A 72,089-nucleotide genomic window follows, 5' to 3' on the forward strand; every position below is an offset into this window, starting at 1 on the left:
TTGCATCCTAACCTAGGGGTGAGGTGCATGTCTGCATTGGTCTCTAAATTCCAACATGACACGCTATTAAAAGAAGTCATTTCAAAGTCACAGGCACTCATGCTGGGCAATAAACTGATAGGATTTACAAGGTCCAGGCTGGCATTGACCAAGCACGCAATTAAATCCCAGAACTGTTTCCATGAACTGTTCAGCCGTCATTACAAAATTAGGAGAACTCTACACTCAAACCACTGTATGGCTTTTTAGGAACAATATTTATATTCTGTGAATGATTCTCCCTCATATTACCTTTCTGAAGGAACTGAAGATATTTATAAAGCAGAGGGGAGTCTGCCGGAACTGATCTTGCTCGGGTGGCCAATGTGTCCATTACCAGTAAGACACACATGCGTGTTAGGCACCTTCTGGGATTTGAGGAAGACATTATGTCACTTGTATAGCATTCATGCATACCCTGAATCCAATCATAAGGGAACATCCAACAGATCCGGAGCTGTGGGCAATTATTTAAAATGGTGCTCCCCTAGCCTCACTCATTGCTGGTGTCATGAAACTTGTTCCCAGTGAGGGCACTACAGAGACAAGATAATTAAAGGCAGATGTGATCCAGCATTAGATCCTGGGTCAGAAAGAGAAAAAAATCATGCAAAATATGTTATGGAAATGGTGAAACTTGAATTTGGATGTCGAATACATAACAATATTGTATCTGTTTATTTCCTGAATTCAGTAAATTGAATTGGGTTTTTTATAATATCTTTATTCAAGAGATATATAGTGATGTATTTAGAGTTAGTGAGGAAATTGTTCAATAAAATAGTGTATTTATCACATGCATGCTATATATTCATGTGCATACAGAGAATACAGATGTAATTAAATTGATCTAGGTGAGCAGTAGACCGGACTGCTTTTGGTATGTGGGGTACTATTTTTGTAATTATTTCATAGCCTTGGAGTTTTTCCCAAATGAAACATCATAGACGGTGTGAGGGTGGGGTAGAGAGGAGGAAGGGATGGACAGAGGACCAACTTGGATGTTGCTGCCTCCCTGAGCTGTCCACAGATACTGCATCCATCTGGTCAATGGGTCACATATCCTGGACTGTCCTTGCTTTCCAGAGCAGTGGTCTCTGCTCCTGTCTGTACATCTGCCTTTCAGATAAAATAAATAAATCTTTTAAAAAGGTATTAACATTTTGATTTTAAGACTCATTTTTAAAAATCATGATTTAAAAGATAAAATGGAAGCTGGCATTATAGTATAGTAGCCACTAGCTGCGGAGGGGGCCTCCCAGAGGGGCACCAGTTTGAATTCTGACTGCTTCATTCCTGTTCAGAGCAGTGGATAGTCCAAGTGCGTGTGCCTGTCATCCATGTGGGAGATCCTGATGAAGCTATTGGCTCCTGACATTGGCTTGGCTCAGTACTGCGAAGTGAATCAGCACATGGAAAAACACTCTTCCTCTCCACCACTCACTCTATCTGTAATTTGAACTTTCAAAAGAATCTTTTTGAATACTATGTAAGATGAGATGAACATGGGTATAGTGAATACTTTTGTATCGTTTATAAAATGAGAAATCATTGTTATAATTAGGGCTGGAAACAGAACTCACCCAGCAATTGCAGTGACCAGCATGTACATAAGCTGATTGGGGCGATGGACGGTGCTGGACCCTGCACTGGCAAGCACATGCCAGAATCAGGTCTGGGATCACCTTAGATGAAGTTTCTTTGGAGATCCCTCCAACCGAACTGCTGATCTCAGAACCCCAACCATGAAGAGACTATGTCAGCTAGTGGATTCTGAATAGATTTCATCATGATTGGAACAGTGAGATTGGCAGCAATTCAGGACTGTTGAACTATCAAAACTGCTTAAGCAGGACCCTCGGAGCATGCCCCACATCGGGGACCTGGGGTGGGTGGGAGGCTGGGTGGGAGGCTGGGTGGGGCTTCTCCCTTTGTTTCCCCCCTGACAGGGGGAAAAATGATGATATTAGTGTGGAAACAGTGGTCTTATCCACTTTCCTATAGCCCTTGACCTTTTGTACCCTAATCAACTATGTAAGATTATTTAAACAATTACTTAATTAGAGCATTTATTAATTGAGGTGAGTTGATAGATTGTACAATCTGATTTTTAAATCCTGTTCCTTAGAAATCACTTATTGAATGCTTTGGATGGTCAAATATTGGGAGAATGAATAAATAATTTTTAAATTGTTTCATTTAAAAGAGCTACAATGAGAAGACACTGAGTATTTTCATCTGCTGGTTCATTTCTCATCTGACCCCCATAGGGTTGGGACAGGCAGTGCCAGGCTGAAGCCAGGAGCCAGAAACTTCATCCAGCTCTCCCATTAGACAGTGGGAGTCCAAGCATGTGGGCTGTCCACTGCTGCTTGCCCTGGCCATTAGTAGGAAGCTGGATTAGAAGCAGGAACCTGGAGCTTGAGCTGGCACATATATGGGATGTTGGCACCAGAGGTAATGGCTTAACCCACTATGCTGTGACACTGGACCTGCAAAAATTTATTGGAACATATTTTTCTCTGGGATGTCTCTGGTAATCTGTTTGAGCTGCTGAAGATAAAACTGACTCTGACAAAGCTAGATGGGAGAGGAGTAAAATGATAACACATCAAATAAAGTATCTTTGTATTTATAAGATAACAGGGAGTACCATTTAATCTCCTATGCATGCTCATGGATGGACCAGAGTGCTTATAAATGAAATGCCATAAATAACAAGATGACAGTTTTATAAAGTTAAGCCCAAATCACATTCATTCTGTCTCTTGTGGACATACATTGGATATTTTGCAACCAAATTACTGTTTCAGTCCCACTTCAGGGGTGATGATTAGCATATTTATTGAGTAATGATGAGCTATCAAATTATCAAGCACTGGTCAGAAGCATGTTGCTTGCGGGGTCCGTGGTGAATAGCCTACAGCCAAACAGATGGCTCCTGGCTCTGTAACGCCAAAGGCTCATTGGAAGGCTCTCACTTCCCCCCGACCCAGAGCAGCTGGAGATGGGAATTTAGGCAGGCAAAACAACCTTAGAATGGAAAAAATCAATTTGCATAAGCAAAATGGACTTCTTGTTTGGAAGGATTGAGGGGAAAAAGCATCACTAGAAATGCAGCAGCAGCCCATCTGACACAGACGCTTCCGTGATTGCAAGGGCAGAACTGTTCCCGTTATCGGCCTGGCAATCTATAGCAAGAAAATGTATACAATCAGAAGTCTGATCATTTGGGGTTCTAGTGCTATAACAGGGAATGTTTATGGATGCTTGCAATCCTGCAGGTGGTCTTTGTGCTTGCCTTGGCGTCAATGGGGCTTGTCAAGCACTCAGCCAATCCCTGTTGGGATCTTCTGTGCTTCTGCCATCAGTAAGTGGACCAGCTACTGTTGGCTCACCTGGGTGTCTCTTGCTACCTGATCTCTCCTTCTGCAGTAGATGGCTGTGACCCACTCCAACGGCAACCTCAAGGGTCTGAGAAAAACAGCAGGAGCATGAAAGACCTTTTGAGGCTGGACCTGGGCACTGCCACTTTCTTGTGTGTTCAGTGGGCCAAGGACCACTACCAGGTCAACAAGATGCAAGAAACAAAGAAATAGATCCAGTATCTGACCAAAGTATGTGAATTCTTGCACTGCAAAGGGCATGGCTTTTGGGAGAATTGTGGTGGTACAGGCAACTAAGCAACCCTACATTTTTTTCATAGGACTTGGAATAACTAATCTTTAGATTCTTTGCATGTAATGTATAGGTAATAATTACATCATTTTGAAAGTGTTCTTATGGTGGTTGATTTAATGATGTTAAATAAGGCACTTAGATCATTGGACAGTCAATGGACCCAGAGTAATGGTTCCTACCAACAGCCTATATGATGACCACTGTTACCACCGTATCAGACTACTTAGTGAAGCTAGGTTGTTACTCTGCTCCAGCTACTCTTTGTGCTATATTGTTGAAGCAACACAGCCAGCTAATTTAGCTTCAAAGGCATCAAAAATTGTTTGAAATCTGTCTTTTTCCTGCTCACCCTGTTTCTGCTGTGATTAATTCTCACCATCTCTCAGAATAGTGCTGACACACAGTTGATGTTCAGTAAGTAAGGGATGGATGGATGAATGACTGTTCTTGCTAAAAGGAACATGGTTGTTTGATTGGGCCTGGCCTTTGGTTTCTATTCTGTTGTGTCTGTGGCTTGTGTATCTCTCAGCTACAAAGTTAGAGCACATCGTAGTTGCTCTGTTGGAATTTGGCGAGTTAACTCTTTCTCACTGGAGTGACTCGTGATGCCATTTTTCTCTCACCAGGACTGATGTCCAGCCTCACATCTAGCTTCCTCACCGAGAACATGTCCAGTTCTCCTAGAACTTTGATATTTGACCTGGATGTACCTTCCAGGCACGTTTAGGACCATTCTCTCCCTCTCTTCTGCTGCTGTACATGTATGCACGTGTATTCTTCTCGTGTTTCCACACACCAACTCTGTTATATGCATATATTGTTGTCTACCTTACAACATCTTGACTGGATTCATCTAGATCGCTTTCTTTCAATACCAAATTTTGCTTTCAAGAAAGTTTATTCAGTCTCACCCCACTTTGAGTAATAATTTTTTATTTTGAGGACTCCTCCATAAGAAAAGTAATGTTAAGCAACTAAAAAGAAAAACCAGGAATGAAACAAAGAAAAATGAATTTGCCCTTATAGTTTGAAACCATGTGGAGACAGGCAGTCAGCCAGTGGTTAAGTGGCCCACATTGTGGCACAATGTTCAATTCCTACCTCTGGCTTTCTGTTAATGCAGACTGAGAGAGGCAGCACTGGGTCAGAGATTCTGTTCCCTGTCACCCAGGTGAGAGGCCTGGATTGATTCTCAGCTCATGACTTCGGCCCAGCCTCATTTTGGCTATTGGGGCCATTTAGAGAATGAATCAGTGATGCAATTTCTTTCTGTCTCTCAAATGAATGAACTTAGAATCTCTAAAAATCCCAACCCCTGTGAATTTCAAAGGAAGAGAAAAAACTGCATGGTGAAGGAACTTGGAAATGTTCGATCTGGCTTAGTAGCCTGGTTGCAAATGCAACAGCCCAGTTCTCCCATCTGAGGTTTGGCCCTGTAGGGGGTGGGTATTACTGTCTCATGGGGCCACTGTGTCAAAAGTGCAGGAAGAACTGTTTGACCATGAGCTGAGGAAGCTCCTCAGTCTTCTTTCTCTAATTCTTGGGGTTATTTGAAATGCAGTCCGATTACTTCAGAAAGACAAGGAAAGGTGTGTGGATAGAGGCATGTTAGCAAAGGCAGGGGGTGGGTGAACAACGCGTGGTTCTGGATAGAGCACACAGTTTCTGAAGTTGAGCACCTGAAATCCTCTTGTCATTGCAAAATTGTAGCTGATAAATCTTGGCTATTTTCCCAGCTTCGTATTTCAAATCCATGGTAATATTCAAATCATTCACAATTTCCCAACAATGCTTTATAATTCATGGAAATTATTAGAATTAAAAGCTATGTTGCTTACTTTGCACATACTCAAAACATTTCCAACAAGTTTTTCAGTTATCATGTGGTCCAGACTGTTAACTCCCAGTGCCAGACAAGAACAACACTTACGTCTTGTTAATCTGCTATGTATTTATTGCTCAACTTGTTTTCTGTCCAAATAGACCTAAAGAATTTTCTGCATGTTTGATAATTTGCAAAGAAGCAAGTTTGTTCAAAGTCTTCACAGAATTGACTCAGAAAGGAAAATTTTGGATAAAATTAACTAGATAATAAGACAATATGCCAAAGGAATGCTTAGGTATCTAATGCCATTTGATGACATAAGAACAGGACACAGTTCTAAGTACACCCAAATCAGTGTGAACAAAATTATATTTTAATGCAGAGGTGTTACCTGTCTACATCTCCAATTTTAGCAATTGCAGTATGTATGTGCTTACTCGCGAACTCAATGTCCAGGAGTCTCAAGCCTTTTTTGGCCCTTCAATTGTATTTGAGGAAAAGTATTCTTCTCACTTGGCCGCTGGTTATAACTTTCAAGCTGAAAGCAGATCACCCTGTAATTTAAAAAAGAAAAACAAGAAATATAATTTAATACCGTGCTGGAGGAAAATGGTCTCTAGTTGCCATACATTGATGGGAGTGGTACCCGAGGGCTGAGCGAGGCATGCTGGAATGATCTCAGAACACTCAAGTAGTGTGAAGTGAAGATCAGGAAGATGAATTGGGCAGAGGGCAGGGGCGGTGGCAAGAGCAGGTAGGTTCTGGGATTTGAAGTTCTGGTACATTTTTTCTCTTAATTAGAAGACATTAAAACATCATTATGCTTAGTGAAATAAGCCAGATTCTAAAAGACAAATATAGGTTTGCTCTGATTGTTTGCAGTCAATATATAGTATCAATTACAACACAAACAAAAAACCCCCCAAAACCTTAGAATACATTAAGCTAAGCCGTTATCTTGTAAGTTGTTGTTTCTAACCCTGGTCTTCACTCCAATGGAGCAGTGGTCCGATAGAGCTCTTTGTTTACAAGAGCAGTGAGTCAGTAATTGTACAGTAAATTGAAAATGTTAATGCAAAAATTTAAAAGCAGGGAAGTGGGAAGAACGTATCATTGTGTGGAATTGCATCTATAAAATTCATAAAAATCTCATCTCAATGTGTTACTACATAGAACATGTAATAAAAAACAGACATGATCATTGCATTCTAACAATCCCAAGAGAGGAAAGAAATTAAAAAATCATATTTTCAACCTACAGTATTTTCTTTTTTTAAAGATTTACTTGTTTACTTGAAAGGCATAAGTACAGAGAAAAAGTGAGAGACAGAATGGTCAGAGCTGAACCAATCTGAAGCCAGGAGCTTTGCTGGGTGTGCCACATGAGTGACAGGGGTTCAAGAGCTTGAGTCATCCTCCACTGGCTTGCGTGGTTACATTAACAGGGAGCTGGGAAGTGGGGCAACCAGGTCTTGAACCTGGCCCATGTGGGATGCCAGCGTCACAGAGGCATCTTCACCTGACATTGATCTACTTATAATTCAGGGACTGGTCATGGTGACCAGGCATGGCATTTCTTGCTCTGTCATGGGAACTAATTAAAGTTTAAACGTGTGATTTCCAGGACATCAAAATGTGTAGTGAGAGAATCTCTTTTCTGCTGGGCGTGGTCCTAGGAGCCCATGCATTCAGGTCTGTAAATATCTAGCTACTACCGGATGGAGCTTACAATAGAAGACCATGCGGAGAACAGACATGACAAGATTTATTCCCTTGGATCTGGCCACAGAGTGAGGCACTTTAAATTGCCTGAGTAAAGAAACTAATTTTTTACTTACGCGAATGTGAGATGTATTTTTGTTACCCTGAAAGAGCATGAGCGCAGTGAGGGATTTTTGACACTGATCGTGATGTGGGAACGGCAGAGTGTATCGTCATCCACATGGTATGATTTAGTGAAGTGATATACACAACATCTTTATGCCTTTTCTGTATATTATCTTCCACTAGTGAGGGAAAATATGTGGCATTTGTTTCTCTAGGTTTGGCTTTTTTCCCTTAACATAATGATTTCCAATTGTATCAATTTGCAATGAAGTTGAATATTCCATTTTTTTGTGGCGAAGAAATATTCCATTGTGCACATATATACACCACATTGTCTTTATTCAGTTGTCACTTGGTGGACATCTAAACTGATTTCACACTTTTGCTATTGTGAATTGAGCTCCTGAATGTGGGGGTGCAGGGATCTCTGTCATAAGATGATTTCATTGCCTATGGAAGTTTCTTTCCATAGTGGTTGTATCAGTTTCTACATGGGTATGTAAAAAATACATTGGCCATGAACGTGGAAAATCTTAAATTGTAAGTAAGAGCTTGGACAGATTGGCTACCTCTAGTTGAGAAATAAAGAAAAGTAATACCCTAAATTTATTCTCTGCAACCTACAGAAGCTACAGCTATTTGGAATTAGTCTAGTGGAATCTATACTATGAATCATAAATGGTACAGCGTTAGAAATTAGCATGGACATTCCGTCAGAGCATAAGTGTTACCATAGTTTGAACACTGACCAGCTGGGGAGTTCAGATGAGAGGTCAACCATGATGATTGTCTTTCTATAGAGCTCATCCTCATGTGGTGGTCAGACAGTTCTTCTGTTGAGCTAGGCGTGTAAGTTGTGAAGGACAGATGCTGAGTAGGCCTGAACACCTGCCTCTGCTATATAAGGGGCGTGAGAATTTGGGGAAGGAGGAAGAGGAGATGGAGGGAGTATCCCTGTATCTACAAAACCAAGTCATGAGAAACAATGAAAAAAAACTAAGCATGTGATAAATGAGTCTTATCAGTGGGACTCATGGAGATGGAATGGTTTAGAAATGTAAGCTATTTACAGAGATATACTGTTAGTAGAATGAAGTTTGAAAAACATTAAACACTGGATCATTTTCTTTACAAAAACATCCCGTCTCCATCTCTGTCTGCTTGCAACATTAAACCCTAACGAGTCCAAATGAAATATTAAGTCTTCCAGTGATTTATGGCTAATACTAAATTCATGCGAACGCACACCAAGTGGAGGCATTATTGTTATTAAGGGGCAGTCAGTGCCTTTGTTTTTTGCGATGAGCATGTTAACTCACATCCCCTCTTTTGCATATTCATAGTCATGGTCATTTTAGAAGCAATACACATAACTGGAATTTTCTTTTATTTCTTCACCGTAGTGTCTTATGGTTGGAAAGATTCCATAATTAAATATTTTCCCCAGCAGTCAAGTTTCAAGACTTTTTTTTCTTGCTTAGAGAGAAAAGATAGGAAATGATGTTTATGCAAATGAGAAATAAGTTCCTGATGCTGTGTTATCGAAGTCTGGCCCCCAGTGAAGTTTTCTTTTGCAATTTTCCCCTGTGGCATTTAACACACACATTTGTATTTTGCAGCTATTCTGTTGTGAACTCCTTTGTTCATTACTTCTCTCAGCAGACTGAAAATTGTTTCTTATCTTTTCTCATCCTGTTTGAACAAAAATGGACTGTTTGTACCAAGTGAACAAAACCTTATTTATACGCTGAGGAAAATATCTAAATACACATGGAAAATACCTGAAACTGAAACGATAGTGGATAGTATTCTTTGGCAAATGGAACCATTTGAGGAAGACAGAAAGCTTATCGGATACATAAGCTAAAATCATCTTGCATTCAAACTTCCACTGTGCTTTGGGTCATGACTAAGAGCAGCTATCCCAAATGCTTTTTTTTTCTTTTCATATTTCTAAACATACAAAGAAAAGTAATAAGGTTAAAGGCTACTGGACAGACATTCCCAAGACAGCCACCATAACTAGCAGAGTATAAGGAACCCTGATCCACAGGTGCTGTGATGTGCTTGCTAAAGGTTGACCCACTGATTCAAACCTTTTTAATCCTGTGAGCTTATTAGAGCAGTAAAGCTGTTGATGCAATATAAATAAACCTCAAGTTCTAGAATCCTTTGAAGAACAATTATATGGACTTTCAATGCTCAAATATAAATAGGATAAATTGAAAGGGGCTAGAAATTGCTTTCTGCTTAAAGGAGTTCTTCCCAGTTTGTCCCCAAAAGAATTTCCTATTCCACATTTTCATATCACAATCTAGCTTTCATTAACACACTTTCAAGTTTGGCATTTTGAATGCATTTATGTAAAGTCTCAAGGGCAGTGACTGCATAATGAGTGGCTTACTGTGGAATTCCAGACCTAAAGCTGTACTTGACACATAATAGGTACTTAAGCATTTGTGAATGAATCAAGTTTGTAAAAGAATGACCACTGAATGTAGTTTATTGTGACTCCTGGGAGGAATATCTAAGTGTTTAACAGTAGTGGAATAAAAAAATACATTTTGGTAATATGATGATAACATGGCGTGAAAGTTCCCGAATTAACTTTCAAGAACTCTTAAAAGCACTGGGAAAGTGCAGGTGGCGGTCAGAAAATCAAGTCAAATGCTTGAACAACTTCGAATAATCATCCTAAGAAATTTGAGCAATTCATTTTCTTTTTCATCGCTCCAACTGAGTGATTTAGAACAACGTTGCCACTATCTACACACATGGGAAGTTAATTTGATGAATTTTCAAGCAAGTTAAGGCTTAAAAACTGAAATCTTCATTATTGAATTTGGGTGTGACTATTGAAGCTCAAATATAAATATATAATGACATACACAAATAAAAATAAATATCACGTATAATAAAAATAAAAAATGTCACATATATATAAAAATAAACAGATAGGTAAGTATGTAACCCTAGTATTCTTCCAGGCATTTAACTTCCGTGCACTCCATCTTAGAATTCCACCTTGGTAACAATGGGTTCTATTATGTGGGAAGAAAACAGAATAAACCATCACATAACTTAATGATGGACAAATTCAACACCCCAATATACCATAGGGAAACAACATAGGGATAATTTTCAGATTTATTCAGTAGGCTGAGGTTTCTCAAACCTATGTTTTAGAAATCTGGTCGAACAAGGAGACATGATTTTGGGTCCAAGGACTAGAACACCAATCCTTTGGAATACAGAAACCTGGAGAGGTAGAAAGTTGCTTTCCTGCCTCAGCAGTGACCTGTTTATGCTCTCGCACCTGCAGCTCGTTTGTTCATTACAAAGTGTGTCAAATGTGGAAAGTGATTTGTGTCGTCTTGTCCACACTCATTTAGCTGGAGAATTTTGTTCTCTAAATCTTTCCTCCTCAGCCTTCTGGTTCTCTCTTCATTAACCCTCTTCTTCTGTGGTCTTCCAAGTTAACAATAGACTGTTATCTGTCACTTCTCCAATACTGGATTTTGTGACTTTCTGAGCAGAAGAGCCTATCTATAGCAAGTGTTGGCAAACTTTTTTGTTTCTAATTTGTGCAGTATCTCTTGCAAACTGCCCAACTCTGTTATTGAGGAGTGGAAACAGCAATAGATGCTATGCAAATACTTGAGCATGATCAGGTCCCAATACGTTTTTCTTTCCTAATGAGTGATAAATTAAATTTAGTTTTCTGACGCTTGTTCTGCAGCATCTTTTTTTTTTACCTGTAAAGCTGAGTAGAATAAAAAATATGAAATCTTAGTGACTTCCTTGCATGTTTGTAAGACTACAATTGCTTATAAAACTATTACAGCTTGTTTCTGTCCTTAAAATGGAGTCGAGGGCAGACAGTTGGCCTATTGGGTAAAATACTGGTTAGGACGCCTATGGGCTTGACTTGCAACTCTGGCTCCTGAGGCTTCCTGTTAATGCATGCCCCGGAAGGCAGAAATGATGGCTCAGATAACTAGGTTTCTGCCACTCAACTAAATCTCTCATCCTTGTTGTCATATGATGAATACATTTTGATCATGTGAGTGAATCATATAAGCAAATCATGTGTGAATGAAGCTGAAATTATTGGCTCAGCAGTGTGGTTTTCTAGCTTACGTGCCATGGACGATCTCTGATTCTCTGGTCTGGATTTGTTTGTTCATTGTCGTGGTTTTTCACAAAGCTCTTACTCAGGGAGGCACATTTTTATTTATATAAACAAATGTAGTATGTATGGTATACAGTATGTTCTAAAATATGAATACGTTGGAGAGTGATTAAATCTGTCTCATAATACAGTTTTAGGAGCACAGTGATGTTCCTATTCTGTCTTCCCTCTTGCCTGTGTTCCTCATTCCCTTGGTATTTACACAATGTTTTCTTTAACCTGTTAAATCATAGATGGACATTGCTTTAATTCTTTCTTAAAAAAGACTTGAGAGATCTATTGTTGGTTTACTCCCCAAATGACCACAATCAGAAGCTGTGTAAGGCTGAAGGCAGGAGCCTGGAACTTCATCTGGGTCTACCCACTTGGTGCAGGAACTCAAGCATTTGCCCCATCTCTCAAGGTTTTCCCAGAATATTAGCAGGAAGCTGGATTAGAAGAAGAGCAGCTAGGATTGGAACCAGTTCCCGTGTGGATGGTTTCACCCATTTCACGACAGTACAAACCCTCTTTCTATAAATCTTAGACAGTATCACTCATCTTGACAAGTTGGGAAATCCTAGTTACTGAGACATTCATGGGCATATGGAACAATTCTGGAGGGGATGCAGACGGCACGAGCAGACTGTGCTTCTCCTCTAGACTCGGTTCTAGCATTTCCTTATCCACCACATAACCTCCTCCCCCTGCTCTGCTGGGCCCCTTCTGTGCAGAGCTGTCATTAAAAAACCCTAGAGTTGCAAGGCTGCCTTGTCCCAGAGGGATCATGTTGTCGGCTTTCTGAATTTACACACTGAAATGTCCACCCTTTCTGTTTTGGGAGAATATGTAGGGCTGAATACACAAATACATCACACACACATACACACAGACCTTTCACAATCACACGGTTCATGTATTTGAATTAAAAAATCTATTTCTCAGATAAGCATAAAGCAAGAAGTAATTTAACCATTACACAAATATCTTAAGTACAAACAAGTAACATTCAGGGAACAAAAATTCAGTAGACAGTACACCATTTTGGAGTCCAACTTTGGTTTGAATCTTAAGTTTACCACATAGCATCTTGGAAAGATATACAAGCCCACTGAAACTCAGGTCTTAAATACGTGAAATGGGTTAATGAATCCTACAGCATAGGCTTCCAGTTTATGGAGCCTTGATTTAAACACAGCAGAGAACAGAGTTTGAGGTGCGCAGCACTCATCACCGTTAGCCTGGCTCTGATGCTCCTGGCTCTCCTCATGCATTTCCATGATCCTCTTTGGGCAAATCTGTTTGCTCCTTAAAAATTAATCATTTAATTTATTAATGTGAGGCAGCACAAACACAGAGCTCTAATATATTCCTTCTATCAGTTTACTCTCCAGGTGATGATAACAGTGGGGTTTCTGCTAGGCAGTCGCCAAAGCTAGAAACTCTAGCCAGCTCCTCCACATGGAGGGCAGGGACCCACGTTCTTGGGTTGTTTGTAGGAAGCTTGATTGGAGGCTGAGCAGCTGGGACTGGGACCAGCACTCCTGTGTGGAGTGTAGGTGTCCAAGCAAGGGCTCAGCTCACTCCACTGCCACGTGCTCTGGAGAGGGTATCTACCATTGGGTGCTTTGATTTCACGTAGGAATTTTTTAAAATCCAGATTTCTAGCTCTTCTCTGTTTTCAAATTTATCAAGTACAAGATAGACGTTTGGCACAACAGTTACCAAGTTGGCTGGGGGCACCTGCACCCCATATCAGAATGCTGAGCTTCAATTCCTGACTCCACTTGCTAGTCCAACTTCCTGCTCAGCAGCTCTGGGAGGCAGCATGATTGATGACTCAAGTACTTAGGTCCCTGCCACCTAGGTGGGTGACCTGAAATAAATTCCATACTCCTTGCTTTAGGCTGTCCCTCCTTCAGCTGTGGCAGGCATTTGGGGGATTCAGTCAGCAGATAGTCTCTGAATGTCACCGGGTTTTGAACAAAGGAAACTAGATGAAAATGTAATAAAACCATTAGCAAGGCAAATGACTGGATCTTTGAGAAGTGTCTCCGATGTGAGGTCAGATTCCAGCCCAGGGCCCAACATCCCTCGTTTCTGCGTTGTAGTTGCTGCTTACTGTTTTGCTGTTATGACTTCTTAATTGTGGACTTGGTGCAAAAATACGGTGTCCTAGCTAGTCCTGTTGGTAGTGGAGTGTGAATTAAGTTTCAAATGCCATTCAAGTTATGAGATTTTATGTAATAACAAAAACACAGTTTATCACCAATAAACCCGTTTTAACAAAATTTGAAACCTTAGGCTTTATTTGAATTTCATTGTTTTCTGTTAAGGTCCCCTCTGTCCCAGAGACAGGAACTTAGTGCATTTAACTTTTGTTATACTCCCTGTCCTTTCTCAGGTTTGTCTTTAATGATAAGGAGAGTCTTGACTTCATATCCTGTTGAATGCTCTCCTTCTATTGTGGCTGTGGTGCAAGTTTTGTTCCAGTTCAACTGAGGCTTGAGATTTTCATGAAGAACATTTCAAGTGAAGTGGCTTTCCTGTCAAACTGCCCAGTGACCTGTTGTAGCCATGTGACATCATTAACAATGTCCTTTCCCTGATAAAAACTCTTGTTTAGTTGGTGTCTACACTGCACGTTCCTATGTTTACCCTATTACCTACTTTGCTTGCTTGATTTAGTGAAAGCAGGTCACTAAGCATGCCCTACTCCTGAGCAGGGAGGGATGGGATTCAGTCTCTAATTCCTAGAGATGGAAGCATTGGTAGATATGAAAAAAAATTATTGTATAGGGATTATCAGTGTCCAGGAAGAGGTTTTTTTTCTTGATAAATCAACTTCTACTCAAAATAATAAAATACACACCTCAAGTATTCTTGATACTCCCTATGCTCTGTGGGATTGCAAATATTTGTACAACAAAGTGTTGTTGAAAAGGACTGTTTCAAATGCCAGTCTTCCTGTTTTCTTTTGGGGAAAAAGGAGAAACCACTTTCCTGAAATGTTGGAAGACATACAATTCCACAGGGGTCTTGCAGAAAGAACAAAAGAAGGATTGCTGGCAGTGTAGCCGGTGTTGCTGCCAACATTCGTGGAGCATTTTCACACTGCAGATTTCACTTCTCTGAAGTGGAGCAATTTTTTCACCTCAGCCTACAGGTGAATCATAGCCGGGGGCACCCCTACTGACCACGTCCCTGTGGATGGTCAGTCTCCACAGTCTTTAGCACTCTGTTTTTCTAATGGGTTTACGTTGTTGGGAGAACATTGAGCAACCAGAAACAAACGCCCCCCAAAGCTTGCTGAACCTGTGCAGAGAGGCATGCCTCGGGACCATTGAGAAATGTGTCTACTGCCATGAACAGATAGCAAAAGTTTGTTGTTCCAAAAATATTTCTATAGAGAGAGCAGGCTGGAAAGATGCACGGTTTTTCAATGCTGGCACCGGCTTCGCCTGCTTTGATGAGGGAAGTTGCAGGGGTGGTGAGTTGAACTTGGTACTTGCTTTGAATAAGCCCCAGGACTAGAAGTGGTTCTGGGAGCTTTCCTGGGAACTGCAGCCTGAAGACACTGAGCTCACACTGGCTAATGGTGGAGAATCATGCATGCCTGTGGCCTCAGAGTCTGAGAAGTCCTTGGTACATGGGAGAACACAAGTCAATTCAGAACATCAGGTTTCATATTAAAAATGCATTTCAGTAATTCTAAAAGTGTGGAAAGGCATATGAAAACAAAAAAATAAAACTTATAGAACACAAAGGTTACAAACATTTTCTAAATTGGCAAGTTGTATTTCACAAACATTTTTAAAACTTTGAAAAGCCATCATAAAGAAAATCTAAGCCAAGCTTTGGGTTAGGAGATGATGTTTTCAAGTTGTATATCGAACAAATGACTTATACTTGGATTATATAACAAAAAATACAGCAAAGAATAGAACAAATAATGAAAAAATTAGAAGTATGACATTTTTAGGAGCATAGCATAGTAGCTAAGCCACTGTTGAGATGTCTGCATCTCTTGTTGACTCTGGGTTTGAGACCCAGCTCCACTGCCATGCTGGCTTCATGACAAGGCAGAGCCTGGGAGGTACCAGGCGATGGCTAAAAGGAATTAGGTTTCTGACACCCTTGTGGGGAACTCAGGTTGAGTTCTGACACAGCAAACTAGCAAATGGGAGATTCGTCAGCTTATCTGCCTTTCAAATAAATGAATGAATCAAATTTTAAAACTTGGGGCAAAATGTTTGAATAGAAACTTCACTACACATGAGGACAGTCACAGAATCACAAGCTTATTCCACATCGTCATCAGGAAATGGTTGTGAAGCCATGTGAGCAGCCAGCACAGATGTGCCAGAGTGGAAAGGATTCAACATGAATGGGCTACACTAAATGCTGGAGACAATGTGAATAAAACAGGAAGTCTTGTACACAGCAATGGCGAGTGAAGTGAAGCCTTCACTTAAACTTCCAAACTATTTTTGCAAAATGTACTGCAAACCCAGCAATCCCATCCCATAGTATTTATCTATGGGAAAAAAAAATCCATGTTATGTCAAAACTGGAAACAAGCCATGGTGTCTGGAAATAGGTCGTTGAAGAAGCTTACATCCAAATGGTGTATACTGCTCAGCAATGGAAAGCCATGTCATTTAGATGCATGTGCAACATGATAGAACCACAGAGTAACTGCTGAACAGATGGAACTTACTCAAAGGAACGTTCTATGATCCAAATTAGTGAGATATATGATCTACAGAGCTAAAATTCAGGCCAATACTTTATGGAGTTGAAGTGGAGGGAGTAGGAATTCTTAATATGCATGAAACTGTTTGTGATGTTGATCATATGGCTCTAAGGATGAACATGTAAGCCCAAACTGATAAATTTCATACTTAAATGCAGTTCTTTTGCCCCAGTTGTACCTAAAATTATCAAATACTAAAATGGCTTAATGTGTTCTTCAAGTGATCACGTTCTTTGTACTATGATTCAGCAAAAATTATTGAACTATTAGTTTTTCCTAAAGGAGAGAAATGAGCCGCTATGAAAAATTAGAGATCCATAGTGAGAAAGGTGTAGATAACCAATAATTTCAGAAGAATAACTGTCTCACAAAGCAATCTACATGATTACATAATTTGTCAGATCCAGTGCTCCTTGGCGTGCTCAGTTTTGTCATTCACAAATTCAACAGCTCCTGAACACTCACCAGGGTCTCGCTGGGCAGGTGTTGGTACTTTGTAAAGACAGAAACTTTAACAGCACAGCCTGTAGGCCAAGTATGCAAAGCAGGTCCCACGTTTCAGGAGTGGCGTCCACCACCAGCCCACATATACTTCTCAGCAGGGTTTTACTTGTTAATCCTGACTGTGTATGCAATGAAATCACCATGTGAGTGGGGTGAGAAGGGGAAAGTGTGTGTCAAAACCTGTAACCATGAAGAGAAGGGGAAAAGATAGTTGCCTTGTGATTATAGATTACATGTCTGAATATACATGTCGCTTTTCATTATGCTTTGTACAGGATACAGCTTCCCTACATTAAGCAGGTATTGAAACCCCAATCTTACGCTAACAGTTATTGGATAGATGTTGATGAATGATGGGTTATGTAGGGAGAGACTTGATGTAATTATGCTATCTGGAGGAGGTCACTGGGTCATTGGGAGCTTGCCCTGGGAAATAGTTCAGGCAGGTGTGTTTCTAGTCTCGTCCCTCCTCCTTACTTGGTTATCCCTGTCATCTTTTAGATCTACTAGATATGTGAACCAGAGGGGATAACTGATCTTGAATTGCAAATCTCCAAACCTGTACGATAAAATAAGCTTTCTTCCTTCTTTAGAGCTTCTTTCCTGGTAATTTAATTACAGTAATGTAAGATTGACTAATACACATTCAGTGATTGAGGAAACAGTCACTGGGTTTTGATGAGGCATTTGGTCCTGAGGACACTGGAGGTCTTTTCCTGCCTGGCTTAGCATCCACCAGAGGAGATAAGACACTGATGAGAATCAACTGGGACAGAGATCAGAAACAGTATCTGTGCTAAGGGTGGAGAGGGTGTCTGGTTGAAGGATCATCCAGTGAGAGGAGGGAGTGGAACAGCCTGAAGAAAGGTGCAGGTACAGGAAGGTGGCAGTGTGAGCTTTGGGCAGAGGGCACAGTGTGTGTTCAACTAACCGTGTTTTGAAAAGAGGACTAATGAAGACCGTCATTTCTATATATGGCAACTGATGGGTATTCAAGGCCTGTCTCCCCTAAGCTTACCACCTGCTGTGGTACATGAAGGCACAAGTGGTTCTTTGCATCTCCAGGGTCCCAAGTTTCTGTTATCTTTTAATTCCTAAGGATCAGTTTGTTTTGAGATTTAGCGTTTTGAGCATTTCACTGTAGGGGCATACATAATTAGAAACACTCTTGATACACACAATTGGTCTTGATTTTTCATTGTGACTGACTTTATAAGGTAACTTTATTAGATGGATTTGGGTTCCTGAAGGGAAAGTCGAATCATTTTTTACAAAGAAAATAAATACTTTGACCACTCACTAATTTGAACATCATGTACGAGTGTAGCAGATGTAAAAATGATCCAACTCGGTTGGTAAAGGGCATCATCGTTGGGAAAAGCCTTTTGTAAACTTAACTCTCAGAGCCTCATTTTTGAATACTGAACTTTCTTAATTCTAATGAGACTTTAATCGCAAAATGCACCTTGAACTGAGAGAAGTGTTTGTTTCACAGAGGGAAAGAAAACTACATTACTGCATTAAATATAACAAGTGGATTTTCACATGTAATTCAATTTTGGAAATGTTGTAAAACATAACTGTTGAAGAAAAACATTTAAAAAAATAAAATAGCTAACCCAGGAGTAAAACCATCTGAAGGGATTAGCTTGCGCTGACTGCTTTCCTCGACTCTCTGATTTCAGCTGCAGGAAAACCCTGGGTGGCTAAATAATTGCATTTCTCTCCTTACTGTACACATATGACAGATGAAGGCTGGTGGTTATGAGCAGCTGAGTCAAGGCTAGATAAGCTCACATAAGTTAAATTTCTTTTAGCTGATCACACAGGGAGTTAGCAGCAAGAAAGTATAGTGTGGATTCCCCTGTCTCATTGCAGAATTTCACAACACAGCAAGCAGCATCCCTAAAATCTGAACCTGAAAATAAAGAGGACCCCGTGAGCTAACCAGTCTCAGTCTCCCAGACAGAAGACCCCGTGAGCTAGCCAGCCCCCGTCTCCAGACAGAAGACTGTGAGCTAACCAGTCCCAGTCTCCCAGACAGAAGCGCCCATTGTTCTGCTTTTGGCCTTCCTGATCCGGAAAGCCAGCACCCACACAACTTCTGTATGAGTTAGTAAGGACTTTCTGATAGGGATTCAATGAAGATGGTTGATTTCTGCAATTTCAAAACACTGGCAGCTTACTCTGTTTAGGTGGAGGGGAAAGATAAAACTATTTTTGGGACAAAATGATGATTGTCTTCTGTCTACACACGGAGAAAGAGTGAAAACTACGATGAAACATGTTCGCTTGTTTTAGTTTTAAATACAGCCTCCAGTAGAAGTAGTCTTGGACTAAGAATGGAAAACGGCTTTAATGTTCATTTAGAATATGCAAAGGATAAAATTAAAATACTGATTACATTTAAACACATTCAGATCATACAAAACGGGCAGGATCAGTCTGCTTTGCCTATGGCGAAGTTCAAATGAAACATGGCAGAAAAAGTCATTTTTAAAAACTGTAATAGAACCATCTAGAAGTAAGGGTTATTATCACAACAGTTATGAATATCTACTTGGCTGTCACAATGAGGCCAGCGTGCATTTTAATGCAGTGCTATTAGTCATGCCTGTACATACTCCCGCAGCACAGAAAACAGCCAGTGGAGTGACTGTTGTTCTTGGTCATTCAGTTCTTGTCTCATGTCTCTACACTTGTGAGGAATGTTCTCCCCCCCTAAATACTCCCTTCCAGATCTCTCTTCCTGATTTCTAGTTGTCGGAAAAGAAACTAATGAGCACAGAAATTGTTAGAAAATATTTTTTGGGTGTTTTGTGTTGCTTTGTCCTTTTTAATGTACAAGGTCAGCATAGGAGATGTGCAAGTAACATTCCAGTGCCGTGTGGCTGATTCCCATTAAGCCTTGATGAGAATCAGCTTTGCATACCTACTTAGCGTGGAATAGGGAGACATTCAGTAAATATAGGTGCAATGAATTGGCAAAGATATCCAGAGAAGCTAGCATAATTCCATGTACTCCAAATATTTAAAAGCTTTTAACTGGCCATATTATCCAGTTGGTAGCACATTATTGTGATGGATGCTTACAAAGCTTTTTAGTTCACGTGTACCATTTGTCATTCTGCAGCCTTCCCCATATTTCCTTTCTACTCCATCCATAGACAGCCATTCAGTTGTGCCCAACTTCAATCTATTTCTGTCTTCTTCCAAAACTGGTGCTGTTGAACATGCATACATTTCTACTTCATGCAATTTGTGATGTGTGTACATATAGTCATAATTTAGGTGGATAAATGTTTCTTACTTCTTTGCTCTCTCAGCACTAGGGCTTTAAGCCCCACCTTGGCTTTCTGTTAACACGTTGCCTTTCAACCCTCCCGGTGATGGTACACAGGCAATTCTTTTGATCTTCTGCAGAGAGAATTATCAAGACTACCCTCTGGATTTGTGTGAGAATCTCTTTGGAGGAAAAAATCATTGGTATGGGTGCATATGCTTTGGTTTTAAAAAATAAAAGTGTAGGTAGATTATGTTTCAGAATTTAACCATTTTTCACCTGCCAAAATGGAATACTGTCATCTGCTGTAATTAATGTGTCCCCCAGAACTTGTACCTGGAAACTCAGTTTCTAATGCAATAGTGTAGGGAGGCAGAGAGGAATGAGAGCCATTCAGGTTGTAGGGCCCTGCTTTGGGTAGCAGATTTGTGCCCCTATGCAAAGGGCTTGCTCTAGTTATTGGGACCGTTTGTATCCTGGCCTCCTTGTCCTTGGCCATGTGATGATGCAACAGGCAGGTTCTCACCGGAAGTCAGAGCCTTGATTTTGGACTTCTTGGCTCCAGTACTGTGACTTTAGGTTTCTGTTTATTCTAAATAACCCAATCTTGAGTGTCCCGTGATCAGAGCACAAATGAACTAAAGCAGCACCTGTCACACACATTGCTGATGTGGTTTTAGGGAACAGTCCGCCTGTGAACCAGTCATAAACAACATGTTGTATCAGGACTGCTAAGAACACCAAATCCCAGAGAAGTCTTCGAGCCCTTTATACACTTCAGTGTTTCCTTATACTCTATTCCTGCTCTTCTAAATTCTTCAGTCTATCTCTAGGTCACTTAAACGACATGTATACCTGTTTACACATTATTTAGGTAATGACAGGGAAAACGATTTGTACATAGTCAGTTTAGGTAAAACCGATGTAGACTTGGCTACAGAATGGAGAAGGTACGAAATGAACTGAGTTAGCCAAGGAGTCCTGGAAACAGTCTCTGTAGGCAGGAGGTTACACTGACCTAATGAAACTCCTTTGTTGTGTGGGATTAGTATTCCAGTTGGTATATGAAAAATTCAAGTTTTGTGAAATGTGATGCTGGTTGGTTAGATATGCAGAAGCAGAAGCAGTGGGCACAGAGAGCTGACTATGTTAGGAAGGCATTCAGCTACACCAGAAACCACAAAAAAAAATCACATGCTTAAAGCAGGTGGCAGCTTACGTCCCAAGAGCTTGAAGTGCAAAGGGGAAGCCCTCTTCTAATACAACCGATGTTCTGGTGCAGTATCAGAACATGGGGAGCTCACAAGATTCCAGCACCAGTAGGGTGCTGGAATAAACACAAACATCCAGAATGCTGGATAAACGTGTCCTCAAACAACACACCCATGGGTTCTACACAGTGCTTCCTTCTATGTCTCCCCTCTGTGGCCTAGATATTTGGTCATGGGTGAGTTGAATGCTGGTGTTGCAGTCTCCGTTCTAGGAAGACTAGACCCCAAAACTGAACTGCAGCTTCTATAGAAGATAGGAAAAAGGATCTGGGAAGGCATAGAAACTCCTGCCAGATCCCTTGTCTCTGCTAAGCTGCACATACAACAAGCCAAGCCTACAGTAATTGGTCTTCATTTACATCAGTTCTGGTTGCTGCAGTAACAAATTGGCATACACATGTTGCATAAAAATCCATTAACTAGTAAAGCCCAGAATCTGAGCTGTTGTCAGTGGAACATCTAAATACACCTTGATAATACACTAGATTTTTTTCTTTGATTATACCTACAATTTCATAATGTGCTTGGGCAGCAGAATGTTCAGCTCCTGTTACTAAAGGACTATACTGCTGTGATAATATGAGGGAAAATGAGGAGGGAAGGAGAGGAGGGCAAGCAGTCGAATCCCTGTGTCGACAAAACTGTGTCATGGAAGTTAATAACAATAACAAGACTGTTATTCCATGCTTTGTCTCTGTTTCATTAACTAAAAGATCTTGCTGTATCCTCTCAGCCTCATTAAACTTAAATTCTTGTTGTGAGAGAGAGCTTTTTTTTGATCAAGTGCAAGAACCTTAGCTGGAGGACCCCTTGGATGTTCTTTGTTTATCAAACTTCCCCCCAGATCCTCGCACTGTGGACCAGCTGTCTCGTGCAGACCATCTCTTCCTTCCATTGGTTCCTTCCCGCCCCAAATCGTGTGATGGAGTGGATGGCTTTGCTTTAACCAGCATCATTGCTTGGCTTTGAAACATATCAACTGAATGCTCAGAGTTGTCCATGTATATGGGGCACATCTATTGAATGTCATTTCTGATGATTTATTTTAATAACGGTTTGCAATATGGTCTATGTTCAGTGAAGTTATATAGCAACATGTCCCACTTGATTCAGTGTCTTCGTTATTATTTATCATTCAGCTACTTAAAAACCAGATATTTTTTCTTTAGAATTGTCCAGCTGTGTCCCAATGACCCACTGCTGGTTTTCCCTTTTTGCTTCACACATTTGAGTTCACTTTCAGCAAGAGGAAGCTGTCTTGTCTTCACCTTCCGTGTTCCTCGTGGCACCCTGCATTAACGCGGTGACTCCTTGTGGATGTTCAGTTCTCTTCTGTCTCATCACACTGTCTGGCACGCGAGGACTCAGGATGATTGTTGAATGAATGCGTGACTACATGAATACAATGATGAGTCGCTCTGGCACAGCTGACAACTTTTCAAATTAAATCGTTCCTCTTTTGTTTATAATCTGTTAATTGAAATGAACACTTATTGCCTATCTGGGGACTGGTAGGCACAGTACAGACAAATTAGGTGCCTGAAAGTTCTTTCTACTTAGACGTCTAAATAAAATCAAGGGATTACTGCTTGAACTGAAGCCCAGCTCTAATGAATTCCCAATTAAATAGCTGGAACCTCTTTGGAAAGTATGTGGCATATGAACAAGTCCATATAAAAAGAATTCCAATATGGACAATGGTTAAAAAGTATTTAAGTTTTCTCTTTATTATAATCTTACTCTTTAGTTTTCTCATTAGTAGTTATATATTCCATAATAGTGTTTTCCATTTGATAATTTTTATATTCGGCTCTGAATATAAAAAGCAATCAGCCTATTGTAGCAAATGTTAAAAAAAAAAAAAGAAACAAGAACAATACTTGTATACAAGAAAAACTATATCATCCAGTGTTGCTATTAACTTTTTGGTAAAATTTTCATAAATATGTAAGTAAATTATATATTCTGCTATCATATAATATTTTTTGTGAATACATTGCAGTCTCTTTTTGTTTATATAATTTTAGTTATGACACCCAATTTTCTTCGTGAACACTTTTTTCCTGTGACCGTGTAACATGTCCTGTGCATCCACCCACATCGTTTACATGATCTGGTTGTTGGCGTTCACGCGGAGCATCTTGGTGTGTGTACATGCTTCTCTTTTCCTCTCTGTTTACAAAGCTTCGATGCTGACCTGAGGATGACATGGTTAAAGGGTGCCGCTGTCTCACAGCATCTGACCCACACCTGCACATGTCAGAAAGGGCTACCAATTTTAACCAGTCCATCCACTGTAAGAAAGTCCTCAGGGCATTACATTATTGCTATGGCTAAATGTTATTAGACTATTAGGAAGATGACTAATTTGATGGATTCGTATTAGAAGCTTCTGTTCCTTTAAATAGACTTCCCTTTAATGTTCAGTTTTCAGAAGCCTGGAAGGCATTGTTGAGAGAAGTTAGGGCAATCCAACAGAAGCAGTTACTTCTGGAAGAATATAAAATTTGAATGTTTGGGGGTTGATAACTCTTCGCTCTGTTCTTAAATCCTCAGAAAGCATGGAACCAAACATTTTCTACTGATTTGTTCTTCCCACAACCTATTCTTCCTGTGTAGTGTATAAATAAAGATCCATGCCTCTTACAGCGTGGAAACCAGGATACCTGACTAGTGAATCTAGTGCAAATTGAGCAGCAATGTTATTTTTTTTCTTATGCATAAAAAAGTAATGGAATTATGTTCTAAATGTGGGTGTGTGCGCGTGCAACTCCTTCGGGTCAAGGGTCCAGAGTGGCTTTGTTAGCCCTGATACATATGCTTAAGAAGACACGGAAAACAATGTGCAGTCTTTGGTTGTTGGTGAGAGGATCCCCCAAGAGTTTTAGGTTAATAAGTTCATTCTGTGCATTTAGGAGCCATGGGCTAAGTAGATGCACTTTTCCCCGCTCTGCACTGCACCTAACAGAACTTAATAGAGTGTTACTAACTGCCAGACAGATTCCTGGGTGACCTTGACTGACTGGGGTCTTCAATTTTGAATTCTACTGATTGATTCCAAAACTGTTTGCATCTCCATTTTGCCACCCCCGTGTCCTGCCTCCTCCATCAGCATCAGCAACACCATGATGATACCTCTGGTGGTCCTCCATGGGTGCCTCATGGTCACCTGAAGTCCATGGCTCATGTTGGAGTTCACTCCCATAGGCACCACTGAAATATACTTGACAAATAAAGCTTGCATCTATGTCTTTTAAGTTGTCCTTACAAATTATAGCGTGTTGTCTCCATTGCCTGACATGGATAGTTTTCCACACAATAAAGAAGGGAAAGCAAGTCCTGGAGTCAGCTGCTACTAAGAAACAGACTCATAAATAATCAAATGAGCTCGCATACTGGGGATGGTTTGTACACAGATCATAAGTCAGTCATTGAGCTTAAAAGACTTGCTGTACTTAAACCTAGATTTACAGAGCTATAAATTTGCCCTTCCAAGATAAATACTCATTTTAAATAGGACATCTTCACAGATTTTGTTGGTTGCAGAGTTCATTCTAGAAATAAAAACATGTGAGCAGACCTTCTCATTGTTTTCAGGAAAGTGGAACAGATGCTGTAGTGAGTAATTTTTAATACGAGCAACAGCATAATTAGTAGGAGCCCCAGTTGATAAAATATCTGTTGAAGTAACTGGTATACTATTTTTTAAAAATCAGAACAATGTTAAGTACAGTATTTTGAATTATTTTTATGTGCAAGTTAGTGTTCTATATAATACAATTATGTACTAACACATTTGCTATAGAATTCTGGGGAGATTTCTTGAGTCCACTAGCTCTATAAGGTACTGTCACTCTCACTCCTGACAATTTTTACCTCTGCTTTTATCCACTTGAACCTTGAAAACATAAAACAGACCATGGCATAGTCCAGGAGAGTAGCATGATTTATATACATTGACGTGACAATTTGGTCAATATTTTTGGTAGTAGTCAATTGTTAGAGGTAGGATTAAACTAGGTGTCTTTACCAAGTTTAACCATGTTAAGATGAACATAATGTCATTCTGAGTTATGGACACACACACAGTTCGACTAGTCTTTTTATAATCTCAACCAAGTCTCAATTCATTCTCTTACATCAGGGTTTCTCATTTTTGGCATTCCTACATAGAATGCGTAGTTTTTTTGTTTTGTTTTGAAGCTGTTCCAGTTTGTTGAGAATGCTTGATATTTTCCCTGGCCTCTAAACTTCAGAAGTCCACCCTACCTATACCGAGATGTTGTGATAATAAAATACTTCTCTGGATATTGCCAAATGTCACCTGTTAGAAAAAAATGTCCTAATGCCTAGTGGAGAGCTGCTGTAGTTGAAGTTCCTGGTCATTCCTTTACCATTTAAAACAACTGTTCTGCAGGATTTAAGACTCACTCCAGCAACTATTGGACCACAAGCATACTTCTCTTCCACCAGCTTTTACCCACACATGTCTTGATGGCCTAGGGTAGAGATGGCATGGAGAACTAGCTGATAATGTCTGGTATTCTTTCTATGCTTGCTTCTGTCTTGTCTTTCCAGGCATGATCCTTATTTTATCTGTAAACATTTTGCTGTCCATCCCATACCACAAGCTTTGTAGGATCGTGGCAGAGTCAGCCCGGATCAGGGCTAAATTCCCAGTGTCAGTTCCTAATGTGCTAGCAAGGATAGTGAGAGATAGTAATAGTTACCAATGTCAGTTATTTGCAGGACGTGACTTTAAGAGCTTCCTGTATGCTCTCATTGAATCCTCGTAGTGCTCCATGAATTAATCAGATCCATTTTATAGAAATGCAAACAGAGGTACACAAGTGGTAAGGGACTTGGCCATGACCACAAGGTAGTGATCAAGGGCAGACTCTATAGTTTGAAGAGCCCTTAACGTCTAAGTGGTATTGTAGTGGTAGATAAGTAAATATCTGTAGAAGGAATGAGTCAAGGTGATGGCATGGCTGGAGATGAAATGGAGGCTGTTTGATCATCAACAGCTCTGCTCCAGGGAAAACCAATGCTGTGAAACAGATGGTGCTGAGCAGAAATGAGAGCATTTACTGCTAGGTTAAACAAGGGACACCCAGCGGCTGTTGGAGTTGGGCAGGTGCCATTTCTGAGCCCTGACATTAGGATCCAGGGCCACAGCTAAACTCACCCAAAGGCTGTTGATTTACCAGATTTCCTATCTTGGCCATTTTATCCTTGTTAAATTACAACTTGCAAAAGGGTCCACGTTCTAATCTCACTACCTAAGGGAAATGCTGCCTAATTAATGATCCTGTCTAGAGTTTTTGAGTATCTTTAGAATTTTCCTATGTGTGTGAATCTGTGCAGTATCTATAACACCTGCAGACAAATAAAATCGGGGGGATTCTGAGAACACAAAGGACCACTTGGTCTTTAGCTCTGTTCTTGGAAGAATATTCACTAAGGGACGTGCAATTGGCTCAGTATTGACAGTGGATCAAATATGCTACTGGCCAATCATTAGCAAGCAATCACCCTACTCAACAGATAGGACAATGGTACATTCACTTTATTTCTGTTAGGGTTAGGGTATTTATATTACATAAAGATCTGCCTGTCTCTCTAACTGCATACATACAATACCTATCCAAAATGCAGACAGAGAGAAGGACCGAGGGCTTTTCCAACAATATTTGTACCATGATATTTCTCAAACTTCTCTGCTGAACTCACATGAATCTGTGGAGAAGAAAGTTGGTCCCAGAGAAGACAATTGTAGATGGAAAGAAATAACTTCTGGGGGAATGACTGAAACAATTGGAACCCTCTTCTCTGTCCGCCGTAGCCTACAGAGCTCTTGTCATTCTAGTACTACATTGTGGACTTGTAACAGCTGCGATGTGGTAACTGTTCCCCCATCACCCCCAACAGAAGTATATAATTGTTCACAGAATATTTCACACATTGATGGCAATTTTCAAAGTTCCATCTCCAGAATTCACCTTTGCTACACAATTTCAGCTTCACAATGCTGGCCACAGAGGCATGAGTTGAGAACAACATGAGGACTGTGAGAAGCTAGCTCCTTTAACAGTATTGAAATTGGTACTGACATAATGCTGAATGAATGCTTGGTGTTGAGACCAAGCATCTTAATCTTATTTAACACTGTGATAGCACATACTGCTATGATCACAACTATTTCTTAGATGAGGTGCTTCAAGCTTGTGAAGCTCATGAGCCAGAAGGTGCTGCAACTAGTATTTGAACCCAGCAATTCTGGTTGTAGAGATGAGCTTTACCCACGAGGCTCATCATCCCCCAAATGCAATAAAAATGGAATTCATTTAGATGAGGGCAAAACACCACAAAAAAGCATGTCACTTTCTAAATCTCCTTTTAAATATCAAATAGAGAGTAATGTACTTACTGTGAGTGCACACATTCAGGCATATTGTCTGAGCTTCGGCAGAGGGACACACCTAGGCCATTTATTCTGCCCCAAGATAGAAGCCTTGGTGGTTGCTCCAGAATGTTCCCTCTGCTGACTGAGTTCATTCCAGGCAATGCTGCTCGCCCAGTGAGGCCACTCCTGTTCTCATTTCTGTCACCATAGACGCATTTCACCTGCTCAAAGTCTTCCTCTAAATAGATCTGTACAGCATGTGCTCTGTTGTCTCTGGTCCCTTTCACAAGGCGTAATGTTTCTGGAAATTTTCAGTGAGATTTTGTGTGTCAGTAGTTCACTCCTCTTCGTTGCTGGATCCCTTCTTCTCTCCTGTTGCTTCACAGATAGAGAAGAGCTTTTTTCTGCCCAGGGGGTTTACAAGGACTCGCCAGAAAGGACCCTGTAAGTATTCAGGTATCTTTGAGGGGTCTGACCAGGCCTCACCTTGCACATTGTTGATCTCTGTGAACCTCGCCGTTAGGCTGCAGCCACTCATTAGGTGGAAGAGGAATGCACCATCTAAAGTTTGGTGATGATTTGTGTACAAACGAAGCTAATCACTTCCGAGGTTCCTTGACAATGAACTCTATTAAATAAGCAAGCTCTGTATTTTAACTTCAACACGTGAACCTGTTAAATCTTCATGTTTGGAAAATGCATGTTTCAGGTAAATGAATCAAAAAGGCAAAGTACCTGGGATTGTGCTAAGGTCTAGTAATGCTTGATGATCTCTCTGATTGGCCAGAACTCGGAAGGACTGTGCGTGGATGATCTGTCTGATTGGCCGGATTGACTGTGTCCACCCTCCTGGGCCTGCCATTATTTGCTGAGACAAGACAGGATCGCTGGGGACCGGATTCCAGGTCAATGCAGAAGGCACCTGCGTGAGAGGGGAAGGTTTGCACATTGTTAGAGATGGGCCTTAAGCTGATGTTCCTGTGGTGGAGGAGTGGGTAGGGCTGCTGGGCAAAGTTCATTTAAGTTAAGAGAATTTCTGAAAGCCACAGCGAGGAGTTTATGTTTAATTTCAGAGGCACTGGGGAGCCATCTTGAGCCCAGAACTGTGAACTAAACAGCCCTCGAGGACAAATCACTTGGCAGAAAATGCTATTGCATAAAGGGAAGGAAGCAAGTACAGCTGTTAAAACCTGGGCCACGGCGGGGCACGCAGATCTGAGAAGGTGCCATCTCATTTGTTGTTGGAAGAATGCTTTTGATTCCTTTTCCTGTTGGTGTGGATGTGTATCTGTGCAACTGTGTGTGTAAGAAACTTAAAACAAGCTGCTTTGCAGGTTTTAAGCATAATTAACCTCTCTGTGTTCAGCCCTTTTTATTCTAGACCTTAAACCGAGGCACCAGTAAACTCAATTAAGCTAGTAATAGCTTTAGATTAAATTCTATTAACTATTAAAAGAACATAATTTATACATAGTCAGCGTGTTTAATTCTTGTTGTAGGGAAAGCCCTGAGATGCTAACCTGATATTAAAAACCTGAGAGAAAACAAATCTGCATAATATAATCAAATCACTTTCGCTTTGAGCCTGGACAGGTTGCAGGTAGTGGAATTACAAAAACAAACTGCCAAAGTCATTTCCAATCAACAAATGATAATCAGAGGGGGAAAAAAAAGCAGTTGCTCACTTCAGAGGCAACTTGTGTATTTAGTATTCAACTGTAATGGAAATGAGAATCCAGCTCATTTTTGTCCCAAAGGATACAACGTGAGAGAAACACTGGATCTTCCTGTTTGGGACAGTCCTGAATGAGACTTAGGGCCTCTAGGAAGACGCGTTTCTGCCTTTGGTGTTGCAGAAAGGCAATGGGCAGTGACCAAGCCTGCGTGGAAGGCTGATTTGGGCCTGAGTTCTAGTCACTTGATCACTTGATCCTTGCCCAGGAAGTTGCATCTCAGTATTGGTTTCTCAGCGCTGGTGAACTGGGAAGGATCGTGGCACCGTGTGGGTCCAACTTCAGAGACTCTTAACATACCAAGGAAATAGAGGAGAATAGCAGGATGGGTAGTACATAGGAAACACCCAACAAATACTGATTATTTCCATCTTCAGAAGATGTTTTTAGGTGTTAAGCTTCATTTGATGTTCAAAAAATTAGATTTTATCTATATAAAGTGATACCGATATTGGCACAATATTTTGAATCTCTGGGCTACTGTTTTAGAAGTGTGTAATTTTTCAGAGGATGAAGTAAGTAGGAAGTAACTCTAAGAATTTATACTCTTTCAGAGTGTGCACAAACATGATTTACTCCTTTGTAAGGACAAATACAAGTGCCAGGAGAAATCATTCGAACTGTACGTATGTTGAGTTTACTTACCTGCAGGATTAGGTTAGCACTGGTTTCTTGCTCTGTAAGTTTGAGTTAATACATGGTTTAGACAGGATCTAGCAGAGAGCTCAATAGAAGGATGCATAAGCATTCTCCATAGTTGGTTTGAACGTTTCTTCCACATGTGAAAGCTAATGAGAATTTGAATAGTGATTATACAAAAGACTGCATATTCTGTTAAAAATCTGGTAAGAATTAAAGGACTAAATACTTCACATTTGGCCATTTATCTAGATCATTTTTAATACCTATGAAACTTGTATGCACATGCAGAGGGAATCTATAGGTTGTATTCTTCAGTCACCTATTTATCATGCTGTGCTCACTGTTCTCTTAATTGAACATACATAAAGATATGCTATTATATGGCTCAGCTTCCTGTTAGCAGCTGTGTATATTGTTGCAGAATAGACACACTGTTTTAATGTTGGAATTTCAAGCAAATCACTCATCCAAAAGGAGCAAGTAAACAAGCGTGAGAAGCTCTGTGTAACCAGGTGTGTCGCTGCCAAGCTGAGTCTAAGATGAAGATTCGTGACACTTTGTTTTCATCTGTAATCTGCCCCATGTTAATCAGTACCCATGTTCATCAGCGTATACCCCCTCACAAACGCACTCTTGATAGTTTAGCCCGTGCTTTCACAAAGTTCTGTTTTTATAATTTCTCTTTGTCTGAAGTTAATGAAAGGCACAGTTTTAATTGCACATTTGCTGAGCTTTGGTGAGTGCACTATTTTAGTAGGTTCAGTAATGGCTTGGGTTGGTAGTTGGTCCAAATCCCTGCAGACACAGGGGTACACAGTCTAGATTCCACAGAGCCTAGCCTGGACTATTTAGATGGGCTAAATGCTGTGGGGTCTGGGGACAAGATGGAGAGTAACAAAATGGAGAGCCTTGTGCTAAGGTGAATTCCCATAAAAATTGGACTATAACCCACAATTGTTACACAGTGTCACTCAAATCTAGTGGAGTCAGTCTTTTTGAGTCCTTCTAGCGGCGTGTACTGGAAGCTCATAACTTGATTTGCATTTGCATGATAATTAGTAACGTTGTGCAATTTTAACCTGCATATTGGGCTTCCATGTAACTTCAGTTGTAAGATAAATATTTGTGTGTTTTTTTCCCCATTAAAAAGAATCTTGGATTTCAACACTGAGTCACGGACACTCTGTTTTGGATGTGGGTTGGATGCAGATCCTTGGTTAGCTGTGTTTTTGCCACTGATTCCGCTAGGCTGTGGTCTGCACCGTCATTACTGATGGTGTTTTGTGGTGAGCCACTCACTTCACGTAGAATAGGGCACATGTTTAGATTGTATGGCTCTTGCTTTCTGTAGCCTAAACCTTGCCTGCCTCCAGTCACGGATCCTTTAATGTCTCTAGTTCACCTTTGATGTGGAGGGCTGTGGTTGCTTCCCGGGATTGTGTGCGCGTGCAGGTAAACAGTGAGAAGTTGAAGGGCATGTATTTCCAGTAGAAATACCCAGTTATTCCACAGTCCCTCAGTGAAAAGGCTTTCCTTTTATCAGATGATTCTGGCATGTATGTAAAATAATCAAATGTGTGGATTGCCAATATCACAAGGTCCTACCTATTTTAACCGTCTAGTAGATCTCGTTATCAGAGCATGTAAACGTCCTAGTTTTCTTCATTTTGGAAATCTGTCTGAATAGTATTTATCCTTTTCACTTACCATACACCTAGAATTGATTAGAAATTAGAGATTTTTCAGAGTAAGAAAAAAAGCTTTTCAGGATCTTTATCAGAATTGGATTAAATCTCTGGAAGAATGTAAAGGAAATTGACACTTTGAGTGTTTTAACCATGGCACGATTACATGCCTTTATTTAGATCATCTCTAATTCCCCCCACAACCCTTTGCAGTGCGAAGGTCTCATCTGTCTTTGTGTTTTTGTGTCGTGAGCTGTCCGGACTGAGGTGCTTTTGTAGAACCTCAGCTAAGCTAGACTTCAGCCGTGCTTTTGTAGGTGCTGTCATTGGATTAATGATGTTTTATTCAATTCCTGCTTTGCTGAGAGTATTTAACCCTGAAAGGTTGCTGGATTTTCAGATACTTTTCCCACAACTGCAGGTTTTCTGCCCCACAGTTTTTCTAAGCCCCACGCAGGGCCATTCTTGACCTAATCTCTGGTTAAATACTGTAAAAATGATTAAACCTGTGTGATTCCAAGTTCTGACTTAGAGCCTGCTGGCTTTTGTTTCTTGTCGAATGTTTTCAGATCTCTCTTCCTTCCTCCTGCCTCTTTTTTTTTTCTCCTCCTAAGGAAAAATGAGATCAGTAGGTACTTTGTCCATTATGTTAGGAGCTTGTATAAAACTCATTCACAGGAATTTAGGGAGGATCCAGTTTATGATACATGAACGGCTGCTCAATATCATTAGCCATCAGGAAAATACAAACCAGATCACAGGATCATCCCATTCTCGTTGGAATGACTGTTACAAAGACGACAGCGAGTATCTAATGAGGGTGAGGATGCAGAGAGAACTCTCCTTATAAGGTTGATGAGTATGTAAATTAGTACAGGCACTATGGAAAATAGCATGGAAATTTGTTTTAAACTAAAAACTGGCATTTGATCCAGCCGTCCCATAATTATATCCGCATCTAAAAGATAAGGATTTATTTTATCAAATAGGACCTGCCCCACAGCAGCACTGTTCACAACAGAGACCCAAGGTGTGTGTCGCCAAGTGGGTAGATTGGACAAGTGGCACAGTGGAGCATTCCTCCACTGTAAGGATGGAATTCTGTCCATACAGAAAAATGGATAGGACACAATGTTAGGTGAAATAAGCAGGTCACAGGTAGGGGAATAGCACATTTTTTCCTTCCTGTGTAGAAGGTAAGAAAATTCAGTCCAAATACGGAATGTTCTTTACCGGAGGCTGGGGATGGGGGCAGTTTAGATATTGGGGACTGAGTAAGAATTAGGTTGAAAGAATCTAAGTTCCTCATGTTTCACAGGGCGGTAGGGACACTACTGTTCATGCTGTATATGTGTCACATGAAGCAATGAGAGAAGGAAGCCCTAAGTCTCCAGCCGTAAAGTCAAAGAGGAGCAAATGCACACATCATACAACGTACCAGAATATAAAGCTGCGAGTGAAAAATACGCATAATGACTAATTAAAATTAAAATGTAGGTATTGAAAAATTGGGGGCCAAACATTTATTGACATTATATTAGGGCACTTCAAACGTTGATGAGAAAATGGCGTTAAAAAGATCAGTTTACTTAGGTGCAAAATTCTTTTAGAAATCTATGCAAAGTTTTTTCAAAACATATCTTCCATGAACTTTGTGAAGTACCCTTGTTATAAATGTTTTACTGTATTTTTGCTGTGAATGACACTGTAATGAATTTAACAGGAGTTAGTTTTCCAAACTCATGCATTTAAGCTCCCAAATTTTAAGTTAATGGCTATTAGGTTAACGTTGGTAGTTAATGGATAAAGGGTGGGGTTTCATCTAATTACAGTGTCTGGGAAAAGGTCTGTCATTCTTCAGGGGCTTGCCATGGAAGATAGTTCTCTCCAGAAGGCAGTATTGGTTTAGTTAAGTCAACTTTGGCTTAGCTTCCGTCTCTGCTTTCTGGCTGCCTATGAGATCCTCGCAGTACACACACGCTCCCCTTAACAGGCCTGACTGAGAGAGGGGCCCCTCTAATCTTGGACTGTGAACCTGCTGGCTGTAAGCTGATAAAACCTCCTTCCTTCATAAGGGGCCCTGAGACATTGAACTTGGGCTCATAAAAGCTGACTAGTACACTCTCCTAGAATTAGCTTACGTTGTTTGTTTATATTTACCCCTCATATTTATCATGCTGTTAAAATATTGCAGCTTTTCCAATAAAATGTATGTTGATTCTGGTAAGTCTTTGTTGTATCTCTCACAGTTATTCTTCCAGATGAAGTTAAAAATGAACATCAAGCTTTAAAACAACAACAACAACAACAAAACTGCCATGGGAATTTTCTAGAGATTCTGTTGAATTTATGTTAGAATTTATAATTATGGAAGAAGGCATAGATTTGCAATGTGTAAGGTGTTTCTCATTTTAAGCTTCCTCAAGTGAAATTTTAGTCTTTTAGTTGTGGATGTTATAAAATGAAGTTTGCTTTTAGGTAGTTTGTTGTTATTAGGGAAATAGACTTTTCTCCTTAATTTGTACGTAGAAAAACTACTGGCTTTTACTACTTCTTAACCTTTAAGTCAAACAATATAAAGCAAGAATAAAATAACACAATAGGATGAAATTAGACAGCGTCTAGGTATATTATAGGCAATATGTCATTTAGTGATAAAATTAGAATGAAATATTTATCTCTATTTCGGTATTTTACTATTAGAGTGAAGTTAGATGGCCATGTGCACACATTCAGAGTATACGGTTTGTTTATTGAACTACTCTACAATTTGTTTTTACTTGAAATTTCCTTTTATTTAGACCACAAAGATCATTTCCCCCATCCAAGTACTAACCAGGTTCAAACTTGCTTAGCATCCGAGATCAGACGAGATCGGGCGCGTTCAGGGTGGTATGTAGACAAAGATAATTTCTAAAACTATTTTTGTATGCAATTGTCTTTTTATGACAAGACAGCGGTTAATACAGTCAGTCTCATCAACTATGTAGGGTGTCATGTATTTCACCATTGGGAGATTCTATATTACCATTGTCTCTGGGAACAGGCAGTAGCCAATATCCTCCTGTCACTGTGATCTACTGACCACAGGGTAAGTGGGGACCATTTTGAAATTCCTTTAGTTACAAATATCTCTTCTCCTAAACCCATAATCCCTGCAGGAAGTGTTAGTTTTATTCAAAGTAAAGAATGTTTCTGGGCAGTAATGCATCAACAACTTGTTGAAGTTTGTGGAGGAGAAAATGTTAAGCCAGTGCTGTGTGGGTAGCAGTGTGTAGAATTTTAAAGGAAGCGAGGCAGAATGCCTGGCGAAAGCTCCATCTGCAGAGAAATGTGCTTCTAAGGTGTCTGATCCCAAAGATTACATTTCATAAATAGTGCCTGGACCAGTTTGAACTGCCTGCTATTTTCTTGAGTTCAGTGGAGGATTCGAAAGTTCTTGCTCCTGCAGAACGTTTCCACTGTGTGGACTGGTGACCACCTCAGTTGTAGCCTTCCCGGTAACAACGGAAGACCCCTGAGACCCAACCAGGCCCGGCCCTAGGAAGCACTTCCCATCTTACTGTTAGGTCATCCTAGTCCAGAAAACATTGATCTCATGATGCTTATTTTAATTGTTTACGCGCGCGCGCACACACACACACCTCTTTCGTGTCCTTAGTTAAAAGGCAGACAGAAACAAACTTTCTGTTCACTGGCTCACTCCCTCACCCTAACTGAAAAGGTCACAGTGGCTGGGTCAGGCTGAAGCTCAAGCCTTGGCCTCCTTCTGGGTCTCGCACCTGGGTGGCAGATAGACTTGAACCATCATCTCACAGGGAAGCAGATGCAAAGCAGAATGGTGAGACCTCAAGCCGTGTCTGATGCAGGGCACAGACATCACCAGCAGCCAGTTGACCAGTTGTGCTTCCATGCCTGCCCCTCTGCCCCTCTGCAGAAGGCTTAGTGAATCAAACCTTTTTTTTTGCGTCTCGTGAAAAATCTCTGTTTTCAGTCAAGCTTGTAAAAATGTATTGTGCGGGGAATAAGACTTAAGATTCCAGAACTAGTCATTTCTACTGCTACAGAAACGCACAGCTTTAACCCACCTTACAGCAGTAGTGAAAGGCTCCGTCTTCCTTTTGTGATTTCAAGGCAAATAAGCGCTCTGACAGTAGAAGATGCTGCAAAATGAATCACTGTCTGGGTCTCTGGGGATTGCCTAAAGCGGGAGGATTTTGTTTGGAGATGCATAACCACTGATAAGGAATCCCTTTTGTGGAGTTCCTGAAAGACCTGCTCATCTGGGAGGAAAGAGTTTGATAATTAGCTGAGTACTACCTCAAGGTGGGACGATGGATCTTGGCGAATGCCCGCTGTAAACTTCAGCCATGCTCAGTTGTTTGGGTCTTGGATTTGCTCTAATTTAGCTCTTTAACAATATGAGGTTAAATCTCCCAATTGTTACTCCTCTGTTAACTTCTGCTTATATCCATGACACCACCCTGTCTCTCACCTAACTAGCTTGACACTAACTGCCCACCTGTCTCTTTAACTTCCTCTGCTTCTGGCCCCTCTGGAGCTTGGAAGACCTTTGCCAAGGGCAGCTCTTGAAAACGCCTGCCTCCTCGGCGCTCCCAGGACTATGCCCACATCCTGAATCTGGTCTGTAATCCGTTCCCCCTTGGTCTGGCAGCTTGACTCCCGGTTCTCCTCCCAGCTTCATTTTCCGTGGAGTTAGTCCCCACCCCATCACAGTCCCTTCTTTCACTGCCCCCTGTTAACCTGGCTAACATCCTTGAGACTGACCCTCAAGTGGATGTTTAAGGAAGTCAGACTTTGTTTACTGTGCTATCCAAGCCAGAGTGTCCCTGTTCAATGCCTTCCACCAACTTGCTTGTAGATATTTATCTTGTGATAATTTTGGATAGCTGTGTTTTGAGTTAACCTGTAGATCATCATCATTAAAAAAATATTGTATCCTGGAGCCAAGTCAGCTAGAGGAATAAATGAATCTTATCCCCAGAAAAATTTTAACTTTGCTCCCCCCCCAAAAAAAATTATAATGCCATTTTATTCTCAACGTATCAGATATTCTTAATTTCCACCATGTAAAATATTCTATTATATCTTCTTGTATGATAAAACTGCACTTGGATAATTTCACCTCTGAAGTGCTGACCTCATCATTTGCTTCCTATCCTTTGTGATGACAAAAGGAGTCCTATTTCTAATTTCTAGGGTCTGGTACCTACCCTTTGTGATCTAAAAATTCAGCAAACTTAATTGGCTCCTAACATTTTTATGCTCACACTCATTTTTTTCTCTTCTAAGTGAAAGCACTTCCAAGCCTGTTACTTAGCAGAAGCACTCATTGCAAGCTGGTATTGAGTAAATATTTGACAGAGCCACTTGCAATCACTGGCACGTTTCCGGTGTGCGTTGAGGTTCCATGTGTGGCGGGAATACAGATCCAGAGAAGGTTCCCTGCAAGGCAGATCTGTGCCGGCAGCGACAACCCAAGCGTTTATTTCATCCTCTGCCTGCCTCTGGACCCACAGACCGCAAGGGCAAAGAAAAGCTGTTGTATGGCCCGTGGCATATCTGTTAGTGAAGGCCTCAAACAGCCTGGCCTGGGGGATTCCTGCAGAATAAAGCACACTTGAAAACCAACAGCAGCCTTTGCAGGCAGCTAGTTCTGCTCAGAGCCTGTCTGCAAAGCACAGGGCTGGACTCGGGGCCTGGTGCCAAGCACAGGTCTCCTGCAAGCCCAAGACGAGGAGGCAGATCCCCAATTTTGCAAGTTAATTGAATTCATTGAAATGTATTATTTTCATCTGTCCAGAATGAAATCTGGATATTGCTGATGAGGGTTTTTTTTTTTTCTTTTCTTCTGATGTCCTTCATCCTTCTGTCAAAGGAAAATTGCACTGAATGGAATTAGTCAGGCAAGGAATACCTTATTGGAAAATATTTCAGTAGAAATCCAAATTATGGTTACGGGAAAGAGACTGAGCTCCACTGAAACAAAAGGCAGGAGAGTTAACGAGAAGGAAGCAGGTGGTGGTCAGGATATTGGCATCCACTCCTTGGCATTTTTATAATGCTCAAGGGCTTCTGTTCTCTAAGAAGAGGGTAGCCGGCAGGTGCCTCACTTTTCTTGATACTTCCTGTTCCAAGGGGTGGGCTCCAGGTCTTTGAGAAAGCTTTCCTTGCAAGAGGATGAGTATTTGCGTTTCAGAGAGAAGAGAAGGAATTTACAGTTGCAACTTTGATTCCAAAGTAAATGCTGTGAAGAAGTGGAAGCTTGGGCGTTTAAAGCCTGAAGAAAGGGCTGAAATGTTAGTCAAGTGTCAGGGAATATTAAAAGTGCCCCTTGGCTTTCCTCCTTCCCACTCTCCCTCTTCATTCCTGTTCTTGCCAATCATATCGTGTTTGCCAGATAGAACTATATCTTATTAAATGATTTTAAATATGTAAAATAATTTCAATGTAAACATAAAAACGTTTAAATGTTTATTGGACACATTAAATAAAACAGCCTAGCAGATACTATAGCTGATTGAAAGGAAAGTAAAAAAAAGATATCTATTGGTCGAAGGGAGGAGGGTAGATACTGGAATGAAGATGCAGATGGAGGGAGTACCCTTCGCCTCCCCTTGGGGAAGGGAGGGCCACTAGGCCTCCACTGTGCAGGACTGGCATGTCTGCATGACAAGGCTGTCTCGCATGGCTGTTAGTTATCTCCAAAGTACAGAGTCCAGACCCATGGATGCAGTCAGGGTGGGAGAGTCCAGGCTGGTTTGCTCTAGGCAAGCCTCTGTAGCACTAGATTGTCTCAGTGCCTTCTCAAGCATCATTCACACTCCAGCACTGAGTACCTACATCACAGTCAGGCTTGGTGCACACTCACAGAAGACAGATGTTGGGTCCCTGGGATGCTTAGCCTAGTTCAGATAGGCTCATGATTAACTCGGCTCCAGAAAAGATTGAAGTGCCATTCTCGCTTGAGTGATTTTTTTTTCATTTTAATTTTATTTTTAACATTAGTCACAGAGTTGAGGGATGTTCATTATGTGGGCTTGTGATTAGGGTGGGGTTTTCAGGGATGAAAGAAAGTGTAAGGGACGCATGTTTCAGCTTTCTGTTTGCTTTCCTGTTCCTGCAGAGGATGAGGGGGAGGGGACCACTTCTTGTTGAGAGACCACATCAGCACCTGGGGATGAGGGTCAGTCATTTGATGACACGTAGGAACCCAATGTGGGAAGAGTGTTCTGAGCGTGTTATTACTTGACTGGTTTTGATAGTTTCGAGAAATTATTGGTTTCGTGGTCCCAGGGTTGAGGAACTCTTTCCAAGGCCTATTGGTTGACAATGTCCTACTTAGTGCATTTATAGTCCCATGAACGATGCAAAGGTTAGCCAGGAAAGCTGTCCAGCCTGTTCTGCTTTTCATCCTCAGATGAGGCAGTTGATGTCCCCCTCTGGCCTAGATGAGCTGGCCATCATGTCTCCCATGTGCATCTGGCCATGCTGTTCACTGCACAGGCACCAGCAACTAAAGAGGCTCAGACCCAATACATGCACTCAAAGATCAGACTATATATCCTGTCGTTTTTCACTGTTGCCAGGGTCTGAGTCCAGTGGTCTAGTTGGGGAGTCCCCCAAGAGATCACACCTGTGGTTCTTTTTCTTTTTTAAGGGTTACTTTTGTTGGGTAAAAGACAGAACAGAAGAAATGGGAAGCAAATTCACAATAAATAGGTTGAAGCTGTGTCCTTGCTCCTTCAATTTTACTTCTTTCAAAGGTGAAGTTAGAGAGCTCTTCCGTCTGTTGGTTCACTCCCTAAATGTCTGCAATGGCCTGTCAGAAGCCAGAAGCTAGGAGCTTCTTCCAGGTGCCCCACATATTTGGGCCATCTTCTGCTGCTCTCGCAGGCACATTAGAGCTGGGTTGAAGGTGGAGCAGCGTGGACTTGAACCAGTGCCCATTTGGGATCTTGGAACTGAAGGTGGTGTTCTTTACCTGGTAGTGCCCAGCCCCTGAAGTGATTTCTTACAATTGGGGTTAACCAGGAAGGCTTCCCCAAGGATGTAGCAGCTTGTTGACATATAACTAAGTAGGACCTGTTGATAAGACAGAATTATTTGTTGCCTAGCCTGGTAATAAGGAAGAGAAGCATCTCCAAAAGAAGAAGTGAAGGTCCCAATTCTTTGAGAACTGGAAATTTAAGAAAGATTTTCTAAATGATTTTTTCAGAGGTGGAGAGAAGTTCGCTAGCATTGGGTAAGGGCCACCAGGATTAGTGGGAACATCTTGGTGAACCCCTGGGTTAAGTCCATTGAAGATTTCGTAGATTTTCAGGTGGTTCCTGTGATGGACAGTCAAGTCATTTGCCTGGAAAGGAAACAAGTTTCCAGTTATTGCTGCCCAGACAGAGTGTAAGCATCAACCTTGATGGGGCCTTGAAGCACCGGGGGCTACAGGAAGCTCATATCCTGCAGAGTGTCATCTTTGGGAGGTGGGAAGGAGTCCTTCGCTGGTGCCTGGTGAATTCCAGTGTCAGCTGTGTGGTCTGGACACAGGGTCAATTTGTTGAATGGCTCTTGAAGGTTCTTTCTAGGCCAGGGCTGCCAGATAATATTACATGGGACATACTTAAAAAATAAAATTTTCATGAAATTCAAGCTGAGTTTAGCATTCCATGTTTGTATATGCTACATCTTGAAGCCCTACTGTCTGGAATGAATTATTCTGCACCAAAAGTCTCCTGTCACTTGCCTTGCTGACCTATTAGCAGGGTGTTGTGTCTTGCACACACAGAGTCCAAGATCACAGGTCGAAGTTCCACCTCTTGTCCTCAGCGTTTTTTCTCCTGCACATCCATTTCTCTGCATTTCCGACCCAACCCCCTGCCACTCTGCCCCTTGTTCCTCTCACATACCCACCTATTACCATTTTTTAATACTTATTTGAGAGATGGAGAGGATACTCCTCTTGTTAGTTCACTTCTCAAACACCTACAACACTGGAGCTAGGCAAGGGTAAAGCCAGGAGACAGGAACCCAATCCCAGCCTCCCTTGGGAGTGTGAGGACACATCTACTGGAACCTCACATGTTGCTTCCCAGGCGTGGACTGCGCCATGTCTGGGTCGAGTGGCTCAGCCCTTCATGGGTGTTCTGACTGGAAAACTGTGATTGATAGAACAGAGCCAGCCACCCGCATGTCCAAGTTGGAATCGTAGAACCTTCGAATGCTACCATAAATAACAGAGGAACTATGAAGATGCAATGAACTGGAGCCGCTTGAGGTGGGGAGGTTTTCCTGGGTTATCGAGGAGGGTCCTCAGAAGCAGGAGGCAGTGGCTGGAGTCAGAAGACTGGAATCTCGTGCTTTGCAGATGGTGGGGGAGGCCCCGGGTGGAGGGATTCTGTGAGCTTCCAGTTGCTAGGAAGGATGGAGAGATGGAGTTTCCCCTGGCTTCCGGGGCAGGAGGGACAGCCCTAGCAACACTTGGCCTCAGCCCTGTGCTTCTGTCCACCAGGGAAGTCGGAGCATAAGTGAGTGTAGTTTCAATTTGCTAGGGGCATGATGGTTGATACCTTAACAAGAAGAATCATACAGATGAGTCTAGAGCAAGAAATACTGGCTTTACGTGAAGGACACACACATGGGATGCCGGGGTGTCTGACTGACATTTGAACAAGCTGTTAGGATGGACTCTGATCAAACTTCAAGGTGGGTGTTGACCTGTGTGTCCCCAAAGGAGCTACGCTCTGGCCTGTTGGGCTCAGTGTTCTGGTCAGATGTCTTGAAAACCTTAATAAGTTGAATTGAAGACCTCACGTCATTCAAATATAATAGCCGGTCCTAACCATGTTGAGGTGCTGCAGTCCTCATACTGTTGCTGATGTAAGCTCACAGCTGAGTGATCCATCAGTGTTTTCTAAGAAGGAATGAGAGAGATGGGCAAGTGAATCCACATGCAGACTTGCAGAGTGAACAGAAGTTCACCAGGCAGATGAAGGCATCGCATGGTAGAGGGCGGGGCATGTAAAGAACAGAGCAGTACAAGTCACCTGTCAGGTGGAGGAATGACCAGTCCTTTACCTACCTTCAGTGCGCTGCAAGGAGTCCTGTGTGACAGGGTGGAAAGAGCTGGAAGGCAAAGGCCTCTGCCTTACTCAGGTGTGTGGTTTAGAACCTACTCCTCAGGCAGTGGGGAACTGTGGATGTCTTTGAGAAGCTCGCAGACCACCTCAGGCTTACATTTTAGGCAGCCACATGAACTTGGGATTTTGATGGGTAATATTTTAGCTCAGTCATGGCAGATGAATGCATATGCAAATTTTATTCAATCTTCATTTTTGTGCAAAATGAACACAAATGGTCCTTATCATTACTGTCTGGGGGAAATGCTAATGCAGACCACCAAAGAGAGGAACCAGTAGATTTATGAAAATACATATTCAGAGTTCAAAGTATGAGAATTAGCCTCAAGGACCAGAAAGAAAAATTCAAAAACATAGAATTCAAATCTCAAGTTCAATCAATGTCCTGCAGATATCACAGTTACCCTTAAATTGTATGTGTGACTGGGAGGAGAAGGGAAGTGCAGGTGTGACAAGATACTTTATTGAGCGATTAGCTTGTGTCACTCCTCCCTTTATTTTCTCCCCTCTGTTGATTTGTTTCAAGCAGGTAACCAGGTGTTAACGGATAACTTTCAAAAAAGGATAAAATCACGACTTCTATACAGATAAAAAACGAACACCTGCCAAAGATTTTACTTAGCTCATTAATGAGCAAACTGCCAGGACTTTAAAAGTGGCTCAAAGGAGAATTCCGATGAGAAACTTTGATAAATTAGGGATACTGAAGGAAAACCTGCAATGAGGTACAACCTGAGTTTTTCTACAGAAGAAAATGAGTTTTTGGGTTTTTTTTTTTTTTTTTTGCTCTGGGAAGATGTTGCTTAAGTATGGGCAGGAAATGATTGCATTAAGATCAGTTTTCTGGTCATCGATTTTTGTCTCTGCATAATAATGACAGGCCAAGGGACGCAGTCTGTGGGATAAAAGGACCCCTGCAGAGACCCCATGTCTCGTAGACACCGTGCTCACCCCTTTTCTGTTTTTAGACTTCAGCTTTCACCTGCAGTGGCTCCGCTTTGCCTCTTTGGAGGAAGCTGTTTCACAGGCTCAAAGCCAACAGCCACCATGTCGTAGTCTTACTTTTTCCTCTGGATTAAAATAAATAAGTAAAATCAATGCCCAGGATAGGTTGTACTGAACTCCAGAATAGACAGGAACTCTAGCAGGAGTTAGAAAAAGAGGGGTCCCTTACCATCTAGTGAAAGAATCCCATGCAGGCTTTAAGGTGTTGGTGCACAGAACATAACTTTCCCAAAATATATGCCGCTTGGAACTTCAAAGGAAGAGCTCCTGGCAAACGCAGAGAGAGGAAGTTATCTGCTTAAACACCAGATCTGCCAAAGAGGAGCACAATTGCCTCTAGTCTTCCGGCTGACATTTCTTTAGCCGTGGAAAATGAAACTCTTATCATAGAGGAAGAGACTGAATATCAAACACCCACAAAGAGAGGCCTGCGGAACTTTGGAGGCATTCCCTTCCTCAAGTTCACCACCCCTCTAACCTCATCTGCGACTCTTACTCTCTTCTTCCCTCTGAATAGGGTATCTGGGCCTCAACAATCTGATCCCTTCTTGGGTTTCACGTTTTGTGTATTTCCCGGGCATAAATGTGACTGCCTTTTCGCCTCTTCGTCTGCCTATGGCCTGTTGATTTCAGCAGGCCCTATTCTGTTTGCAGAGGCTATTTGGAACTCCCCTGCCTAAGGCCTCGAATTGGATGTCCTTCCTAAGGAATGACACAGGGAAAGCCAATCCGCTGTTCCTTGGCGGCTCAGGCTGACGGAGAAGGGGGCACTGCGGGTATGGGCAGTTGGGGAAGTGGGCGGCACACAGTCACTGGTGTGGCCTGATGATAGGGACGCTTGTGTGAGGTGTCAACCAGGCCTGGATGCATTTAAAAGAGGTCGGAAGACTTGTGCCTGAATAAGCTGGAGTCCCCCAACAAGCTGTTCTCTCTACCAGCCTCTCTACCCAGGGGAACTTAGAAATCCAGGACTGTTTACAGCGAATCATGCATGAGTGGAAATATATCACCAGCTATTGCACATTTCTGTACTTCACTTCCGTTATATTATGGGAACCCCTAAGACAGAAGGAATAGAAAATCCCTCTGCACACTTGGACTGTTGTAGAACCTACCGTTTGATTTAAAGAAAACAACAAAATGTGGTGACTCCTGTCTTCCTGCATTGAATGTTGAGAATTGTGCCCAATACTGAGTGAAGGTACAGTGGCATGTCCCCACGGACGGGAGTGTAGTGCCAGACTCTTGCTAATTTATGTTCCCTACTGAACTCATCTGACTCAATGGAAATCATTTCAGGATAAAGGTTTCTAGGTTATAGCATACACCCAGTGAAGCAAAAGTCAACATTAAAACATCCTAAATATGAAATAACAAAACCAGGCCTACTGGGTGGCCTTACAAATGCGTGTTGGGTCCTAAAGCTGGCTCAAGCATTGTCTAATACTGTCTGTCTAATACTGACAGAATTCTATCACCTGTGATTCTTAGTGGTGGAGACTCTAGGGGTGGATTCTAAGACATGGCACTTAGGACGAAAATATTGAAAACTCAGAACTGATCCTAATGGTCAGCTGGATTTGGGACCCACCTGTATAGTGTAGCCATCTTTGTAATGCTTGAATGCCTCACCATTCCTAGTGCTACGTGGACTCTTAGTAGGCCAGCATTCCACAGTGAGGCCACGTTTGTTCCCTTCAGAGCAGCCTCTCCATGTGGGAATAACTTGGCTGGCTGTATCAGGTTGTCATCCACATCCTGTACAATTTACTGGGATCTTCATCCAATAACATTTCATATCAATGATATATATATATATATACATATATGAAGATATGTAAATATATAGTCTTGAATTTATAGGACAATGATAAAGTGATTGTCATGATCTTTGTAGCGCACAGAAAAAAAATACAAAGTCATTCATACTTTCCACACACTTACCCTCTGGCTCTTGCCCATGAGCTAGGAGGAAAAACAAACCAGCTGGGATTCTCAGCGTAGTGGCTATGGCATTAGGCAGACTGTCTCTGATATGTGAATTTCTAAGAAAATACTGGTAGTGTTGGAATCTGAGTGTGGAATTCTTAGGAACAGTGCTCTGGCTTCCTCTAATCAGGAAGGACAGAAGCTGACGTTCAGGGAGAATTGTGTGCCATATTTTTCTAAACTTTAAAAGCTTTAATATCTTTTACTGAAAAAAAAAAAGCATGGCCTTGGATGGAATTCTCTGTTGGAGGAATTCTTGCTGATGTACTCAGAAAGACCCGAGAAGGGACTTACTAGGGCAATTGGCAAGGATATTGCATCTCTTTCCACTTAATATAATTAAATCTGATTATATATAATGACTCCTTTCTACAGGTATATTTCCTTTAGAGGTTAAAAAATTTGACTGCTGAGTGGCAGTTTCAAGCATTTCGCTCTTTCACCATGGTTTGAAATAGTTTTCTGAACCATCTTTATCCATGTTTGTTTGTTTGTTTTTTACGCAAATATACATTTCTATCCTCTAAATTATTTAGCTTCTGACTAAAAGACTATAAACTTATATTAACCCAAATATCAGAACCACATTTCTTACTGAAAAATTCACATTCTCTCTATATAATTACATTATGTTAAGAAAGAAATAATTATTTTATTTGAAAGGCAGAGTTATAGAAGCAACAAGGGGGTGATAGAGGAGAATATATCTTTCATCCACTGCTTCACCCCACAGATGTCTGCAGCCACCACAGCTGGGCCAGTCTGAAGCTGGAGCCAGGAACCAGGAGCTTCTTTCAGGTCTCCCACATGGATGCAGGAGTCCACACACTTGGTCCGTCTTCTGAAGCTTTTCCAGGCACATTAGCAGGGAGCTGGAAGCACCCTGTGGGGCTGCAGACATGACAGGTGGTGGCTTTACTGCCACACTCTAACAGCAGCCTCACTCCATGTTCTTCACAGCAAGATTCACATGAGTGTAAGAAAGACATAAAAGGAAGCGATTAAACTTGGTGAAAAACTTCGGCTTTGAGTTTTTATTCAGGCAAGTAAGCAAAAGGAGGAAAAGGGCAAAGCAAAACAGTCCTGCTGTTGGCCCCATTCTGGGCTGCCATTTCTGCCTTGATTGCGTCTCCCTGAGAGACTTCACCTTTCTGACTGTGATTCAGGTGGGACTTTCTGTGAACTCTTCATCTGTTGGTTTCTAGCTCAGAGGACATGATGCTTACCCTGGGATCAGCTACGTGGTCATTCCCTGGTGTGGCTTCTCTCCTCCTTACCTCTGCCGGTCGACTTCCCATTATTTCATTCAGCTCCATCCACACTGACCATCTTACTCTGTCACATGTCAGTCAGGTCTCTTTCATAAAGCCACTGCTTCATTCTTTCTGGAACACTCTATCAACAGGCTTACTCTCTCTTTGTTTACTAATTTACTAATTACTCTCTCTCTCTGTTTAACTATTTGTCTACATGCACCTCATGTTTTGTCTTACTCCAAGACAAAAAGTGCGTTGGCCACAGCTTAGCTCTGCCCTCAACTGTTCTGAAAATCCAAGTACATGGAAATTACTTGTATTTGTGATGACCACTTCCTGTTGATGTTGCTACAGAATTACTTAATTTCACAATAATCCAGAGAACATTCGAATAATTGAAGACCATCTTTATTCCAAAGTAGAAGATTTGCAGGTCGAGCTGTCAATGGGAATTCTGGGATAATGGGGTTGGAGGTAATGTTCATGATACTTTCCACTTGCAAAGAACGCCTGCTACTTGATGCTTTCTAAAACAGAAGTGCTCATTTATCAGAGATGAACGTCTAAGTAAAGAGTAGCATAAATCAAGGTGTCCCCTTCCTACATATGCACAGGAATGCTTAACTGAGTTCCACACGAGCATAGTCAATTGTTTTATCTCCTCCTTCCAGGTTGGTGGAGACCATCACTTTTTACTTGATTAACCAAGAATTATTGAGTACCTACTGAGGTTTTTGGTTGGTCTTATGTGCCAGCTACTCCAACAGAAATGGAAACTTAGCAAGGGATTCCATCTATAAAGCTTGATTACTGGGAGAGCTTTAATTTAGTCTAAACCAAATACCAGCCGGGCACTGCCAGATTCTGGCTCTGTATCATAGTGAAACAAGTAGTTGAAATCTTTAAGTATAGTTGGATATGGGCAACTTCCTATAATACAAACAACTACAGCAGTTTTAATATTTATTACAAGCCTTGTGGTTGTCTAAAGTGCAGTCTGTCTTTGAACTTGTTCACTAATAGGGAACAAGACTGGGGTGGGGGTAAACCTGTGGGTGCTCAGCAGGCATCTTTAAGTCTGATCTTGGACTTCCATGCAAATGTTTCTGCCAATCCAGATGGCAAATGCAACAAAAAATCAGGTAAGCACTAGGAGCACAGGGGGTTTAAGAGTTGAGGGCCTTCTGATGAGAAATTAAAGAGATACAGCTAATTCATAGTATGTCCCTTAGCTACTCTACCACAAGAGGCCACACAGTCCACTGGCTGCATTGTAGACCCAGTCTAAGAGGGGCAGCCTACCCACCTCCCCATCCCTGTCTCTGCGCCATTCAAAGCCGCCTTAGCTCATGTCAGATGGCCTAGTAGTTATCTTCTAATAGACAGTCTGTGGAGACAGCTATTGAATGAAGAAACTGTTTCTTTACCCAAATGGGTGTCTTCTCAACTCTCTACTCAGTGCCTTTTTTTGCATCTCTTAGAAATGTACAATTATCTTTCATCTATGTGGGTAGGTTTTTTTTTTTTTAGGCTTATTTATTGGAAAGGCAGATTTTTACAGAGAGAAGGAGAGTCAGAAAGCTCTTCCACCAGCTGGTTCACTCTCCAAGTGGCCGCAACAACTGGAACTGAGCTGATCCTAAGCCAAGAACTTTGAGTCTCCCACATGGGTACAGGGCCCCAATGGTTTAGACCATCCTGTACTGCTTTCCTGGGCCATAAACAGGGAGCTGGATGGGAAGCAGAGCAGCCGGGACATGAACTGGTGCCCACATGAGATCTCAGCATGTGCTAGGCGAGGACTCTAGCCACTGGGCTACTGCCCTGGGTAGTTCTTTGTATGTGAAAGCAGTTTCCTGCTCATAACTCAGAGCTATTGTCCTCATTCTTCATTTCCTAGGCTACCTCTCTTTAGGGCTCAATTTTCTGCCCCTGAGAAGGACATGGTGCGTGAGTATTGAGGTCATTTCCAGGTCTAACATTTTATTGTCTTAGGTCTGACAGTCTGGAGCATGCTGGCCGGTGTAATTTTCTGAAAGAATGTTATTTCTGTTAGAACCAGCTTTTTGGGATTCGTAGCACATTTTAAAAAATTTACTTGTAATTTGAAGCACAGAAAGTGTGTGTGTGCATGTGTGTACATATGTGTTCGTTTTATCTACTGGCTCAGTTCCCAAATGCTCACAACAGCCAGGGTTGGGCTCGGACAAAGCCCAGAGCCAGGAACTCCATCCGGGCTTCTTGAGCCTACCAGATGTGCATTTACAGGAAGCTGGAGGTTGAGTAGGTAAGCAGACCTCTGGATTCTGATAAAGAATCCAAGTGTCCCTGCCTTGCCACAACCCAGGCCACGGCAGACAACAAACAGCTGAGATGTCAGCGTGAGTCTAACGGAGCAGCTCCAGTGCTGCGTGGGATGCCCACTCCCCGTCTGGGAGTGACTGGTTCAAGTCCTGATTTGCTTGTCAGGGGCTGATGATGGTTTCAGTGCTTGGGATGGATGTACACTGAGGTGTGCACACAGCAACCAGGCCACCTGTGCTCTCTCTAATGCCCACCTGGACTTCACAAGGGTAATTTTACTGCATGGAATTCACTGGGAAAAAATCAAAGGAGAAAAGGCAAAAATAAGCTTCTTTGGCTACAAATGTCTTAGTCCTGTTATAGTTAGCTGTGTGAAAGTACTAAATTTACAGAAAGGTGTCAGTAATATAGCAAACAAGGTGAGGGAATTGGCTTCTAACTGGCAGGGTATTATCTCGCATAAAACAACCTTAAAGGACACTTACTCCGCTGTGTATTTCGGTGGCTTTGCTGTTCAGGGAAAGGAAGATTAGAGGGCAAATGTTAACCTGAAATACATGCACAACTGCATGCAAATATCCAGGGCGCAGTCCTGCTTCAGCTAAATGGAAGCCGTTAATCCTTCCTCCACAGTCGGGGCTCCCAGTAATACACACATCTCCTTCTTAATGATAGAATTCTCCTTCCTCGGTCTTTTTGTATTTTAATTGTTTTTTTTTTTTTAAAGAAAACATCCTTGGCTACTGAATCCTCCTTTCTCAGACAGGCACATTAATGAGTATCTGTGACCTCTCACTGGGCCAGGTTGTGAACGGGGTGGGGGAGGTTGAAGTCATTGCTCTAATGGGCCTTCCAGTTCAAGACTCTAGGCTTCTGGAACTTTGATTGTAGCCTAACGATCCTGCATTTAATGATATTCTCCTACTAAATGAACAGTGATTAAGCAACTGTCCAGGAGGGAACTAGGAGGACCTGGACACTCTGCAGATTCTCCTGCGGTGCCTTGTGTGTTTGATTTGGAGTCTGACCTGCACAGCACACGGTTGGGGCCAGATCCTCACGTACGCTTCTCATTAGCTGTACGACTTGCAACCTGGCACTGGTTTAACATCTTGATTCTTTGGTTCCTTAGGTGTAAAATGGAGCTAATACAATCTTTGATTTCGTAGTTATTGTGAGTGGTAAATAATCCTGCACCTTATGAGCTTAGCATGGCCCTCAGCACGTGGCAGGGCTCAGCATTTTTAAATTTAATATTTGAACCTTTCAGTCTGAGCACATGGTGGGAATTTTTATCAGCGACTATTGAATTGAATTGGGTTATTCCCTTCCTGGACATTTCCCCAGATTTACTTGTTCCCATGGCCAAGGGCCGATGTGGACGGTTTTATACTCAGCATTCCAGAGATTTGGGTTGGTAATGAATTTCTGAAATCACATTGAAGTGGGAGCGCACGGCCCTGCAACGATACTGTGGGGTTTTCTCAGCTCTGATTTGTGCTGCCACAGCAGCTCTATAAACCCATTGCACGAGCTACCTCGTGTGACAGTTTTACAGCACGGTCATTTCACCTTGTCCATAATCTTGAGAGGTGCAGCCGGGGTTCCTGCTCGAAATGTAACAAATGAAGCCTCTAGTCTTCCTGTTTGCATTAAGAATTTGGATTGTTAACCCTGGGAGAATTTCACTTTCTCAACATAATATAAGCACATTACCTATTGAGAGCTGAAGTTTTCCCTAAACTGATAAAGTCCCGCTTCCTCCGCTGAACGCCAAGGGCAACTCTCTCTCCTTATAACCACACACGTTGTCTTGCCAGTGGGAGCCTCACACAACAGCAGGGCCAAGAGGGGCACAGAGAGGCACACAATTTAAGATTCCAAAGAACTTAGACATTCATATAATTGATATTTTATTGTAATTTTAAAAGATTTATTAGTTTTTATTGGAAAGGTAGATTTACAGAGAGGAGGAGAGACAGGAAGAAAAAATTTCCATTCACTGGTTCACTCACCAAGTGGCCAAAATAACCAAAGCTGAGCCAATCTGAAGCCAGGAGCCAGGAACTTCCTCCAGGTCTCCCTTGTGAGTACGGGATCCCAAGGTTTGGGGTTGTCCTCAAACTGCTTTCCCTGGCCACAAGCAGGGAGCTGGATGGGAAGTGGAGCAGCCAGGAAGGGAACTGGTGCCCAAATGGGATTCCAGCGTGCAAGGTGAGAACTTTAGCCCCTGGGCTTCCATACCAGGTCCTATTGTAATGTTTCTAAATAGCAAAATTGGTATCCAAAGTTCCATGCTGAACAAGACTGGAAGGCATTAGTCAAGAAAGCAGCAGTGCCATACTTCGTTAACTCAGAGTCAGCCAAAAGGGACACCTATAATGATTTTGTCCCATTAATCATCGTATTATTCTGTTCAACATGAATGTGTTGGTATTAAGTTTGGTTTTAACATTCTGGGTTGTAGCACTGTTGGTCTGGATCGCAGAGTGCTGTGAACTCGCCTTACCTACTGTCGAGCTTTGTGCTCGGATGGGTAAGCATTTGATGTGCCGTTAAGATGCTGCTTGGGATACCCACGTTCTGTATTGGAGTACCTGGAGTCGAGTCCCAGCTCTGGTTGCTATTCAGTTTCTTGTTGTTATAAAACCTGGGAGGCAACAGGTGAAGGCTCAGGTTGTTGGACCTCTGCCTCCCATGTGGGAGTCTTGGATTTAGTTCTGGATTCCTGGCGACAAGCTGACCCAGCCTGGATGTGATGAACACTTGAAGCATAAATCTGCAGATGGAAGATATCTGTTTGTCTGCTGTTTTTCAAAACAAACCCCTCAAAAATGAACTTCATGCCTGAGGTCAGTGCCTCCTTCCTCCCCTGCTGGGCCTGTCCTGAGAGAGGGTGACAAGTGTTCCAGATAGCTGGGACACCCTGAACCCTGGGGTGCTGGGAGCAGGTGAGGGCACTCAGCATCTTTGGTCTACATTGATCTGAGAGCCTTCCGGGCAGCTCTGCAATTCTTTTGTGTCTCAGATTTAGCTGGCGTTGAGGTCAGGGAAGCCAGGGCTGTGCAAGCACAATGGAAATCTCTTTTTGGGAGCCTAAAGGGAAGATGACAACCAGACAGACACACAAAAATGAGGAATCTGCTGATAGAATATTTGGTTGGGAAATATAATTAAGAATTTTAGGATTCCATATGTGTTCAAAAGTCAACAGATTCTTTAGCCAGAGGTTGGCAAAGTTTTTCAATGAAGGGCAGACCATAAATATTTTAGGTCTGAGAACAGTGCAGTTTCTGACATAGCAACTTGGCTCTGCTTTTGCCGTGGAAAGACAGGTACAGTAGGTGAATGGAAGAGGATCATTTGAACAGAGCCTTCTGTAGAGAGCTGGTGCGCTAGTGCCTCAGCTGGATCCATGGCTCAGGCTCCTGGCTCTGGCTTCCCATCAATGCGGACCCTGAGAAGCAGCGATGTTGGCTTAAGTGATGGGGTTCCTGCCACCTGCACCGGAGACCTGGGTTGTGTTCCTGGTTCCAGCCTCAGACATTGCAGACACTGGCGGAATACAGCAGCAGATGAGGCCTCTCACTTTCTCTCTGCCTCTCACATTAAGTTCACAAAAAGATTTGAACTGTACTTAGCTTGTGGACCATATGAAAGTGGAGGCAGCAGGATTTGACCTGCGGCTCATTGGAGCTTCCCCTTCCAGGGCAAAGTGGAAATGCCCTTTTCCTGAGGGAGAGCTGCATGGAGTTCCTGGCTTTGGATCAGCTCAACTTTGGCCCTTACAACCATTTGGGGAGTTAACCAGCCAAGGGAAGACCACTCTTTCTTTCCCTCTGTAACTTTGCCTTTCAAATAAAAAATATGTAAATCTTAAAAGAAAAAGAATCATTTAGAAAATAATTAAAAGATAAAATTTTCAAGGATAATAGCATGTCTTTTACCTGCCTTTCTCAGAGGAGGAGCGCCAATGATTTAAATCACTAAATGATCAAGTTGTATCTTGGTATCCCAAATAAGTACCTTGCAGTTCTCTGTATTGACTATTTTTTTTAATTGACAGATTCTAGAGAGAGAAGGAGAGAAATAGGAATAGAGGGAGAGAGGAAGTCTTCCATCTGTTTGTTCACTTCCTAAATGGCTGCAGCGGTACTAGACAGACTGAAACCAGGAGCCAAGAACTTCATCCAGGTCTCTGGCAGAGTGGTGGGGAGCAAGCGCTTGGGGCCACCCCCACTCTTTGCTAGACACATTAACTGGGAGCTGTGCTGGAAGCAGAGCATTTGAATGACCTGTAGTGAGGTGCTGCTAGCCCTGTGCTGGCAGAGGCTCTGTTCTGTGCTCAGCTCTGAAGTCAGGCTTGACTCCAAGTAGGACCTCAGTGCTGGATGACTGAGAAAGCACCTGTCTCTAACCCATCAAACATGGGAGAGGGTTTCGTTCTGATTCACCAGCAGACACACACGTTTGCAAACACAAGCATACTTGGGCAGAAGTTTGTAAAGACGGGAATCCTCTGGGACAAATGCTGGATGCTGTTCTCAGTGACGCTCTCTGCTATCTGTGGATAGTAACATCAGGTGTGAACACTTTATTACTAACAAGCTAGTACACAAGAAAAAAAACCAAGTAGACTTAAATGCTTATATCTTAGTTTTCCATGAACAGTTTTTTTAAAAAACCTGTTTCCTTAGTTCAAAATAAACCAGGAATCCCCAAATCCCTGTATCACTCTGATGGGCTGGTTTTTGATAGGAATCAGCCACTCTGCAAAGATAAAACAAATGTCCTGGGTTCCGTAATTCAATTTTAAGATCAATGCTGTTCAATTATTTAGTAATAAATCCTCTTAGAACAGCATTACACAAGCACTGTGCCATTTTTTAGTAGGAGTTGGGGGGAGATGAGAAGGCAATTTATTGATCAGCTGAGACTAAGGGAACTAATAAATTTCTGGAAATACCATACTATGTCAAACAACACTGAATGCTGTTTAGAAACTGTTCTACTATTTTATCTATACATTAAGAATTACATTGCAAAGCACAGGCACCCTTTCAGTGTGAAAGCCATCCCTGTGATCTTCAGTTCTGTGGGGGTACAGTTCTAAGGTCAGTAAATAAGGAAAAAAGCACCTTTGGGGAGCACATCTTTGGAAATCTCTCAGGGGGCCAACATGTGTTGGAAGCTGATATGGCGTAAATGAATGATTTCAGTTGCTGCTCTTCCTCTGGAATGGGAGGAGATATCTCTAGGTGAGCATCCAATGAAATAGCTGGTGTGTGTTTTCAGACAATGCCATTTTAAAAAGTGCTGTGTCTGCGAGTCCCGTAGTTACGCTACCGGAGGCTTTTGAGAAGGGGTGGATGCTGCTCATGCAGTGCTTGCTTTGGTACGATCTGCTCAATGGCTGGAAGAAATCGCTGGTTTGAGGTTGGGTGGGAATTGAGGCATTGTTGAGTACAGCTTGTTGATTCGGTTCCACTGGAACAGGTGGCTAGGCAAGTGGACTCTCCTCTGCCCCTTGTCGAACATGGTGACTTCTAGCTGCATGCTGAATACCTGTGACTGGTCAGCTGCTCTCCAATTCTGCACACTTGCATTAAGCTCTTGGCTCTCCAAGTGTTTGGTTGTGTTTAAATATGTTAACGGTTATTTTCCTTGGTATTACAATTATTTGAATTAATATTATGTAAACACAATGCTACACTGAGCTTGGGATTCTTCTAAGTGCTACTGTAGAAGCTCTATCTCAAAACCAAACAAAAAAATAAAGCAAATTACTACCTTCATTCAAAAAATTCCCCAAAAGAATGTTCTCTTATAGTAAAGAAACAGGAAGAAAGGGTGGGAGAGCGAGACTGAGTGATTGAGTATATAATGTGAAAATATTATCTTTTTGAAAATTAAATCTACTCCTTCAATGGAAAAATGACCAAGTCAGTTAGCTAAAAAGATGCCATCAAGTGACCTTGAGACAAAAATATTAAGATACTGAAAATACTGTAAGAACCTAGAGTGGTTGCCTTCTTGGAACTGTATCTCTGGAATGCATGGAATTTGCTGTCTTCACATTAGTAAAACATTTTAAATATTTATTTTTTTTATTGGAAAGTCACATTTACAGAGAGAAGAGACAGAAAGATCTTCCATCTGCTGGTTCACTCTCCAAGCGGCCGCAACAGCCAGAGCTGAGCTGATCCAAAGCCTTTCTTCAGATCAGGAGCCAGGATCTTCATCTGGATCTCCCATCCAGATGCAGGGTTCCAAGGCTTCAGGCCATCCTCAGCTGCTTTCCCAGGCCACAAGCAGGGAGCTGGATGGGATGTCAGCTGGGACACAAACTGGTGCCCCTATGGCTGAGGACTTTAGCCACTAGGCTACCACGCCAAGCCCAGTAACACATTTTAAACAGAAGATTGTGCAGTTCTGGTGGGACTTCCATAGATCTGAGACGAAGTAAAGCAATGAGTTATTTTTTGTGTAAGAAAGACAATGTGGATTGGCGATCAACAAACCACACAATAAAAGGTGGAACTTGTCAAGGTACACTGAGTTACCTGGGGCAGAGACTGGTAGTTGTATATTGGCATTCATTTTCCGTTTTTTTTTTTTTTCCTTTAGTAATAGAAACCTTGAGTTTTAGCTGGGCAAGACCATCTAAACTCCAGTTCTGCGTTATTGCACCTTGAGATTATCTTTTACTTCTTTATTTTAAAAATAAGAAACTAGCAAGAAATAAGAAAGGCTTTCATAAAGCTGAGATGCATGAAGACCAAGGAGAAGAGGCACCCTGGCCTCTTGCTCCCAGGCCTGCAAGTCTTGGTCAACCGTTCCAGAAAGCGGTTTCACTGTTTGGGCCTAGCAATGTCACGTGCAGACATTTGACTCATGCTGGAGTGCTGGTTTCAGGCTTACGAACAATCGTTTTTAAAAAATTGATCTCCCAAAACATGGAAAGTGCAACATAAATCATGGCAATTCTGTATGATGAAAAATTGCACAACTGGTAGAAATCTCATTTTCAAAGCTTGTGATTTACAAATACTCAGTTGACACTCTCTTGAAAGTTAGTCAAGTAAGCAAAAAACAAAAACTACCCTGATAATGCTCCAGCATTGTAATAAATCATGACTGTATGTATCCAGTATCATCTAGTGAAAACTTCAAGAACAACAAATTTTAAAATGGGGCTAGTGTGTAATTACCCTTGCTTTAAAAACAATCATTGTAAGATGCTCAGGTGTTATGCAATACAGAGGAATTACTTTCATGAACACACCCACGTGCAAAGCAATTACAGTTATGTTAGGACAAATAGCAAGCAGAAAGGTACGCTTGTTTGACAAGCACTACTGTCATTTCTTTTTGGGCATGCCAACCCAAGTGGCTGTGATTCCAAGACTCCATTGTGTATTGTGTTCAGTAGTATTGTGTTCTGTGAAATTTTTCATGATTTCTTACCAAGGACCCCCTATTTTCATTTGCAGAAGGTTTCTACAAATTCTGCGGCTGGTCCTGGATGGGACTGTTTTTGAAGCCAATGGCTGGCAATTTTGATCATGCATATAAAAATGGTATTTTTGGAAACCTTAAGGGAACAGTCAAATAAAATTGCCCTCATTTTCTAAGCTGTAAACCCAGGCACCGCCAACCTGTGTGTCAGTAGGGACATTGCAGGGATGCGGTAGGTGGCCAGTGTGTAGCGGGTAATAGAAAGCATCACTGGTTCTTGTAACCAGAGGGGGAAATGAAAGGGTAGTTACAGAACTCCCCAAGGGTCAGATGGGCACACAGAGTTCTTGTTTTTACATTCATAAGCTTTCCATATTCCCATCAAGAAGAAAAGCATCCTACTTGGTGGTTTGGGGAATGAAACTGGCAAGAAATGGCGAGTCCCCCCAAATGCAGCACAGTTGATGCTGGCTAGGTGAGATTTGTCTCCTTAAACCTGTATCCTCAGCTTCAGCGCTACTGTTTGCCAGAAGGCTACCCTTTCTAGCGGGAGGGAGATGGGAAGGTGCGGCTGTGCTACAACAGTCAGTACACACCCCTAACCACACAGACAACGTGCAGCTGTACCTGTGGCGTCTTGGAGAGGATTAACATTCCGTTCTGCAAACAGTAAGATTTCTCAGGAATGTTCATGGCATGTCCAGACTCATCCGCAAAGACATCGTTGCTCTGACGTTCTCTTCCGTATTTTATATTGTCCACTCACTTCACGTAATATGCTGTGGTCCAATATATTCCCAGTGTGGACCTTGTGCTTAAAAACTTCACTGGACACAGTGTTTTCACGTGCAAGAACATAGTTCAAGTAAACGATTATTGATATTGAGGCTTCCAAGCACTCAATTTGAGACTGTATAAGATCCTTTTATAAATTACACCCAACAAGAGAGATGATTAGATAAATTAGGGCAATTTCGTATAATATGAAATTGTTCAGCAATTAGAAATCTCATCAGAAATGTTAAAAACATGCGGTTCTATCTCAAGGCATTTGTCTGGATTTTAACAGCCATGTCCACTCCCTAAGCCAGTCGAGATCAGAGGTTTCAGGAGTGTGACAATGAGATAAGGGTTTGAATCTGCACTTAGAGAAGTTGATTCTCTTCTCCCAGAAGCCAGAGGCGGGACAGGTGAAAGGTGGCTTGCGGGTCCTGGAGATGCTGGGGGGCTGGGAGAAGGAAGGAGAGTGTGGGAGTCAGGGTGAGGGGAAAGGCTCAGGATCAACTATGGCTTGAGTTAATCCACGACTTTGGGGGGTCTGCAGCTCTCCTGGGGGGAGAGTCATGGACAAGCGCAGCATGAAGGCCTGGGAGCCGAGGGCAGGGGCAGGATGCCCACTCTGCCCTGGGAGAGCATCATGGAACCAGCAGGAGGTGGCTCTGAGTATGGCAGCAGCAGGAAATTTGTAGTCAAAGTCTGGCTGTGCAGTTTCCTTTTTTTTTTTTTAGGTTGGGAATCAGTTATTTGGTTACCAGTTATGAAGTAACTCTTTTGCAAACACCCAGTCTTCTAAAATTTTTTGTTATTATTTTCTTTGATACTATCTTGTAGATAGTGATTCCTCCCTACCCACCCCAGTTACTGTTCTTCATTGGCATTCTTGCTAAACATTGTCTGTACAGTGTTGAACTTGACAGTTCTATGCCCTCAGGTGATTCTGTGCTATCATGCAGAAATGCTCAGGTCCGGTCAAACAAAATTCAGTAGATTAAAATGATAGTGTTGTACTGGGATAATATTTCCCATAACCGTTTAATACCATTGATATGAATGATGCTGACAATTTTGAGTTTTGCTGGTCCAGCAGATAAGTCAGTCAGTCTTTAATAAGTGCTTAGAAAGAGAAGTGATAGATAGGTTTGATTTGATTTCTTTCAAAAATCAGGTTGGGAAGGATCTTGAATTTCTCTCAGGGTCTCTGAGTGAGCAATTTGCAGTCTGACTGTGTCGGCAGCTGAGGCACCTAGAGGTGTGTGCCCAACAATTAGTAACTGATATGGAATATGGAAGCTATTTTTTTACCACTTATTTTTTTAAAAAACAAAAATCATATCTAAAGTAACATGACTTGTATTCGGATAGCTAGCAGGGAAAAAGACCGACTCTGTGGCCGGACTCTTGTGCATGGTACGGAAGCCTGGGTCTGTTGTACCTCAGCCTGACCATGGTGTGTTGCTGATGGAGTATGGTACTTTAATTTACTTAATTGATTTTCCTTTTTGTTAAAAAAATTATTTTAATTTTATTGGAAAGTTAGATATACAGAGAGGAGGAGAGACAGAGAGCAAGATCTTCCGTCAAATGATTCACTCTCCAGGCAACCACAACGGCCGGAGCTGTGCCGATCTAAAGACAGGAACCCAGAACCTCTTTCAGGTCTTCCATGCAGGTGCAGGATCCTAAGGCTTTGGGCCATCCTCGACTCTTTTCCCAGGCCACAAGCAGGGAGCTAGATGGGAAGCAGGGTAGCCAGGATTAGAACCAGTACCCATATGGGATCCTGGCGTGTTCAAGGTGAGGACTTTAGCTGCTAGGCCACCATGCTGGGTGTGGTTTTTCCTTTTTGAATTTGCACTTCTAGGAGAATTAGTACATTTAAACAGCATTTATCTAGTGGCTGGAATCCCTTCATCTTCAAACCCTAGTTTTCCTTGTAAGCAATGACACATATAAATGATTAGATCAAGAGCAATCGGTGCTGCTGTTACTGATGAGGAATATACATTTTCATAAGTCAGTAATATCAGGCAAAGCCAGTTATTCCTATCTGTCAGGCCCAAACTGCGTGGTTTCATATTAGTTTGCATGTAATATAGTGAAGAAAAGCTGGTGCTGTAGTGAGTTTGAAACAAGTTGTGTGCAGAAAATAGAAGTCAGCTTCAGGCCCCATTGACTCCCGGTGTCAGTCAGTCTTGCCTCACTTCTCTTGAACACCATCATCTAATATGCTCCCAATGCTTCCTGTTTTGATGACAGATTTCTCCAAATTTTACTTATTTAAAACTTTGCTTTGCTAAGCCATTTTACATCTGTAATTAAGAACAGACACTATCATTGGAAAAAATTCCAGCTAGTGTTTTCCAGTGGGTTCATGAACGTAGAGGCACAGATCTGTCATGCCCCGTTGGTTTTCATTGTAATATCCTCTGGACTTGGTTTGGTCTCCACTATTGGCAGTGCTTCCTACAGCCATTCAAATTGACTCAGGCAAAAAAGAGAAAAGCAGGTTATTGAGAACATCCTAACTTCAAGCTGTGGTTCGCTTTGATCCAGAAGCATCCCGGGCAGCCAACTCTCCTTCCGTTTTCTTCTCTCCCACCTTCTTTCCTGATCGTCTGTGTTAGCCATGTCCAGATGCCCTTCACCTCCAAGGGTCCAGCATTAAGTATATTGCAGATGGACAAGCATTTCTTTTAGTATTTCTCTCAATAAATCAAACTGTTCTCTAAATCCCTGATTCAGTCTTTGCTTCTAGGAAATTGAACCTAAGGCTGCAAGGGGAGAAATATTTCTGAGATTGTAATTCCTCCTTTGTATGAGCTGAGGTGATAGAAGCCAATGGCTGCCAGTTTCTGAATGCTTATGCAACCTGGGAAACATTTCAGGAATAACTCCTTTGATCCTGCCAGAACCAAGGAAGCGTGTAAGACAGTGATGTCATCTTGTTGATACAGTCTCCAAATTCACACGCTGTCTGTGAGATGTTTACAATGTCAGGTCGTTCAAATCGCAGGGGTCCTTGGTGTTCTAGGAGGAGTGCATTGTGGGAATTCTGCTGGGTTGTATTCCATATGCCAGAAGTACTTTCGCTTTAGTTCCTAATTGGTTAGAATAGTGTCACTTAAAGTGACTATTAAAAAGAGGAATTTTATGATTTATAAATAACCTCATCTAAATGTCATGCTTTTTGAGGCGATCTCTATGATGCTTTTCGGGGTTCTGACTCCACATTCCGAAGACGAAGAGCACAGAAGGAAGGACCATAATTTCAGGCCATGCTATAAGCACAGCTGATAGTAAAGAACACTGCATTGCCATCAGAAATCAATACATTATTTTCCAAAGCTTGTCGGAGGAGACTCATTCCATCTCCCACAGCAGTGTGAGTGTTCTTCAGATTTATAGCTGTTTGCTGGACTTAATACAGCATCGTATTTCCCACAGATTCCACTAAGAGAGGAAGCTTGCTTAATTGGCTTCCACCCAGAGTGTGAAATCACACAGAACTCTGCAAGAGGACACACCTGGGCTATAGGGGCGCAGCCTTTCCCTGTGCGATTAACTGGCCAATCGAAGAAAGGACTCCTAGGGTAGTACACTTAACTTTTGACGTGCAAGTTTGTACAGAGGGACACACATAATTTCATTTCATGAATACTGAAAGTATAAGACATTTCACTAGTTCGGATACATGTTGTTTCGCTTCATGGATTAAAGGGAAGAGCTAATATACATTAGGACACAGAGGATACTACAAAGGTGCTGATAAAATCCATGTGATACACCAATTCTAAATTGTACTTTAAACATAGTGGGAATGTAGACTTAGAGACTTTGGGATTCAAGCAAAAGCGGTTTGAAGGGAAAGGATATTAAATGTTGACTTTTCCATGTAAGAGTCTTAGCTGATGGTACTGTGAGCTTTAAATACATAGTAGAAGTGGCAATCGTCGTAGTTCATTAATTTGAACTGCATAATGATCTGACCTTGGCCAGATGATCATCTCCATGTGCTTCTCTTCAAGGAAAGTTAGCCACACTTCAGAAGGGAGTGTGCAACATCCTTCTAGGGAACGTCTTACTGGTTTATTAAAGTCTTTGAGAGCATTGCAGTTGCAGTTCATTGAAATTGCTTTGTAATTTACATGCTCTGCAATTAGTTCAAAATGGTGATGCTTGAGTCTGTCTCACTTGGTGCTATTTGGACACCTAGTTTGGATTTAAATTATAACATCATCAAAGTATGTCTAAATAAAATCAGGTATTTTCTTTTTTCTAAAGAGACATATTTTGATTTTTACACCATAAACAGTAATGAAGTGTCATCACTTCCTAATAAAGCATTTACCTATCTGGGTAAGCCTCTCTGCTGCTGTTATTTGTGTCTTGAAGTAGTCATTTTGTTAATTAAAATCATAAACTCAGCACTAGACATGAAGGGGAACGATCAAGTGCTAGTTGGCCATTTCTTACTAAAGCTTTGGAGAAATTTGATTCCAAAGCCTTCTATTAGACACACTCATTAATGCTCAGGGTTCTTCTGTCAGTTGAATGTACAGCAAGGTGACTTTGAGTTTGTTTTTTATTTATTTGAAAGAGATCTTCTGCCTCCTGATCCATTGCCTGAATGTGTGCAGTAGCCAGTGCTGAGCCGGGCCCAGGTCAGGAGTCGGAAGCTCACTCCAGGTCTGCCACACGTGAGTAGTAGTTACTCATGTGTTTGGACCATTGCCTGCTGCCTCCTAGGGTGTGCACCAACAGGAAGCTGGAGCAGGAGTGCAAGTGAGATTCCCATCTCAGGCACAATAATTAAATAACCAAAGAGGCAACAGTGAGGCTGAGAGCGAAACTGTGCTGTCCATTAAACGTGTTTCTATTATAAATGATCATGGGTTGGAAGTACATGGGCCCTAACCTGCAACTCATAGGTTATAAGGACATTGGAAGCTCTGGTATCTTACCAAGCACAAGTTTGTTTTAGGTACTATATTCCCTAGGGCCTCCTTCTTGGAAGATATGTTCACAATATGTAACCAGATACCGTTTGATTATTTGGGTTACATGATGATTTCCCTTTAGCTGAGAATTAGTAATTATAAGATCAGTTCACCAAACCTTGTCCTAATCAGGCATTATGGGTAGGCACTGGAAATACAGGAACTAATGTGATAGACAAAAGTTTTCATTGCTAAAGACGTTATCTAACTGTTGGGGTTGGAGAGGCATAGTGAAATAGGATATGAGTCTGTTTGTAAATCTGCCTTTCCAATAAAAGTAAACAGAGAAAAGGAGAGGCAGAAACAAAGCTTCTCTGTCCTCAGTTCACCCCAAATGGCTGGAGCTGAGTCAATCCAGAGTCATGAGCCAGGAACCTCCTGTGGGTCTCCCTGTTGGATGCAGGATCCCAAAGCTTTGGGCCGTCCTCAACTGCTTTCCCAGGTCATAAGCAGGGAGCTGAATGGGGAGTGGAGTAGCTAGGACATGAGCTGGAAATAGTTCACATGGGATCCCCGGCATGCAAGGCAATGGTTTTGCCACTTGGCTATCATGCTAGGTCCAAGATATGAGTCTTTCTTGTAGAAACAGGGAGAAGGGGCTGGCAACATGGAGCAGAAGGTTAAGCCTCTCTGCCTGTGGTTCTAACATCCCAAAGAGGCACCAGTTCAAGTGTGAGCTGCTTTGCTTCTGATCCAGCTCCCTGCTAATGCACCTGGGAAAGCAGCTGGAGATGGCCCACTTACTTGAGCCCCTAGCACACATGGGAGAACCAGAAAAAGCTCCTGGCTTTGACCTGGCCTAGTTCTGCTGGCTTAAGCCATTTGGGGACGGAACCATCTAGAAGATCTCTCTACTTTTTTTCTGTAAACCTGCTTTTCAAATTAAAAATAAGATATTTAAAAGAGAGAAGTACCATGACAAAGATGGATGAGTTGTAGCCATGGCATGGTGGCAGGAGTTGATTTAGTTAGGAAGTTAGAACAGACATGTTTGTGTTTTAGAATTGAGCATTTTGAAGGTTTTTTTTTTTTTTTTTTTTTAACAAAGGTCTCCATTTGTTGATCCACTCCCCGAATGCTTACAACAGCCAGGTCTTGGCTAAATTCAGGAGCTGGGCACTCAGGTCTTCCCAGAGGGCCTAGCTATGTGAGTCTTCACCCGTAAGCTCTCGGGTGCTGCTTGGCAGGGAGTTGGGCTCGAGCAGGCACTCTAATGTGGGTGCAGATGGCATCTTCACCACTCTGTCAAGTGCCTGCCCCAGAGCTAATCTTCATTTCAGTTTGTTTATCACACTTGTGTGTGTGTGTGTGTGTGTGTGTAGAACGGTTGGATATTGATGACAATGTTACTATGGAAGTATGTATGCCTGGAGCTTGACTTGGACAAATTTTGCTGTTTTCCTTGAAAAAGAAAGCGTCTCCCAATTATGTGTTAGAAACAAAAGAATGAATCTATTATTCGCTTGCCCTGCGTGTCAGACCATGTGGCCTGGTGTTCTAGGAGGGGCAGGGCCCCTGTAGCATGCACATTACTATTGGAAGCATACTCCTCTCTCCTTAAATCTACAGAATTCCTGTTGATTTCAAAGGATGCTTTAGGAATCTAAGATTGCATACCAACCCATAGGTCAGAGCCTGAGAGATTGTACATCAGCAGACTTCCTCTTTAAATATGCACTTTGAGCTTGCGAGACTTTCAAACAATACAGTTGTCAATAATTCACTAAATAATATCTAATGTGGTAATGCTTTGTATCCTGGAGGCTACTACAAGTAAAAAATATTTACTTTGTAACCAAATACAGACACAAAAAATATTTCTTTGAGGAAAAGGAAAATTAACCAGGAAACATGTTTGCAAAAAATAATGCTTTAGTAAGACAATGCCCAACTTGAAATGCATACCAAGTAACTATTGCCTTGGTAGCCTACCTGGAAATGGGATCTTCAAGGGTTGGCTGAGCCCCAAGCAGACAGAATTTAAAGGTGAGGAAAATGGGTTGTGATAATTGCTCAGAATCATGCCTTGTGGTGGGGACTTGACTCACAAGCTGGTGTTAAACTGGTATCCTGAATTACGTGCCCTGTGGTATAGTCCTGAAACAATATTTAACTTTTTCAGTCATGAAGAACTCCAAGTATTCCCCCTTAATTACAAACCAGGCACATAATGGGTTATCAGAAAGGTATGTATATACATACAGAAAGTACAGGTATTTTTTTCCTAATTTCACCAGTGGTTTTTAAATGTTACCCAAACCAATGCCAACCTTTATGAGCAAGCTGCATCATGCGCTTTTTCTACCAGGAAGTGAAATTCATGAGTAATATATAATATATAATTTAGAAATACAGGGGGTAGGCATTTAGCCTAAAACCCAAGATGTTTCTTGGGATGCCTGAGTTCCATATTGACATACCTGGAATTAGGTCTCAGCTCCCAGTTCCACTTCCTGCTCATACACAGCATCGGGAGGCAGCAGGTAGTGGTTTTCATAGTTGGTTCCAAATGGAAGTTCTAGAATGACTTTGCTGTTTTGACTTTGACCTAGTTCAACCTTGATTACTGTGGTTGGAAAGCACAACCAGTGTGGAAGTTAGATTTCTCCCTCTGCTGCCCATCCCGTCCCCCTCCTCCTCATTGTCCCCTTGCCTCTGGAGTCGTCTCTTTCCCTCCCCGCTCCTGCTGCCTCACAGCCTGCTCAAATAAGTGACATAAACTAAATGTCACATTCCTAACATAAAAGAGGAAAAAACTGCGATCACTAACAAAATAAACTATTTCAGTACATGAGTGATTATGCCTGACCAAGCTAGAAGATACGATGTCAATAAACATTTGCATAGTAAAATATTCTACTTAGGGAAGTCACAATTTTTGTGCAGCTGTATAGCCCCGAATGCAGACTGATTAGAGCTGAGTTGTATCAGTGTTTGTATTTGGAAAATACTTGGATTTTCCAAAATGATGAATGAATAACTCAGTAAATTTCTAAATCAAACAATAAAAGCATCTGTCCATTTACTCAGATTTGGCTCCTGGAATTTTGGGCTTTTAACATTGTAAAAAAGATACTTTATGTTTCTGTGTAAAGTTGCAAAGGATAGTGGACATTTTGTCACTTGAATGAGTGACATGGGGGATAGTTCAGTAATTAAGAATATAGGAACATCCTTTATTGTTAGAAATAATGGCATCATTGGATCACACCCTGCAAATTACTTTTATGCCTCATCTCGTTCTCCAGACCCTGAAAGCCTAAAGAAATGCCCTTCAGTTTTCTAGAATATTTCTTATGGAGGTATGCCATGCTTATTGAAACCCTCCCTGATGAATGTCACAAAAGCACAAAGATGATTGTGACTCTGACCTATGGCTTAGTCCATCACACATTGTTGTTCCAAAGTTTGTGGAATTTTGAGACCATCAGGCCATGTGACAATCTCACCATCACATTTTGACAGTTGGTCAATGATGTACTTTTCCTGTTCCCAAGTTGTTTAAAATGGAAATGAATAGAAACCGAATAAACCCAGTATGTTCTTTGTTAATTTTGTTTTATATAATTATAGGACTGGAAAGAAAACCGATTATCACATGGAGGAATATTCAGTCTCACTCACACCAAAAATAAGTATAGAGTAGGACACAGGGTGGGCATTTGCACGATGGTTGAGATACTGCTTGGGATGCTTGCCTCCCATATGGGAATACTCAAGTGTGAGTCCCTGCTCTGCGCCCAATCCCAGCTTCCTGCTAATGTGTATAAGTGGGGAGATGATGGCTCAAGGTGGGACCTCACCACCATGTGGGAGATCAATGCCGAGTTCCTGACTCAGGCTGTAGCCTGGTAAGGTTGAACAGTTCCTAGGTATTTGGACAATGAAGTCTCTGCTTCTGTCTCTCCAAGTTTCAAATACGTTTAAGAAAAATAAGTGAATAGAAAATTTAAAAGAAGTGCTCTCTTTGCCTTTAAAATGTAGATAGCTTAGCAGTCATGAAATTATATATATATGTGTGTGTGTGTATAATCCTGAAGTGTTGTTGGTGTCAACTAGCTTTGAGTGTTGTAAAGCATGTATTAGGCCAACCTTGCCTTCATGCGCCTGCGCTCATCACGTGTGTGTGTGTGTGTGTGTGTGTGTGTGTGTGTGTGTGTGTGTGTGTGTGTGTGTGTTGCTCCTCTGGTGTAGAACTGTTTGCAAGAAGTTGTGGAGGATTCTCGCTCTGCGCAACTTGAGCTCTGGCTGATCAGCATTGTACCACTCCACCATTTTGCCTTTAGGAAACTGCTTTTACTACTATGGCTGAGAGTAGAAATGGCATATGTGAATGTTATCTGGATTATTATGAAGAAGTATCGACAGAGGATAATCTAGGTGCTTGTTTGGGCACCTAGAAATCAGACATTTAAAAATACAGGTCTTATTTCTTGGGAAAGGATAAATACATATTTGATTTCTTCCTTGTTATGGTTTCTGCATGTAGCAGGCATTGTATTTCATGGTAGTGAATACGGCCACAGGGCATGGATCTCACCCCTGCCGACAAAGCTGTGGTCACGTACATCGCAGGACATTCGCTTTCTCATCTACGTAAGAACCAGGTGGCAGGGGACAGCAGCACTGACTTCATTGGAATGCCTTGCAAGTTAAAGGAGATAATTTCAGTAGAATGTTTATTGCCATACCCACACAGAAAATACTAATAAAATTGAACATTCTCTTTTTTTTTACTTGCATTGTAAGAGCTGAGGCTTCATTAGTTTTAAAATGTCAATAATTGTAGTACTCCCATTGTAGTTTATGAAAATTGGAAAATCTATAAATGGTCGACTAGAACGTAGCATGATCACAAATGATTATTAGGTGCATGTTGGATATAATGGTGGTAATTTAGAGTTAGAAGGTAAGTTCTTCAAGCTGTGTTGGCTTGAATAAACCATCTAACTTTCTAGGATCTGCAGGCCCTCTTTGCAGTGGGAATGAAAGCATGCCTCGTTTGGTTGTTTCCATAATGGATGTGTACCCATTTTAAGGAGCAGGCATTTGGCAAATTGCAATTGAATCTTATTTTATCTTGTCAGGTAAAACTGGCATGGTAGCCACAGCAGCAGGTTCTTTGAGCTTTCCCTTCTGTGCGTCTGGATGTGCACTGCTCTTCAGGCTTAGATTGTATTTCCAGGTGCTAAGTCACTGAACGCTGGCTAGCTCGTGAGGCGGTGTTCAGGCTGCACTGAAGAGCCCTGTATCCTGTGTCGGACTGCCCCATCCGTCACCGCTATCCGGGCCCCGTTGCTTCTGATCCCCACTCCTTGTTACTGCGCTCCCTGGGACACAGCAAGTTTCTGAGTTCTTGGTGCCTGTACTAGACCTGGATTTAACTCCAAAGTCCTTCTTTGGTTTCAGCTAGACCTAGTCCTGTCTTTTTTTCTTTAAGATTTACTTATTTTTATTGGAAAGAGTGAGAGGGAAAGATCTTGGATCCACTGTTGACTCCTCAAATGGCCACAATGGCTGGAGCTGGGTTGATCCAAAGCCAGGAGCTGCTTCTGGGTCTCTGCGGGTACAGGGTCCCAAAGCTTTGGACCTTCCTCTGCTGCTTCCCAGGCCATGAGCAGGGAGCTGGATGCAACATGGAGCATCCAGGACTCGAGCTGGCACCCATATGGGATGCTGACACTTGGAAGGCGAGCATTGATCCCTTGAGCCATCGCCTCAGGTCCTGTCCTGGCTTTGACAGACATTTGAACAGTGAGTGAGTGGACAGTAGGTGGAGGCTCTCTTTTTCTGCTCTCAAGTAATAATAGTAGTATTAGTAACAACAGTAAAGCTGAGAGCTCCTTCTCAGGAAAACATCCCCGTTCTAGTCTCTCCTCCTAACCCGCTCTAGTCTCTCTTCCTAATAGGCGTGCGGTCTCATGCTTCCTGAACAACTCATCCACATTCAATATGTGAGACTCAAAACCATCCACACTGGATGCAGAATGATATCCTCGAGAAACAAACCTAAGATCCGGAGGTTAGGTATTGGCCATGCTTATTTCATAGATTTTACAAACATTGTATAATTTCATAGGAGGATCTGAATAAAGGTGTACAGTAATTCTGTTACCTTTGTTAACACTTCTATTAATCTGTGGTTTTGGAGTAAAGAGTATATTTAGAAAATACAAGACTACATGTACAACACCATAAATGTCTAAATGTCACTTTTCCATGTAGTGACCTACACACACCACACACACGGGCACGTTGTCTGTGTGTAATGGTCGGCTGGACATGAAGATTATTTTTCAGGATTACGAGGACTCTCCAAAGGTTTATGGAAAATGAATACTATAAAAATTTCATGGATTTCAAAAACTTTTTTTTTTGCCCCAAGACAAATGTACACTTTTGCTTTCTTTTTAAAGTAGAGTTACAGGGAAGGTAAAACGGATATTCCACCTGCTGGATCGTTTCTTAAGTGCCTATGATGGGCAGTGCTGGACCGGGCCAAAGCCAGGAGCCGGGAGCTTCCTCTGGGTCTCCCGAATGCATGGCAGTAGCACAAGTGTTGCCATACTCTGCTGCTTATTTTCTGGCACATTAGCAGAAAGCTGGATCAAATGTGTAGCTGGGACAGGGACTGGGGCTTCTATGGAATGTCAGCCTCACGGCTGTCAGCAGCAGCGGAATTTGCTCTGTTGCAGCACTGGCCCAAAATTCTACTTTACCTCGGAGTTTTCAGTACACCCTCAATTGTCTGTTAGCCTTCTCTCTGTAAATCTGCCTTTCAAATAAGAATAAGTAAATCTTAAGAAAAATAATTTCTCCTCTTTTTTGCCCCAACTCCTGTTGTACATGCTTTGTTTTGGTGGTGAACAAAGGTCTTAAACTGCTCAGTTCAGGCAACTCAAAAAAACAGATGGAACTGATACAGCTTAATCTCAAACTGGAGTTTTCACTTATTGACAAATAGGGGCTTGATTAAATTCTCCCTTTTGAAGCAAGATTCTCTTATGCCGTCACCTTACATAACGCCATTTTTCTTGGAATCCCTGAAACAACTTTTGGCACATCTGCTGTAGGCTTTCACTATTAGAGGGCATCGTGTTTCAAGACTTCCTAGATAAAGTCTGCCATGGTCAAGACATGGCCTTACTTCTGTTAGACGCTGACCACTGCCTGCTGTACAGACTACGTATGCATAGATCATGGCCGTTGGCAGCAGCCTAGTTGTTGTATCAACGTGAGCCCCAACAATGGGTCTCACCGTAGGTTCACTTCCAAATGGTGCCCTTGAGAACACCCATGGCTGCTAGGTCAGGCAAAGGCCATGGACAATGATGAAGGGGATAAACTTTGGAGCTGAGTTCTGCTTTCTAACAGTGTAACCGTGGTCAGTAGCCCAACTATAACTCCTCTGTCTCCTCACATGTGAAATACTGATAATGGTAGTAGTTCCATGCAGAAGGTTTATAACAGTGTTTGGCAAGAGGTAAAGCTGCAAGCACAACAAAAAGGACAACAAAAAAACCGAAGACTTTGAAGCTGAAATGTCACAGTGTTGGCTCCAGAAACCATTCGAATCAGGAAATAGAATATGAAAAGAGAATAGTAGGATACAAATCAAAAGATTTTCTTATTTTCTGTTTTACGGTTTTTTAGGTATAGGGGCTGCTTCCTTTCCTTCACATTCCTGTAGACCCAGCCGTCCTGACTGGTTCTCCTTTCCCAGAACAGTTAGAGCAATTTGATGATTCAGAAATCTGTTTCCCATTTATTCTTCAGAACTTCAGCGGAAAAATAGGGCCAATAGGTAACACTGCCAAATGCTGCCTAATTTTGTGAATTGAGAGCAGCATAATGAAGACTATTTAGGACATATTTGAAAAGATTTGTAGAAAGTACCTAAGGTGTGTTGATATAATTGTTTGATTGTAATGCTAATGCGTGAGATTAAGCCTTGTGTGAGATGTTTGCTATTTCAAACCCCTGGAAAGAATTTCTGCAGTCTAGTCAACATTAATTTGCATATATTCAGGAACAGAAGATAGCTAGCAGAAGTTCAAGCATGTGAATGGCAAGAAAGACATCCAGTTGGGAGGAGTGTTCAGTTTGAGGGAGAGATACCACAAGTGAACTCCACTGTCAGACAAAAGCCCAGCCACAGCTATTATTCATTTTGTTAAGAGAAAATATTACATGACAAGTATATCATCTTTAGTTACTTCATTTCATCCCAAGAATAGTTTCACAGGGTGCAATACTAAGAAAAAAAAATGCCCACTTGAGTGACGTTTGAGTCTGTTACTGTACAGGCGCTGGGGACACGGTGGCTGTATTGTTTATAACTGGACGTTGACGTTCTCACCTCCGTGCCTTCTTTGGTTTTCTCTCTGGCTGGACCCCCAAAGGACTCCACCAGTTGTGCTAGGCTTTCGTTAAAATTCCCATCTCAATTTTGAAACCTGAAGCTAATAGCATTTTCAAACTGGAGATATTAACATGTCAAATAAATCTGAGAAATTTCCATCTACCCGTAAAACTCCTGAGATGGCGGCCCTCGGCAAGCGCGTGGGGACCTTGGGTACAGTCATTCAGATGTAAGACAGGGGTTTTTCTCTATTTACATCTTATTTTCTTTATATGATTGTGTATGACTTAGTATTATGGAATACATACATTGAAGAATGTATAAATGTATCTTTTGGGCATATGCATTATTTCCCACAGGTATCACTTCTTATGGTGAGAATGCAGCATTCACTCTAACATTTTCCGCAGTGTTTTTTTATTTTAAATTACAGTCTGACCCATATTGTAGATTAGATCCCTCATGTTGGTCTAAGATTGTACACCTATTAACCAACATCTGCTTCTCCCTCTCTCTTCTTTCTGCTCTCTCTCCCTCCCTCCCTTTTTTCTTTCTCTCCTTCTCTTTCTTTCTCTTCCTCCCTCTTCTTTTCCCTTCTCTCCCTCCCCCATTTCTCTTTCTCTTTCTCTCTCTCTCTCTTAGTCATGAAGGACAAATGCAAAATGAGCATCATAAGTAGCTTGCAATTTGCAGAAAGCACGTGGGGAAAATACATGCAGAAGAACAAGAGTGAATTGACAAACTCATTAAACAGTTACTAGCACAAAGAGAAGCCTACATTTGTAATCTGGCATTTGTATCCGTTTGACAACCAGTATTTGCATACATTTATATGTACCTCATAATGAGAAGGCATTTACCAAAGTCTTTTGAAATTAAGGTATATCATATGATTTATAAAACTTTGCAAGTTTTTGCTAGAATCAGGCCAATTGAACACACACACACATCTTGTGCTCTTGACTGTCTTGGATCTGACTGATGCTTAAAGTCAGCAGTTCCCGTGTACTGAAGACACACAGGTATGTGTCAGCACATGCTTTGAAGCAATTAGTATTAAACAGATCCATTACATGAGCAGATTTGTTTAAGGAAATTTGAACAGCTGAGAAATCACGGAGGATGAATCATCCATCCCCTCACCCCCTGTCTCTCTCTCTTTATTTTTAATTTATGTGAAATGGCATGATTCTGTGCATACTGCTTCAGAGCTTATCTTTTTATGCACTTAAGATTGTTAACATTTCTGTAATGAGTATTTTCCTATAGCATGATCTGAATAAACTCATGCTAGTTCATTCTCTAAGTGATATTTAATTTTGCCAGCAGTATTGGCATATAGGTTATTCGCAGTTTCTTACTGTGGCAAAAAATATTGCAACAGTTGCCCTTGTCAATACATATATGATCATATGTCCGGTTTCTTAGGTTGTACTTTCATCAGTCTCATCTGGATTAAGAGAAATAAACCTTTTTGGGATCTGATGCAGCAAGGCACAGGGGATGCAGTACCCACACTGTGGGCTTCCCCAAGGCACAGGGGATGCAGCGCCCACACTGTGGGCTTCCCCACGGCACAGGGGATGCAGCACCCACACTGTGGGCTTCCCCAAGGCACAGGGGATGCAGCACCCACACTGTGGGCTTCCCCAAGGCACAGGGGATGCAGCATCCACACTGTGGGCTTCCCCAAGGCACAGGGGATGCAGCGCCCACACTGTGGGCTTCCCCAAGGCACAATGGATGCAGCACCCACACTGTGGGCTTCCCCAAGGCACAGGGGATATCAGTTGCTGGGGATCAGAGCAGAGGTGACATTGGCCTGGAGAGAAAACCAAGGATAACTATTTCTATTTATGCTGCAAACACAGCTTGGTAAAACATTAAGGAAAGCAAATAACTCTGCTCCAAGGACTGAACGGAAGGCTGTGGGAAAGCTCCGGCTTTGTGTCAGCAGATGA

Source organism: Ochotona curzoniae, unplaced genomic scaffold, assembly GCF_017591425.1.
Source record: "Ochotona curzoniae isolate NIBS_2020 unplaced genomic scaffold, NIBS_Ocur_1.0 contig_3520, whole genome shotgun sequence".
NCBI classification, from domain to species: domain Eukaryota; kingdom Metazoa; phylum Chordata; class Mammalia; order Lagomorpha; family Ochotonidae; genus Ochotona; species Ochotona curzoniae.